This window comes from Dendrobium catenatum, unplaced genomic scaffold (assembly GCF_001605985.2).
Source record: "Dendrobium catenatum unplaced genomic scaffold, ASM160598v2 fragScaff_scaffold_793, whole genome shotgun sequence".
NCBI classification, from domain to species: Eukaryota; Viridiplantae; Streptophyta; class Magnoliopsida; order Asparagales; family Orchidaceae; genus Dendrobium; species Dendrobium catenatum.
The window spans coordinates 9,927-82,015 of NW_021319255.1; the positions used below are offsets into that span (position 1 = coordinate 9,927).

The 72,089-nt window shown below is 35.0% G+C and overlaps 1 protein-coding gene across 2 annotated transcripts; it reads right to left on the reverse strand.

The window, feature by feature from the left end:
• Positions 1-10,065: 10,065 nt before the first annotated feature.
• LOC110116652 (tubby-like F-box protein 8) lies at positions 10,066-39,297 on the reverse strand. 2 transcript variants are annotated; one of them, XM_020850318.2, is made up of 6 exons: positions 39,178-39,297; positions 29,179-29,255; positions 28,612-28,973; positions 28,352-28,439; positions 11,182-11,314; positions 10,066-11,078 (listed from the first exon to the last, which is right to left on the reverse strand). In XM_020850318.2, exons 3-6 carry the CDS (start codon positions 28,957-28,959, stop codon positions 10,352-10,354), a joined length of 1,296 nt encoding a protein of 431 aa, XP_020705977.1. In that variant the 5' UTR covers positions 28,960-28,973; positions 29,179-29,255; positions 39,178-39,297; the 3' UTR covers positions 10,066-10,351. The 2 variants fall into 2 exon arrangements, with proteins under 2 accessions (XP_020705977.1, XP_020705976.1); XM_020850317.1 differs by lacking the exon at positions 39,178-39,297 and adding an exon at positions 38,833-39,171.
• Between the last annotated feature and the right edge of the window lie 32,792 nt (positions 39,298-72,089).

Genomic DNA, 72,089 nt, shown 5'->3' on the forward strand with positions numbered 1-72,089 from the left:
CATGAAATCCTCTGCGAATACAGATATCAACAGTTACATCACTAACTGTTCTAGGTGCATTTAGACTTTTATGTATTTTAGAATATTGGTGACATCAAAACTTTCCTCTCTGATATTAAAGCTGGGCAACATGTTTCGCTATTGCTAATAAAAAAAGTTTCACCCACATTGAATGAATTCATCTGTTAATGTCTTCCGACACTTGAGATTAATCGATTATATTTATACATCCAACTTCATTTTGTGTATTCTAATATCCATAACCTATATTAAGAGAAAAATAAGAAGTAATGGAATTTTATATATATAGAATCTAAAAGATTATTTAATAGAAATTCATTATGACCAAACCATCTAAGGCCGACTTCTCTCTAACTTATCTTCCACGGAGCTACTCCAAAACCTTTCACGTACTCGTTTCGCATTTCGCATCCTATCTCTACAGCCGGTCAGCCACTCATCCACCTAGCATCCTCATCTCTGCCCACATTTAACTTAGATAATTATGCTTCTTTTTAGTGGCCAACATTCGGCTTCAACATCCCTTCCAACTTGAATTCTTTTGAAATATATCTCACATCCAATTTTCACCATTCAGCTCTGAAATAATAGATCCAATATATTTAAAACGTGGGTTACTCTTTTAATGACTTTAATCGCTTCAAAGTCACAATTCCCTCACTACGGTACTGATTACTACATCAAATTGCACTCATTAATCCATTTTAGTCATACTAACCGAAAAAAACTTTACCATCCTCTATTGTCTGATTTCTCCATAATCCAAGTTTTTTTTACCTTTCAACTCCCTCTCCTAGTTTTATCAACAAAGAAAGAATATCAATCAACAAAAAGCATGCAACCAAAGCGATACATTCTCTAGCAAATTTTCGCTACGTGAGAAAAGGGGAGGAAAACCCCCCCCAAAATTCCAACGCAGAGGAAATGGACTAAAGCCAAAAAAGACTATGGACTTAAGGCGGCAAAAATTTCTTCTTTCCTATATTTTTTTGGGTTTTTAAAATTTTCCCCAAAAAACCGAAATAGGAAAAAAAAAATGAAAACAAAATTACCTATCCGTCGGCGATAGAGCGACCCTCACGGCCGTGATCCTCGGCGTTGGCGCACGCGAGAGCAGAAAGAGGAGGAAACGATGTCTCGCGCGAAGTCTGGGAAGGTGACATGACGCACTCGGTGACAGTCGGCAGTGTCAATCCACAGCGAGCGACGGCGTGGCAGGCGAAACCGCGAGGTGACGTGAGAAACGGAAGGAAACGAATGAGCGGGCCAGAGGCGATCGGTTGTTCGAAAAAATTGGCGCTATTCACGGCGACATTTCGGTGGAGTAAACGTTGGAAAATAAATATCTTCGGAGACGTGCGAAGAAAATAAGCTCGTTGAGTGGTTTAAATAAGCCTGGTGCCCAAGATCCTGTCTGTACTTTGGCACCGATACTGTTTCCAACCGTAACGTCTGCGAACGGAACCGATTCAAGCCATAATTTACTTACCGACGCCTTTTTCCATCGGCGCATGGGACTCCGAAGGTTTACTGTCGACTATTATGCGCCGTTGCAACATGGCGTACGTAAGGTTTTCCGACCAATCAGCCTTCACAACAACGATCCGTTCGCGCAAATAGGAAAATTATTCTGCCGTTACCGCACCGTCATCGTACCGCGGCTCAAAAATTTCTATCCGAAAAATATGACGGTAATTCGCGTGTCCGTTCAGTTGAGAGAGGAGGCATTAGAGAGAGGGAGCAGAGAGAGGATGGAAATAGATAGTTTGAGAGAGAGAAGGAGAGAGAGAGGGAGAGAGAGAGAGAGAGAGAGAGGAAGCAAGAGGCGAGATAGGAGAAGGGAAGAGACGAGGGGGAGAGAGAGAAGAGAGAGAAAGGAGGGAGATGAGAGAGAGAGAGACGAGAGGGAGATTAGAGAAGGGGGAGAGAGAAAGAAGAAGAGCAAGAAGGAGAGAGAGCTTAGCAAGAGAGATAGAGAGAGCATAAAAGAGGAGAGAGACAGGAGATGAAGCGAAGAGGAGAGGATGACGAGGGAATATAGAAGCTAGAAAGAGAGAGAGGAGAGAGATGATTGGAGCGAGATGAGCAAGTGCAATAAAGAGAGTAGGAAGAGAGAGAGGATTAGTGATGGTGATGAGAGACACCTAGTGAGATGAGAAAGAGATAGATGTAGAGAGAGCTAGCAAGAGGGAGAGAGAGAGAGATGCTAGAAAAGGAGTAAGAGGAGAGCAGAGAGAGAGGGGAGTAAGAGACACATAGCAAGAGAGAGGGCGAGAGTGAGAGAGATGGAGGGAGAGGAGAGAGAAGGAGAGAGAGAGGGAGTAAGAGAGAGAGAGGCAAGCAGAGAGAGAGGGAAAAAGGGAGAGAGAGAGAGAGAGACGAGGGAAGGAGAGAGAGGTGGGGAGAGAGATAGAGAGAGAGCTTAATAAGTTTTTGAGAGCTGAATATAATATATATAATTATATATATTATATTATATATATATATATAATAGACAAATCACCAGACGACAAAAAAGAGAGAAGAGAGAAAGTGAGAGAGAGCTATGCAAGAGAGAGGAGAGAGAGAGAGCTAGCAAGAGATAGAGAGAGCTAGAAAGAGAGAGAGAGAGAGAGAGAGAGAGAGAGAGGAGAGAGTCAGAGAGAGAGCAAGAGCAATAAGAGTAGGTAGATGAGAGAGTGAGAAGAGAATAGTAAGAGAGAGGTGAGAGAGAGAGAGCTAGCCAAGAAGAGAGAGAGAGAGTAAGAGAAGAGAAAGCAGGGAGAGAGGAGAAGTAGAGAGAGAGAGAGAGAGGAGGATGAGATGGAGGAGAAAAGTAAGAGAAGGGAGAGAGAAAAGAGCAAAAAAGCGAGAGAGAGAGAGCGAGGAGAGAGACAGAGAACAACGGATAGCTGAAGAGAGAGAGAGAGAGAGGAGATGATAGAGAGATGAAGAGAGAGAGAGAGAGAGATAGAAGAGATAGAGAGAGAGATGGACTAGTGAGAGAGAGAGAGAGATAGTTAGCAGTAGAGAGAGAGAGAGAGAGAGAGAGAGAGATGGATAAAGAGAGAGAGAGAGAGAGAGAGAGATAGCAAGGGAGAGGAGAGGAGATAGAGAGAGAGATGGAGGGAAAGCAAGAGAGAGAGTGGGGGAGAGAGAGAGAGATAGCAAGAGAGAGAGAGCTAGCAAGAGAGAGAGAGAACAATAGAGAGGGGGAGCAAGAGAGAGAGAGAATGAAAGATAGCAAGAGAGAGATAGAGCTAGCAAGAGAGAGAGAAAGAGAGAGAGAGAGAGAGAGATAGAAGGAGAGAGAGAGAGAGAGAGAGAGAGAGAGAGAGAGCTAGAGAGAGAGAGGGAGAAAGAGAGAGTGAGAGCAAGTGAGAGATAGCAAAAGATAGGAGAGAGAGAGAGAGAGAGAGATGGAGGGAGAGCAAGAGAGAGGGATGGGGAGAGAGAGAGAGAGGAGAGAGAGAGAGAGAGAGAGAGAGATAGAGAGAGAGAGAGAGAGAGAGAGCTAGCAAGAGAGAGAGGGAGGGAGAAAGAGAGAGTGAGAGCAAGAGAGAGATAGCAAAAGAGAGGAGAGGAGAGAGAGAGGTAGAGAGAGAGAGATGGAGGGAGAGTAAGAGAAAGGGAGGGGAGAGAGAGAGAGGGAGAGAGAGAGAGAGCAAGAGAGAGAGAGAAAGAGAGAGTGAGAGCAAGAGATAGAGAGAGGAAGAGCAAGAGAGAGAGAGAGATAGCAAGAGAGAGAGGGAGAATGAGATAGATAGATAGAGAGAGATGGAGAGAGAGAGAGAGAGGGAGAGAGAGAGGGTGTGTGAGAGAGAGAGGGTGATAGAGAGAGGGTGAGAGAGAGCAAGAGAGAGAGAGATGGAGATTAAGATAGAGAGAGATAACAAGAGAGAGAGAGGTGGAGGGAGAGCAAGAGAGAGAGAAAGAGGAAGAGAGAGAGAGAGAGCGATAGAGTGAGAGAGAGAGAGAAAGGGAGAGAGCAAGAGAGAGAGAGAGATGAAGGGAGAGAAAGAGAGAGAGAGAGTAAGAGAGAGAGAGAGAGAGAAAGAGAGAGAGATAGAGAGAGAGATAGAGAAAGAGATAGAGAGAAGGAGGGAGAGAAGAAAGAAAGAGAGAGAGAAAGGGAGAACAAGAGAAAGAGAGAGAGAGAAATGGAGAGAGGGAGAGAGGGAAAGAGAGAGTGAGAGAGAGTAAGAGAGAGAGAGAGAGAGAGGAAGAGCGAGAGCAACAGAGAGAGAGAGAGAGAACATAAGAGAGAGATGAAAGTTGCATATTGCATTAATAAAGGTAAAGTAAACGAGCATACAAGGTATGGAAACTAAAAGCTATGTCTTCCCTGACAAAAAACAAAAGTGGGAAGAGCTGAAACACTAAAAACGACCATACAAGTATGAAACCCAAAAGGAAAGCAACAAAAAAGGAAAGGAAAAGCCCCTTTGATTCACAAGGAGGCTTACCCCAAAGGTATGCCAAAAGAGTTATATGAGTGCTCAAGGAACCACCTCAAAAGGGGGAGATACCTAATAAAGGGAGAACAGAAGAGAGAGAGAGAGAGAGAGAGAGAGAGAGAGAGAGAGAGAGAGAGAGAGAGAGGGTGAGAGAGAGAGCAAGAGAGAGAGAGATAGAGAGAGATGGAGATTAAGAGAGAGAGAGATGGAGGGAAAGCTAGAGAGAGGGATGGAGGGAGAGATTGAGATAGAGAGAGATAGAGAGAGATAGAAAGAGAGAAAGAGAGAGGGTGAGAGAGATAGCAAGAGAGAGAGATAGAGAGAGATAGGAGCAAGAGAGAGAGAGAGCGAAAGCAAGAGAGAGAGAAAGAGAGAGAGAGAATGAGAGACTGAGAGAGAGAGAGAGAATGAGAGACTGAGAGAGAGAGAGAGCAAGTGACAGGGAGGGAGGGAGAGAACAAGAGAGAGAGAGAGAGAGAGAGAGAGAGAAAGAGAGGGCTGGAGCAAGAGAAAGGGAGAGAGAGAGAGAGAGCAAGAGAGAGAGAGAGAGAGAGAGAGAGAGAGAGAGAGAGAGAGAGCAAGAGGGAGCAAGGGAGTGTGAATCCAAGTTGACCATGGATTCTCTCTAATATATTTTCTAATCAAGAGGTCTAAGTTTGAATCATTAAGCATATATGGTATAACGATGATCTAACAGAGAGAGAATCCAAGTTGACCATGGTGTGTGTATAATTATCAAGCTTGAGCATGATGAAAGTTAGGTCAACATACAAGTACTTATAAACCATTCAAAGTTTTTAGGAAAATTTGATCAATTATCTATCACCTTAATTTATTTATGTAGGTCTCCGAAAGGATACTACTAGCAATGGTCAGAATGTAAAGAGTATGATCGCACTATCCCGCACGGTAAAATGAACGTATGCCTTTATACTCTATGCAAGCAGGCCAATAGAAAAGTATATGGGATCATACATATGATTAATCATAAAGGATATTGGCTTTCACCTACACACCTCAATAGATAATAATACGTATGACCCTATAATCACGAGATTTCCCCCATCCGATACATCAGCTTGAATGAGATTTATTTGATATGGGTGTCAGTTTTCCACGAGCGTAAGCCCCCGTCTAGGTCTCAACCTAAAAAAACTCTCGATTAAGGACATTATATTATTCTCTTCTTAGTTTGATGCATAGAGGGGGTTCCTAGGCTCTATTCTGAAAATGATAAGAGAAGAGCTGAAGATCAAATATATAAAATGTTTTCAAATATATAAAAATGAGAGGGGGTTCCTAGGCTCTATTATCTTTAGTGAGAATTAGATTTTAACAAAAAATAAAAAAAATTGATTATTTTGAGTTTAAAAGATCAAATATTGAATTCGATATCTTAGAATGAACTATAGATCTAGAATTCATCTAGTAGCTTATGCTTGCCTAGAGTGAGTTGTCGGCTAATATCCTAAACATAATCAATCGTCTTATGTATGTAAGATGGGAGGACTTTATCCTATGGATTCAGGGAATTTAATTCAAAGATTTAAATAATGAATATTAAGATATTGCAAATAAATGTATCTAACTTCATGTATGCATGAAGTGAATGCATAAATAAAATATTTTATTCATTTACTTGGAAATAAATATAACCTAGGGTATGGAAGAAAGTAAGGTGGCTAGAGCTGGAATAATTCTATAAGAAAATACTTTTAAATCTTTGCAACTCCTTACTCCTTACATTTACATTTGAGTCTTTGTACATATATTTACACATAACTACATTTTACTTTGAGTCTTCTTTTACAAACATCCCAGGTATATTCTACATTGCTCTGCTTTTTGTGTTAAATGAAATAACATGAAAATACACATATAATGTATGTATGATGTGATATTCAGAGTGCATAAAATAAATAAATAAACATACTAAGAATACTTTCCAGGCAAATGTGCCCGCATCACACCAAAACACACTACAACCTAACCTAAAAATAGAGTTAGTGACCCTAGCAATCAAATTCTAATGCGTGAAAAATGTCATGCATTTTTTATATGTCCTAGGAGTTTTATTTAACTTATTCAAACTTGAAGTTATTTGTTGGTTGAAAGCCAAGTGAGGTGTTGATTTGAATTTAAATTTTGATAAATGAAAATGTTATTAATATCTTTAAAATTTATTAATAGTTTATTAAGTGTCTTAAGATACATACCTTATAAATCCAATAAATATATGCTCTCCAAAAGAAATTAAGCATAACATATGAAGGCTTTGAAGTGTTTTTTTATTAATTTGGATTAATAATTACTTAAATTGAATAGTAATTACCTTTATTAAATCAGAGTTATGAGGTTTATTTCACCCTCCTTAAAGCTAACTTAATAGCCTTATAAGTCCGAGTTATCTAGTAATTATCTTGGTTAATTATTTCGATTATTTATCAAATTTTAAATTTATTTAAATTCATTAAGAATTTTTTAAGGTTTTATGATCAAATGCAATTGTGCCTTCTAAAGTAGGTGAACACAATACATAAAAGCTTATAGTTTATTTAAATTTTATTAAAGACCCCTCAAATTTAATGCATATATATCTTTCAAATGGAGTTAAATATAATGTCTATTGTTATCTACAATTTATTTATTAAAGACCCATATATCCAATGCTAATATGCCCTCAAACGAGTCAAACATTAAACATGAAAGATCCTTTAGTTATTTGTTTAGTATTTAACTAATGAAATTTATTTAATTAAATCAAGATTAATTATAAATTATGAGATTTTATCTTATTTGAGATTTTTAAATTGATTAACATTTTAGTTAATGTTATTTAATCATTTAAATTTAATGGTTTAATTTTATTTTAGAATTTTATTAACCTTTATTTTGCCTATTTAATTTCATTTAGAGTGTATTGTTAATTTATTTGATTTAGATCCATTAATATTTTTTATTTATTAATGTGTGATAAATTGAGATCATTTATATTTAATTATATTTTTAATCTTTATTAATATATTTATTTTATTATACACATTATGATTCATAACAATCAAAGAGAAATTTTTAAATGTGAAAAAAATAAATTAATGCTATGCATTCCTAATTTTGTTACTACCGAATAAAATCCTACTCACTAGCGGGTTCAAAAAATTAAATCCACGTTCCTACAAGGGCCTAAGGTTTAGGAATCCTAATCACATATAAGGCTTAGAGGACCTAGGGGGCTCTAAGTTTTAGAATTTATCTCATTGGAGCTAGGGATGTTAGTATTTGATATGACTTGAAAACCAAACTCAAACCCGACCCGAAAATTTCAGGTTAAGGTCAACCCAGACCCAAAATTAGTCGGGTTCGGGTTCAACAATTCGACCCATTTCAAAAATTAAGTCGGGTTTGGGTTGACCCTTTGACCTGAATATGACCCATTTTTTATCCCAAAACCCATTTTTGACGCAGAAATCCAAAATTGAATCGTTTTTGCCTGAAAAGTGGATATTGACCCATTTATTGACCAGAAAACTAGCAATTTTTTACTGCCCTGAGTCATTTAGGTCGTGTTAGGTTGACCCAGACCCGGGGTATGGTTCGGGTAAAAAAAATAACCTATTTGCAAAATTGAGTCAAGTTCGGGTTGACACGAATAGTGTCAGGTCAGTTACAGGTTCAACCCAAACTCGAACCCGACCCTTAACCCAAAATTGATACCCCTAATCAGAGCTAATCGACAATGCAACTGTATGTAACACCTCCATTTGGAAGAAATGGATGTAACTTCTTTCTCCCTAATTTGATATACGAGTAACCCCAAATGAATCTTGTAAAGAAGATAAGTAAAAGAAAGTAATTTGGAGTAGGCACCATTCAGAAAAAAAAAATGTAACTAGACAAAGAATTAATCTAAAACAACTATGATCTACAACTTTAGATTTCATCTTGGATATATAGAAATAGCGCATGAAATGAAAGAACATGTATAAGCAAGAGACATAAATAAGCAAGTGCAAATAGCCATTAAATAAAAGACATACATGATGCAATTTTCAGTTGAGTATGAATTTAATGATCATATGCTTTTAAATTGAATTTATACATGCTTGTAATCAAAACATAAAACAATGAAATCATATAGCATGGTTAAAAATCTTTGCATTACTATAACATCAAATATGCGTATATATACATTATTGCAATATACTTAACTCATCCATAGACTATGTTCACAAGTTATTGCAACAATATAACGTATAAATTTCAGCATAATCATGACATTTGAACTAAGTATATTGGCGTAGCTAGAGTTTACATGTGAGTACATATCTAAAAAAATCATGCTGCTTATCAAGATTGAATTTACACATTATTTAAAGCATGAGTATGTGAATAGAATCTACACATTGAGATAAGGCAATAAATACATGAATCTTCTCTAAAACTATATATGAAAAAATGGTATTTAAACACATATTTATAGATCATCGATCGTATAAGAATATATCATGAATTAAGTGCTATGTCTGGGATGTCATCAACAATTCAATGATTTTTTTTTAGATTCTATGCATAAAGGTATGATCCTAAAACAATATATAGAGTTTTTGTTCATGTTTCGAAACGTTCTCTAATTTTGATTTTAAACAAGTTGTATGCATTTCATGCCCAAAAAATGATAGGAGAAGACTTCATTAAGTAACAAATGTGGCTAACAAAAATTCTTACAATTTCTAAAAGGAAACCCATCACAAGCGAAAACATATTCTTTTATTGATTCTATACATATTCATGATTTAAAGATAAAATAAACAAAATTGTCTATCATAGTTTATTCATGCAAATCCCCTCCTCTTCAAACTAAAAGATCTTGGATTCGAGTCTCTGTATATAAATTGTATGTGAATTTGCTTCCAAAAAAAAAAAAAAAACGAAAACTCATGCGTTTAAGTGTCTTATTCTATTTTATAAATATTTTTCAAAAATACAAAAGAATCAAAAGATTAAATTTATACATCAAAATATCCGGTTAGTTGAGTTCCACATAGAGTTGACCCAATTAATTGTATTTAAAAGCAGGTCGACAAATAAGTCATTCTAAGCATAACCAAGTCACATTAAATTTACTAGGCCTGGTAGCTAACTAGGCCCAATTGGCCAACGTTCAAACATTTTTAAAAGTTCATCTCTAACACTTTAAAAATCAAAGTCAGCATACAACTTCACTTAGGCTTCGTTTGGGACGACTTTTTTATTGCTTTCTAAAACGAAATTTTAGTACAAAACTTTTTAATTTTGTACTACAACTCCATTTTAAAAAGCAATAAAAAAGCCGTCCCAAACGAAGCCTTAATTAAACATAACTTCTTAATGCACGTTTTCTATGTAAATTTTCTTGTAACATTATACATTGCCTTTAACTTATAATTAAGGGGCATGAGCCAAACACATGAAAGCATTTTACTAAAATCTCACATCTTATGCCATCTCATGAAATCTTTAATTTCTTGTTCATGATTACCTCTGTATTATTTTACCATTCTTATTAATAAACTTATTATATTATATACAAATTTTAATTCAACAAATTAAATGCTATAGAAACTGCAAGTTAAAAGTCATAAAGAGCATTTCACGTGATGAGTTTGGCTCTATTACATATTTATTTTGAATGTCATTTCATCCCTTTGCTCCACCTCCTGGGTATAAAGAAAATAAGCTGCACAACAACAAAAAACAGCCAAGGAAAAAAAAGCTTCCATAGAGACAATAAAGGGGAAGAGACGAATGTCTAAATGCACAGTCTGTTTACAACTCACTAACATAAGCCAAGAATCAGGCACAAGCAGCAAAAAACAGAAAGAGCAAGTATCATTTCATATTGCGTATGCTGAGTGCTATTCACAAGCCAGCTTGGTATCAAAACTACTCAGGCAAATAGCAAAAGCCTGGAAGGCAGAAAGCGGATACCGATAGTCCATTGTGAACATATCCTTTGCAACCTTACCAAATTGCAAAATGATCTTGTCATGATCTGATTGAGTTGGTTGAGCTGGTGTTGGAGCTCCAGCAGCAGGCTGATTGGAAGCAATGAGCTGGAAGTTCTTCACCGAAGCAACAGTGACACGTCCTCGAAAGTTAAGGCACCAGCACTGCAATTGTTCATGCCATCTCGGTGCCTTGTTGCGCAGCACTAATGGAGGCTCCTTGATCTCTTCACTATTAGTATCAGCCTGGATTGCTCCGCTGATATCAGAGAAGCGAGAACTACTGAAGTCCATAGAACGATCCATGACGGAAGACTGTGAAAATGACATGCTCCGAAAAGAATCCCCGAGATAGCGAGGAATTATGTGTTCGGGTTGACCAGGAACAATACCACCAATATCAAGGGCAGAAGCAGGTATTGAGTGCAAGATGCAATGCATGCGGCGAGGGCCTCGAGTGCCAAGTACATTCAGTTCATATGAGACCTGGGCTATGTTGTAGCTGCCAGTTGGTACTTTAGGTGAGACTTTCTTGGAGTAAAATCTGCGGCTTGTTGTCCCAGGATGGCATAGAGAGGCAGCATTATAAGGTGGCTGTGTATCACATACTATAAACTTCGTACCCAGAAAGTTTGATCTATGAATATAGGGGAAAAATCATCAGATGAAATAAAGAAAAAAAATTTATGCTGTATGTGCAGCAGATAGCAAGACTAAAGCATTCAGGATCAATCAATTACCTCAGCTTGCCAATGTAGGTGTTGCTTGACCTTGAGATGTTTTCGGGGTCCATTGAAATTACATATTCAGTGTAGGTTGTGCGTCGACTTCTTTTTGCTGACAGGAGAAACTTCCCATTCTCAACAAGTACAGCTACAAAAGTTGTGAAGATCGAGTTATCTATCATTATAGAAAGTGACGTAATGAAACTTGGATGACAAGGAACTCCATCATTGCAGGATTCATACAGTAAACAGAAATGGAATAAAGCATATGATGCAAGTTGATATGGTCAATTGAATGGTAATCTTGCAACAACGATATCAGGAACATTGTCCTAAATTTAGTACCTGATTGATTATTCACGAGAAAAAGTTGGAAGTGAAAAGAAAAGAATAAGTGAACTGGTTTTATTTAATTACTTCTACATTTGAGTGCTGATGCACAAACACATGCACAAATGCAATATGAAGACCTTGAATGTGGGCAGGCTTTCACACCAAAGAGATTGTTAGCCCCATGAGCCTTGGAGTAGGCCTATTGGATTTTGATGATAACAAAACACATGTTTGATGTATCTAATTTCTTCATTTTCGTGTTTCATGTCTTCACAGGTGATTGAGCTAAATCACAAAAGAAGTTTCTCAAGATGGTTTGAAGATGGGATTTGGAGTATTAATATCCATGTAAATACTTACAATAACTTAATCATAATAAATGCGCTTACAAATAAAATGAATTCATGCGTAAGTCATTCACATTATCATGCATTAGCAACTTTATTTTTACCTTCATTTGAAACTATATATGCTCTCTTGCTCATTTTATGTTTTGTATTCTATTTATGGTATGCTTTATAATCGATGTGTAATTTTATTACACTCAAAGCCTTATACTCTAGCATGCTTTATGATGTATATTCAAAAATCATGCCTTGCAATATCTTAAAAGAGAAGGAAAACTTTCCAATGTATAAATCACTTTACATATATAACTCATTGGCTAATGTCATATTATACATTAATTAATTTTCTCCTTGCATAATTACCTAGCTAACCTCTCTTTTTCTCATGTTTTAGCCAAATTCTTCATGGTGCATGTAGATTAGGAAACTTCCAAATGCATGTGGCCGGCCCCCATATCTACTTTCTTATAAGTTCAAGTGCTTAATTTTTGGGGCACACTTGATTACCTAATTAATTCAAATTAAAATCTGAGTTAATTTGATTAAGTCAAAGCCATCAATTTGAATTATTTCCTAATTATTTTTCCCCGCAAATTCCCTTGAATGCATTAGATTAAAACAATTTCATTTTCAATTCAGCCCTATTCTTATATGGTGGCTGAATTTTTCATGCTCTCCTCTCCTCTAGGAAAATTGCCACCATCTCCTCTACATCTCTATGTATTCCCTTCCAGTAAAGCTCGGCAGCTAATCTCCTGTAGGTCTTCTGCACCCCTGAATGACACCCAATTGTGCTTCCATGAAATTCCTGAAGTTTGTAATGTGGATCAAAGTATGAGGCATCATAAATCTCACCTGATATAGCAATCTGTCTCCCTCCAATGTGTACCCTAGGTGGCTACCCTCTTCTTTTAGTAAATCCAACCCGATCCTTCCCAAATCTTCATCTCTAGCACTTTCTTTTTTGATGACCTCCCAGTCAAGCATCAAAGGAACGATAGTGCCACTGTCTGCAGCTCCACCATACATCTAGTCAAGGCATGTGCCGCCTTATTCTCCACCCCTAGTCTATACTGAATCTCAAAATCGTACCCCAGCAACTTGGACAGCTACCTTTGATGCCCCTTATCACCATCCGCTATTCCAGCAGGTATTTCAAGCTCTGCTGATCTATCCTGAAAATAAAATGCCTCCCAAGTAGGTAGGGTAGTCACTTATGGATGGCCAAAACAATGACCATTAATTATCTCTCAAAAACTGACTTCAGCTTGGCTCAAAGAGTCAATACCTGGCTGAAATAGACAATGGGCTTAAGACTCTACATAAGCACTACACCCAACCCGTACCCAGACGCATGTCTCCACAATGAAGGTCTAAATGAAATATGGTAAAGCTAGGACCGGCATCGTAGTCATCTCCTTCTTCAAGCTCTCAAATGTTGATGTGGCCGCCTACCCCATAGGAACCCGTCCTTCTTTAACTGCTCAGTGAGTGGTCATGCTATTCTACTGTACCCCTTTACAAACCTCTTGTAGTAAACTATCAGTCATAGAAATCCCTTTAACTCCTTCAAATTTTTCGGCATTGGTCACTTTAGCATTGCCTCAATTTTGGACTGATCTGCTGCCACCCCTTCTTTTGATACAGTATAGCCCAAATACTCTACACTGACTTGTGTGAAGTAGCAGTTCTTCAAGTTGGCCCTCAGCTGGTGCTCCTACAGTACCTTTAAAACCCTTTTCAAATGCTCTTAGTACTCCTCTGTCATGCTATAGACCAGGATGTCGTCAAAGAATACAATACAAATCGTCTGAGATAAGGTTTGAAAACCTTAATCATAAGGGCCTAAAAAGTGGCGGGAGCATTGGTGAGGCCAAAAGGCATCACCAGGAACTCATACTGTCCTTCATGAGTTCTAAAGGTTGTCTTAAGAACATCCTCCTTCATCCGGATCTAATGGTAATCTGAGTTCAAGTTTATCATGCTGAAGATCACTGATCCACTCAATTCATCTAACAGCTCGTTAATGACTGGTATAAGAAAGTAAGAAACTTGTCAAGCATAGTTTCCTTATTGAGTGCTCTGTAGTACACACAAAAACGCCAGCTGCCATCCTTCTTTTTGCACCAATAGAACTGGACTAGATAAGGGACTGATGCTGGGTCTCATGATTTATGCCTCCAGCATCTCTCTAATCAACTTTTCGATTTCATCCTTATAGAACTGAGGGTAGTGATAACGTCGTACACTGATGGGTGACACTCTCTCCCTCAACATGATAGCATGCTCCTGCTCCCTCTGAGGTGGCTGAAACACCTCTTGGAACTACTGAATCAATGGCTAAATGGAGAGGGATATGTCCCCTCCCTCCTCTAATCTCGCTCCCTCCAAACTGTGCAACTCCACCAAATACCCTCCACCAGCAAACTAAATATCCCTCACCATCGTTTTATGAGAAACCAGGGATTTGGAAAGCCCCGCATCTCCCTTAATCACCACCTTCCTTCAATCTACCATCAACTCCATCGTGAGTGCTCCCCAATTTACTTTGGTATCTCCCAAAGTTCAAAGACATTTCATCCCCAGGATCACATCTATACTCCCAAGTTCTAGTGGAAGAAAATCTTCCATCACCTGAATCTCCTGGATCGTCAGTCGCACTCCTTTGCAAATCCCCTGGCCTTTCTCCACCTTCCCCATACCCATCATCACCCCGTAATAGCCAGTATCCACCAATCTCACTCCTAGTTGGTCGACGACCTAGGTGGAAATAAAATTGTTAGTAACCCCATTATCAATCAGCACCACCACCTCCATGTCCACTATCTCCCCCTTCACCTTCATGGTATGATTCGTAGTGAATCCTACCACTGAGTTCAGAGAAACCTCAACCAGATCCAAATGTAGCTTCTCCTCCATCTCATCCTCTATCTCCTCCTCACCTCCCTCAGTTTCGTCGTCATCACAGAAGGTGAGAACCTGATAAGTTCGTCCTTGCACAGATGCCATGGCATGTACTTTTTATCGCACCGAAAACATAACCCCTTAGCCCTCTTCTCATGCATCTCTTTCTCTGTCAGCCGCTTGAAATTCCCCCATCTTCCTCCTCCTCTTGTCTTCTCCTTGGTTGCCTCTCGACTCCCCCCTGTTGCAGGACCTTTAGGTGCTAGATGGGTGGTCGTCATCCTGTAAGCCCCCCTGTGCTGCTACTCCTGGCTCCCCTCTCCAGATTCCCTAGATTTTCCATCAGTTGGGCCAACTTCATGGCCTCCCCCAATTCACGGGGCATCAGGACCTTCACTGCTGATTGGATCTCCGCCTTCAATCCTTTCACAAAATTTTCCTCCAATGCTGTATCTGAGAGTCGCTTGACCCTACTAGCTAGGTGCTCAAATCGCTCCCGGTAATCTGCTACTAATCCCTCCTGTGTCAGAGCAAATAACTACTCATAGAAATCTTCTTCCCAGTTGGTTTGAAAATATTCTATTATGCAATCCTTGAATTCCCTCCAGTTCCTGATAGGCCTCCTCTGGTTTCCCCACTGATACCACGACAGGGCTTTTCCTTCCAAGCACAAGCCCGTTGCTGTTAGCTTCTCCTCCTCCGTTAGCCCATTGACGACGAAGTATCGCTACACCTTATAAATCCACCCATAAGCATCTTCTCATTCAAATATGGGCATCTTCAACTTCCTCACTTTCTGGTTGCCACCATTCCCCCTTATTTCCATAGTTTCCCCTCTCCCAAGTGCTAAGCCCACCCCATGTTTCCCGGTCTTCCCTTGCCCTGCCATAGCCCAAACCCCCTTCGAAATCCCCCTTTCTTTCTTCAAAATCAACACCTCAGCGGCCATAGTATCCCTCCTGACATTTCCCATATCCACCTCCTCTTGCCTCCTTCTGGACAGGCTCCCTTCATCTTCCATGATCTCCACCTCATCTTCTTCCCTAAGAATCTAAGAATTCTTAATTTTTCCTTCCATCCCTTTTGCCACTGAAGCCGCCGTTTGATTTTGAATTTCCAATATTTTCTTCATCATATCTCGGAGATAAGCAACTTATCCCTCCATGGAAGAAATCCTTTCATCCACCGTTGTTTTGATTTGATTCATCTCCCCTTCAAGCCTTTCCTCCAAGGCATCCACTTTTTGGCCACCATCATAATCCGGCCAAAAAAGTTGTTGTTTTTTTACTCCAAAATCCTGAATTTGTCGAAAACAACCCTCTACCGGTCCCAAGACTTGCTCTGATACCAATTTTATAGGAAATATTTGAGTTCGCAAGTAACCCTAAAGGAAATATTTGAGTTCGCAAGTAACCCTAAAGGAAATACTTGAGTTCGCAAGCAAACCTATCACTAATTGAAAATTATTTGGAGAAAGACATTTGAAATTGTAATAGTCTACTTGATTCAAGATCTTTGGTATTCTTGCATAAACTTTACCTATCATTGGATCAACTCCTAAAAAATTTTATATTTTATATGAAGTTTATGCTATCTCTCATCTTATATATTTGTCTCATACAAAAAACAATTTCATTAAATTAAAATATATTTTGTATAATCACAAGTTGGGTTGTTAACTAGTTTTGATTTTTTAAGTGCTAGTTTTTGTAACTAGTTTTCATCACTTTGGTGCCTTCACTTCAAATATGTTTGTATGATTTTTTTGCTATAGCATTCTCATCATATTAATATTTTAAATTATATTTTTCAGATTTTATAAAAAAAATCAAAAAGATACTCTATTGGTAGTTGATTTGGTGAAAACTAAATTATCTAGTTTACAACCCCTATTTTTCACCTTGTTTTGATTTGTCTTGTGAAATTTTTGATATTTGAATTTGTGTAATTGAAAATAATATTTTCCTCATTTGATTTATTGTAACTATCATTCAACTTTGTTTTCATAAGTAACAAAAATAAAATATTTTCATTATAGACATATTTCCAACATAAACTTGTTTGTGACTCATCCTTAGGCATATTGGATTTGTTGTGAAACATTATCTATAAGTTTTGATTGGATCACCTTTGGACAAATTTGAATATTAGTATATCTGAAATTTGTAGTGATTATTATCATATTATTCCAGATTTTTAAAATTATAAAATAACTCACTTTGCATACAATTTTAAGTGAGACTAGTTGCCTTTGACATGTGTGTTTTTAACTAATCTTGTCATATCTTTCAAGTTAATTTGAGTGGAACTTTTTGAGAATATTGAAGTGATTAGTTTCTATCTTTATTACAATTTTATCATATTAAAATCCAGCAAAACATATTTTACAAAAGAGCACCTTTTCATAATTATTCATATCACATCTTTGCTTAATATAGCTAGTCTTTTGAAAATTGAATTGTAACTTGGTTGCTTGGGTTTTAACTTTGCAAAATCATATATAAATATTTGCATACCACATTTCACTCTTGCATACATAAAAATCAATGAGCAAGCACATTTGTTTACTGGTGATTAATCTTTATTGTGCAGGATTTGTGAGAGCTATATAATTTATTCTTTGTGAGAGCTACAAGTATCAAGCTATGACTTGACTAATTTTCTTTGTTTTTGTTTGTACAATCGTTGTGAGGTTCTCACCGTTGTGTGAGATAGTTTCTTCCTGGTGTTAAGAAGATACTGCTGTTGTAACCTTTTTGGTTGTTACTTGAATCCTAATCTAGGGTTGGAGTAGGCGTGGGCATAGGACAGTGGGGGGCCGAACCACGTAAAAATCTGTGTTCTTTTCTCCTTTTGCACTCTCTTGTGATTTATTATGTTGAATAACTGCCACATTCACATCACTAAATTTTCTACAAAATAAAATTAAATCATTTTTAAATTACCTCACTTTGATTTACAATCCAATTCACCCTCGCTCTTCCTCCTGGGTTACCATAGTGTTTCTCAAAGATAACTTCTGCGCTGCAAAGTGGACACTATTTGATTGGCAAGTGAAGTGGAAAGTTACTTCTTCCCTCAAAAGTGTCTAGTAAAACTCTTAGTTATTTGACTTCAAATTAATATGCCTCAAAGTCACACTTTAGGACAAATGTGATAGTCTAGCCTTAATAGAAAGGGGAGAATTTCAAAATCTTGGAAGCTGACATTCAATTCAACATCCAAAAAATGGGTAAAGTCGCTTCTCTCACTTGCAGTTAGCCAAACAGGTCCTTTCAGCAAGGAAATTTTCATAATGTAAATAGCTAGGGAACTAAATTGTGTTCATTCCATGAACTAATAATAAACAGATTAGAGAGATTAATGAAATCAAGGATCCTAGATTAAGCATCATAAATCGTGATTGGACAATGTTGGTAGTTTCTTCTTTGAGGTCAGCTTGACAATCCTTAAGATTACAAGCTAGCTGCCCAAGGTGGCAATCCGTGATACTTGGTCAGTAACCCCTATAAGAATTTGGGTCAGATAAATGCTGGCAAGATTTTGAGTATCTTATATTTTCATAGATGTAGAGATACAAACATGATCAAACATATTTTGTCGACTATTGCTAAGTAATCATGATATAATTACTAGCTTTCATGGTTAGAGTTAGCTAGCATAATCTAGAATTCTGCTAAATAAGTAGGAGCCGATGGTCTTTAATGAAATACACAAAATTCAAATAAATCATCCTCTCTTCACGGTAATAGAGCTCTAAAAAGAAAGGTTTATTATCTCCTACTATCAGAAATTGAAGCCTTTGCTTTCTTTCCAGCAGCCTCAAGGCAAATCATAGCTAGCTTCTGTTAATTGTCTTCACCGCAGGCATCACTCAGCAAGGCGATACATAATCTAAGCTGCTGACTCCACCACTTGACTCCACCACAGTTACCTTCCGCCTGTTGCATTATTGGCCCCATGCTAAACAAAGACGATCTCAATTTTGCCAGATAAGATGTGGAAGATTCCTTAATTATCACATGGCTATGAAATCAAGGATGTTTGAAGTTAGTGGAATCTCCATGTCCCTAATTACATTCGAAGATATATGGAGAAGAAAACATATTCCAAAGAGTACAATGCCACCATAGTCTGAATTTAAGACCAAAATTCACATCACTAAAAATAGCACTCTTTCAATTAACGAATATTATAGCATAATAAAAAATATGTAGGTCAAACTCGTCTAGTACGAATATATCAAAATAACATGCAACGATGATGTTGTAATGACAAAAAATTTTGTAAAAGAAAATTCAATAAATTCCCAGCTGGACTAAATGTTGAATATTACCAATTACACATCCACTAAAATGAAATAGTTTTAAAAACCTAATTGAAATTTTCTCCACTATTAGAAGTTAAGAAGGAAGATCGAATGCTATGTTAGAAACTCCACCTGCTAGCATAAGAAATATCGAGATATAAAAACTCATACCAGAGTCACTATGGTCCAATAATTGAGAATGTATATTTTGCCATTATTGTAAAAAGTCAAGGAATACAAAAAATATATGCTTAAAACTCCAAGGGAAACCTTAATACAAAAAAGTAAGTTTCCATACCAAAACAAGTCCAAACATCATCAAGCCAATCTTACTCCTATGGAAGAAAACATAGACAAAAATATGGAAGGACTATAGAAAAAAGGAAAAAAGAAACTCTGCACGTTATATCATTTGATAAATTAAAGGATATGTGCTTTGCGGCTCAATAGGATGAGCATTTGATTTTATACCTCTCATGTGCTTCTAAAAATAGTTCAGATGAAATTCCGATATTAAACTCAAGAACAACACGATTCTCTTCCAATATATCAACCCCATAAACCAAAAAAAAAACTTGATAGAGCCCCAGTCACTCTTATCAAGAAGGTATATAAAAAACTTATAACTTCACTTATTTTCATTTTTATTTCATGTACCTAAATTAACAATTAACCTATTATCTATTCAAAAATGAACATATGATCTAAATTGTACTGCAACATTTTTATCAAACCCATGCTAAACACATTTTTATCAAACTCATTAGGGTCAAAAAAACGATAGGGCATGCTAAAGAATGAGGACTATAATATATGGCATAAATAGTAATAAACACATGCTGCAACTTATATATATTTTTTAATTTAATTAATGACAGTGATATGTATCCAAATAAAATTTCCGTTCGGTTTTCCGATGTTGGCCATGCTGCAACTTATATTGTATTAAGGTTAGGTTCCATCATATTCATACAGGTCATCCATCTTTTAGCGTACAACAATCCATGTTTTCTATTTTATTGAATAAAATAAAACTTAAAGAGTTGCAATATGTAGTGTATCAAAATGCCAAACACAAACCGAGATGAATTTGGCAATCGGGAAAAAAGGTGACAAATGTTAGTTGTTGGTAAAGCACAAAGTGACAATTGATGAGGAACATCAAAAGTTGAGCAATAACGGGTAGTAGGCTTGGTCGTACTCTTTGATAGAGGGGAGCTAAGAAAAATTTGGTAGGCATTAAATGACAATCGACAGAGTAGGACGTGTTGGGCAATGAATGCCAGTGAAATTGGTCTTTCTAATGGTAGGAAGGGAGACCAAACCATCAGAAAAGATTTAGATAATGAATAGCAAGCATCAAATTTTATTCGTTAGTAGGCATTATGCAAGACTTAACATGGAACATCAAATTTTGGTCAACATCAATGCTCGCCATAAGCATAGTCTGGTATCAACCATCAACCAATGCTAAAACTCACAATTATTCATTCCACATCCAATTCAACACCATCTTAGTATGGTCTTACCATGATTCAATAATCCAATTAACATCAATATAACATTCAAGCATATAAGAAAAACTAGAATAGCAAGAGCAGAACTAGACGTCCCTTTAAGGTATCTAGAATTTCCAATAAAAGTTTGTCAATGATTTTGGCTAGGATTGTTGGTATACTTAAGCAACTTAATACAAAAGAAATGTCCAGTCAAACATGATTTGCTACCTTACCATCACTTTGAACAATTGATCCAAGATATCTAAAACGTGTACTCTTATTAATGACTTGATCGCCCAAAGTCACAATCCCTTCAGTAGGTCTATTACTACTAAAATTTTCATAGATAGTTATTTTAATTAGACATCCATCTTTTAGTGTAATACAATCCATATTTCCTATATTATTTCACTAAATAAAAATTAAAAAAGTTCAAGTGTGTTGTGTAGCAAAAGGTCAAAAACCCATATAATAATACCCTATCCCCCAAGTCACTCAAAAACATTAACGCCTCTTACCAAATCCACATTCATGTATAATATATCAATAATACTAATCAGGCCCTATGGTTTGTTACTTTTACAAACAATTGCTCATGCAAAACTTAGCTTTTACTAATGAAAAATAAATTTGATGTGAATACAATCATCACCATGTTCCATAAAATAATACCCAACTCGATAATAATAAGAAATGGATTAGATATGAAAATGGGACATAGTATTTCAATCAAACCACATCCCCGTATCATTAATGAAATAGGCATGAAAAAGGCCCAATCAATGAGTCCTCTTATGCTCATGCCCCATAACATAATAGGATCAAAAAAAAGAAAAAGTTCTCAACTCCTTGAGATCATTAAGTCCTTCATTTGAGAAGAAAATTCCAAAACTTTATTGAGTAGGAGCTACCTTTACAATCATATTCTAACTAAAAATCTTCTCAATTGAATTTTACCAAACAATACGATCATTAAAACCTAGGGGTATCAATAACTAGACCCCCGCCAACCCAACCAGCAAATTTGGGTTCATGTTGACCTATTTAATAAGCAGCTTGGGTTCGTGTCGTACATTCCGACCTATTTATTAAATGGATTTGGATCGGGCACTGGTTGACCCGCCAACCTAATTTTTACCCAAAATGATCCGTTTAATATTTCTTTCATTAAATTTTTTTTATTTGTGATATAATCTTCTTATTTTTAACCAATTCGTCTAAAATATATGGTTAGAAAGTTAATGAAATTCTTTTTAATTAAAATGGGTTATTGAGCAGGGTTTGGGTTGCAAGCTGGTCGGGTTAAGGTCCACCTCTTTTACATGTTTATTAAATAGGTTAGGTTTTGGTTGAATAAATTCATATCGGGTCAATTTCAGGTTGGACCCGAACCCGACTTGTTGACCCATTTTGACATCCCTATTGAAACCCTCAATGAATCTTTTTTCCCTGACAAAACACTCATTTCTTCTAATGAGAACCTTCTAGAGTGTTTCCTATAACTACCAAAACACTAAAATTGATCAAAAGCACAGAATTGCATCATCTTAGGATACTTCTCAACTTAAAAAGAATTTAAGTGGTATCATCTCAATACTAAAAGATTATATCTCACGTGATGTTACCTTTGCAAAAAATTAAAAATTTTACGACCAAAGGTTGCCTTCAAGGAAAGCCTTTGAATAAAGGCAACTTTGACTTTCTAAACATTGATTTCCCAACAAACCAATTGACCCACAATCTCAAGTAACCCAGAGACTTTCCTATAGATAAAAGTGTCGAACAACAATCCCAATAAAACCTATTTAATGAACCTAAACCATTACTACATGTAGAGTAAAAAAAAATGAGTTCAATATTAAACTACCATTTAAATATAAGCAACATCAATCACCATGCAATGAAGGTATAACCTATACCTTTGAAATTCAAAAACAACATGATATCAACCTTCCTATTGCTTTAAGAAAGGAAACACAAACATGCACCCAACATCTAATAGCCAATTTTAAACCTTTCTCATTGATATAAATGATATCAAAATTCCAAGAATTATACACAAAGAACTAAAAAAATTTATTAAAGAAATCAGAGCTCTAAAAGTAAAACCAAAGTTGGGAAATTGTAGAATTGACAAAAGAAAAGAAATTAATAGATGAAAGTGCATATAAACTATTAGACACAATGCAAATACGATGCTTGAGAAATAGTAAGTTTGGCTCAATGCAAAATGCTACACTGAGACCAATCCATTAATTATGGAGAAATTTGGAACCAATCACAAAGATAAAATTAGTCAGATACCTCTATCCCTATAATGCACCGACACTTCTCCTCAAAGAGGCGTGCAGTGTCCGACACCGTGTCCGACACGACAGTCCTCCGACACGTGTTGGACACGTCGAAAACGTGTCCGATTAAAAAAATATTAAAAACAAATTGGACACGCGTGTCCGACACACGTATCTTAAATATTTTTTAATTTTTTAAAAATATAGTTTCTTATATTTGGCGAGATTTAAACTATATTTCTTATTTCATATCCACAACACCAAATCAACGTCTGCATTTAATACTCATTCATCGAATATTCTCATTTTTATTTCTCTTTGGTAGTGAAGATATTTTCTTCTCCTCTCTTTTTGCACAATTACAAATCTTTCTCTTGTTGAACCAGAGTTGAAAGTAGTGATATTCAATGATGATGATATTGAAGGCCAAAAACAAACCTCTAAAGCTAATCCTAGTAGTTGAAGCTTAAATGCTTGATGTTGTAGTAAGTGATTATTTACTTATATTTTTGTGGTTGTACTAGATATTTTGTACTAAATATTTAATATTATAAGCTAGACAAGTTATCATGTCATTCATTTATTATTGTTTGATATTTTTAATATGATATTACATTAATATATATACACTATCTAAAAAAATGTATTGCCGTGTCCGCGACGTACCCGTGTCTTAAATTTTCAAAAAAAAGCTGTCCCGTGTCCGTGTCGTGTCGTGTCCGAGTCACCGTGTCTGTGCATCATAGCTCTATCCCCGGCAACTATACTCAATTGGTCCTAAAATTAATTAGATGTAGAAAATGCATTCCGACATGACAAACAAGAATACGTCTGTTTATAGGTCTTAATCAAGATTTTAATACTAAATATTTTTAAGGTTGAAAAAAATCTATATATTTGCAAAAACAAACCTAAAAGGAATGGTTAGAGATGTCAACAAAACTATGAAAGGAATGAACTTCAAGCTAATTCTCAAATATCACACTCTCTTCATAAGGAAATCTAACGAGGGCAAAATTGAGGGCAAAATTAATGTCATAGTGTATGTGGATAACATAATTATAACAAATGATAATCATGAAGAAATAGAGATGAGGAAAGTTTGACATAATTAAAATAAATGATAATCATTGAGAAATAAGGAAAATGCAAGTTTAACAATCCAAAAAAAATTAAAAAAAAAAAGATAAAGAAAGACTCAAAATGGTTACTTGGAATAAAGTGACTCACCTAAACGGTTGGATATTTATCTCCTAACAAAATATTTCCTAAATCTACTAAACAAAATAGATATGATGGGATGGATGTTCTAGCAAGTTCCAACTAATTACTACCACAAAATTAGAAAGGTAGGCGACAACATAGAAATTGAAAAAGGTAGATATTAAAGAATGATCAAGAATCTATATTTATATGGCCTAAACAAGACCAGACATTATATATGCCAAGGTTTTAAAAGGCGAAATCGGGAATCGAGGCGTTTTTTCTAAGCGAGGCGAGGCGTAAGCCTCGAGGCGGATCGAGGCGTAAGCCTCAAAACGATTAAAATAAATTAATTTAAAATTTTAAATAATGATAAACAATAACAATTATTTGGACTACCAATAATAAAATAACATGAATACAAAAATATACCAGTCTGCCAGGGGTCCAAGGGGGCGCTGCCCCCTGACGGGGAACAAAATTATATTATAAGAGTAATTTTGAAATTCTGCTTGTTGTATATGCTCAATATCGAGCATGTACCGCTCAGTACCGAGCATGTACCGCTCAGTACCGAGCATGTACAACTCAGTACCGAGCATACCGCATAATTTATATGTAATTTATATTAATTAGGCTAATTATATTAACTAAGTTAATCAATAATAACTTAGTTGTGTCTACGGTTTGCCTTTCATCTTCTCTTTTCGTCCTTGCTGTTCGGCTTCGTTGCTTCACAGGAAGTGTAGAGATTGCACGCGTCGCTTCTTTAGCTCCTTCGTGGCTGTTCGACTTTGCTCCTTCGACGACTTTCCCTTTCCTGCCGAATCGTAAGCTACAACATTTTGATCGGAAGAAACAACGGGAGCTCGCTGACTGTGAAGGTAACTTTCTCACTTTCGAGGCGCTGCCTCGATGCGACTCGACGCCTCACGCGGTGAGGCGTACGCCTCCGTGGAAAAAGGAGTAAGCCTCGCCCGAGCGTTCGAGGCTTAAGCCTCAGTTCGCCCGACCTCCGCCTCGATTCGAGGCGCGCCTCGAGGCGTCCGCCTCGAACGCCTTTTTAATCGATGATATATGCTATAAATATGTTAAGCAAATAATGCATAATCATAAAGAAGCGCAAACAAAATTGAAAAATAATACTCTTCAATACCTCCAGGGAAAACAAAACAAAGGAATCTTATATAAGAGAGAAATAAAAGACTCAATTTAGAAGAGCATGCAAAGATGTTCATTTATGAAGATCCCTCACATATAAATAATCTACTATTGATTTCTACAACATTCAATAGGAAATCTAATCATGAAGGAAAACAAGAAGAAATTACTGGTAATTAAACTGAGAGCTAAAGTTAGATTTCAAGCAATGGCCTGAGGAATCTTTTGAACTGTTCTAGATCAAAATTATTTTGAATGACTTGGGAATAAAATGGGAAGATACTATGATGTTATACGGTGAAAATAAATCAAACGTCAATACTACACAGCCGAATCCAACATAACCAAACTAAGCACATAAAAAAGTATCAACATTTCATCAAGGAAAAATTAAAGGTGATATATTTCATATATCCAAAAACAAATAGTTGGTTGACATCCTAACCGAAGGACTATCAAACTCTACGTTCCCAACATCACCTCTAAGTTAGGCATGAAAAATATATACTTCGTAATTTAAGGAAATTTGTTGGCAGTTTCTTCCTTCGAGGCTGCTTCACGATCCAAAAGGTTACAAGCTTGCGGTCCAATGTGACAATCCATAAGCTTGGACGGAAATCCCTCTCAAGATTTGGGTGAAGTAAATTCTTGCAAGATGTAAATGGCATAAAGTCTACATTTGGGGTGGAAATTCCTCTCAAGATCTTATATGAGTGTGATCAATTCAAATGGTATAAATAGTTTTCCTTTTTCTTTTAAGTATTGTGTAGTCAAACACCGCTTCTTCATTTGTCAGAGTCCAATCACTAGCCTTATTAATTTCACATATATTTCCACAACCTCCTATCTATAAGCACTCACCACCACCAAATAACAATAGAAAATTAAAGATGAAAATGGCTCAAATATTGTGTAGTCAAACACCGCTTCTTCTTTTTAGTCTTCCATCAACCCTTCCACTCCCCTCTTCACCTTCCCCCTCCACCTGTATTAGTTGTAAGATAGATATAGACATATAGATATATAGATGAATCGAGTAAGGGAAGCAGAGAGGAAAGTACATGGGTGGGTGTTTAGCTTGTACATGTTTGGAATCCCAACCCTCAGTCGACCATTTTCTACCCAATCATTCATATGTTATTTTCTTCTTCCTATCTACCAATACCAATGTTTAAAATTGTGTATTCGGGTATTGAGGCGTTTTTCATTCGTGAGGCGAGGCGTAAGCCTCAAGGCGTTTTGAGGCGTAAGCCTCAAAATGAAAAGATTGCGTAAACATAAAATGATAATTTTTTTATATACTAATGAGTGAATAATATAAAACATAAAAAAGCATAAGATATTATGTGAAATCAAAATATCCCAATAATAAGACAACCTGAAATATAGTTCAACTCAAAATTCTATCTTTCCCAAATCCCAGTAATCTTTTCATTAACATATAATTCAAATTTCCAAAAATAAATAGCAATGACATATCACATAAGAACTCATAAGTCATCAGCACTGTCATCACTAAGGGGTTCTTCATTTGAATCATCATTATGATGAACTGCTCTCTCCCCTTCCTCCTCTCCTATAGAATCCAATGTCGGACATTTACTTCAAGATTTATGTAAGTTTTAATATATATAGCGTGAGGCGTAAGCCTCATGCCAGTGAGGCGAGGCGGGCCTCAACCAAGTTGAGGTGCAAGCCTCATAAAAAAAAAAACTTGAGGCGTAAGCATCGAGGCGTTTTTTACTGGAATTGCGCAAAGGCGAGCCTCATATTTCGCAATTTTAAACCATGAACAATACCACAAGCAACATACACGTGCAAAAGCACGCCCATAAATGAGGGAGAAACGGAGAAACATAAAGGTGAAAGAGGTATGTTGAGGATGTAAAAAGTGCAGCAAAGGCTCTATGTGGAAGAGATGTAGGGCGAAGTAGGATCTAAAAACCCAAAAATTAATATGGGCATATGATTGACATGAAGACTAATAATGTAACCATCCAACTTTATACAAAGGGATACCAATTCAGCTTAAGAGGGCCAATTGATTCCAACAAAGTGTCCTAATTTATAGACCAATTTGATTTAACTCAAACAGTTTTTGGTTCCTTGAGAGAAGAATTTATTGAAAATATAAGATGGAAAAACAATTTATTTACTAATTTTCAATATGGGGCAAAATAGTTGGCAACTAGTCTTAACAATTTCCTCCTCATAGGACAACTCTTCATATTATACATCACTCTCAAACAAAAGCTTTCTCAATATCGCAAAGTGACATGCTACAAGAGCCCACACAACTACATGGAGTCTCCATGGAAGTATTCTCTTGAACCTTGATCGACCATGATAGAAACCCTTCACGGTCAATAATAGACACAAAGGACATGAAAAAACTTAATACCATTGAACCACTAGTTTCAAAGCAACTTGCTAAGCAATACCAGTTAAATCCAATATTCTAACATACCTTAACATCAACATATCGGTACCATCTCATATACCATTTTGATAACGTGGGACAAAACCACATACAGTTAACCTCAACATAACACAAGGGAGTAAACTCACTTTCTGTTTATGAATAATTAAGGTATAAAAAATCAAAAAGAAAAAAAGATTAAAAGACTATGTGAGGTTGAATCACTGCTTAACAAAAAATGACACTGCCAACAACCAAAATAAGCTAAATGGAAAAAGCAAATTTGACAGAAAAAATCCATTCTGTTAAAAACAGAATATTAAGAAGAAACAATGAACTCTACCAACAAGGATAGCAAAGAAAATAGATTGCTGACACTGCAGATTATAGTACAAGTACCAAATGATTCTCTTATTCAACATTAATATTCAAAGGATAGGAAACAATCAAATTATTCATTGCTTTATTACATCATTGAAGGGAAAAAAAAACATGGAGAGCTACTGTAGAACTGAGCTTGATAATATTTAATGACTTATTCAGTTAAGCTGTTTTGCCGTAGGTGGTAATTTACAAAAAACTGAAATACGAATAGATGGAATTCAAGTAAAGAATCCTATTATAAAACAATTTGATTTAAATAGAACTCCGGCACAGATTTCTTATAAATTTTGTATAAAAAGCAAAAGCTGCTTGAAACAGTTGAAAAGTGAGGTTACCAAGGCTAAGACAGAGGTAAAGACGATAGGTTGATTTTGACTTGTCCCTCTTAATGAAGCATTGGATCATTCCATCTCGAGAACCAGGCTGTAAAAGTCAGTAGAAAGAATATACAAGTTAAAAGGCCACATACCGTGAGATTATTCCATAAGAAGAAACTTAAAATGTTGTTACAATAGAGAACATGTGGGTGAGCCACAAGCATACGAAATTGGATTCACAAAAAGTTGAACATAGCACCATGAGTTTTCATAGCTACCTGCTTCAAGGAAACAGGGAAGGTGAGCTTCCCGGAGAGCTCTGGACTAATGACAATTTCTTTGCACAATTCCCTCCATGGTCTGCAAACAGCAGCACATGCAACAACATGTTTCCTTGAAGGCCATGTACTTTCACTTGCCTCCAGCCTTCTAATCACATCACAAAGAAGTTCAGGAGGAAGGTTGGCCCAGCGACTCTGCTGGATTCCTGCAGGTGGTTCATGCAGCTCATGGACAGAACTCTGAGATTTTCCCTTGTGATGACCTGTAAGTCGCACTTCAAAGCCACGTCTTGACAAACTCCCAAAACCATCTCTTACATCTCGAATGATGGAACGACACGACATCTAGGGGTTTGAGTCTACCCAAACAAGAATAGAATGTATCAACCACATAGCATGTAAATAACAAAAACTTGTGCAATTCTTCAAAATTAATAAATACACAATTCCCAGGACAAAGCAGATCAAACTACAATACACCCAACACAGTTGTTTTCAGAAGAACAATCAATTGCATCAACACAATATATGTTGAAAAAGGATTAATGAGAAAGGCATGTTCACCTGAACTCAATGCTCAAATAGTATTTCAAAACTTCATCTAAAGAGTACTTGAAATCAATATCATTGTTGTGGAATCCCTGCAGATCACAAATTATAACAATTGCAAGGTAAGATAAATGGAGTTTGATTAAGCTTATGAATGGAATTGAACATTCTGAAAGACAGCACATAATGAAAATATGAGGGCTTATAAAGAACAGAGACATGTGTAAGTCATATCATCATTAAATTAGCTATTCTAGCATTCAAAGAAAGAAAAATAGAAAATTAAAATTAAAAAAAGTTAAACGGTATACATGGTCAACAAAACAATTTACTTTTAATCTTATGCACCAAAGATGGTGAAACCAGAGGAAGTCAAACATACCCACTTACAGATTTAAGTTTCAAATGTTATCAACTCTGCCAAAGGCATGGATCTAAAATCATATAACAAAGGCTGAAACACACTTTCATTCAACAAAAACAATATCAAGCCTTTATCCCACAATGTGGGGCCGGTTACCTAAATCATTATTTCTGCATTGTATCATATTAAGAATCAAATTATAATTTAAATCTAATAAGGAAAGTGATAGGAAATACTCGTTTGCACAAGTAAACCTAACCCAAATCAAGTACCTAAGCAAAGAAACTGCTGTCCGCAGCAAGAACACAGCCCAAACAGTGGAAAACGGAGAGAAAACTCAATGGAAATTCATAGGAAAACAAAGCAAACACTTTTATTTCAATAGTAGATAAAAGCACTTGCAAGATACAATCTTCCTTCAATTCGAGAGGAAGGAAGCACTCTCCACGATCTCCGGCAAAGCGAAGAGCCCAAGAACAAACCTAGATCTCCCAAGAAATTCAAAATCAAGATAATCCCCCTTTTCCTCCTAACCTCCTAATTAATCATAAAGGAGTTTTACAAAATGTCTAAACAGCCCCTCGCATTCAAAATTTCCGTCCCAAAATTCTTCCCTGGCCCCCGTCGGCTTCGCTCCCTCCGCTCGGTTCCGCCTGCTTCGTTCGGTTCCGTCATGAGTAGACCCGGACCGGTCCAGCCGGCCCCTCCTGGGCCGGCGTAACATTACCGCCCTCCCAAAAAATTACCTTGTCCTCAAGGTGAAAATCAGGAAACTGCTTTTCGTCCTCTCATATGGTTCCCACGTGACCTCGTAGTCAGGAAGGTTCTTCCACTGGATCAATACTTCCTTAGTTTTATCTTCTTTCTGGCGCACCCCTTTTAGCTCCATAGGTTCTAAAATCACCTCTAAGTCCTCAGTCAGGGTTGCTGGTAGCTCAGAATTGGCGGTGTACTCCCCAATGGCCTTTCTCAATTGTGACACGTGAAAAACTGGATATATAGTTGCCGATGGAGGTAGTTTCAATCTGTATGCTACTGACCCAATCTTCTCCAGCACTTCATATGGCCCAAAGTACCTTGGAGCCAGCTTTTCATTCCTCTTGTTGGCAACTATCTTCTGTCTATATGGTCCGAGCTTCAGAAACACCCTCTCCCCTGCTGCAAACTGTATGTCCTTCCTATGCCCATCTGCTTGCTTCTTCATAATTTGTTGTGCTCTCAGTAGATGTCTCTTTAGCTCTTCAAGTAACTCGATCTCTCTCTCTAAGTACTCTTCTACTGACGACACAGGAGTGCTGTTACTCCCAAAATGCACAAGTGTGAGGATCCTTTCCCTACAGTACTTTGAAATGGCGTCATCTGTGAAGCTGAGGATGAAAAGAGGTGTTGTACAGTATTCTGCCCAGGTAGCCATTTGGCCAAAGCTTAGGGTCTCCGACACAAACATCTCAATAATGTTCCAGGATCCTGTTACACCTCCGTTTGGCCATCTGTCTGTAGGTGATAAGCGGTGCTCCTTTCAAAACTGTTCCTTGTAACCTGAACAAGCTCCTCCAAAAGTGACTGGGAACACCTTGTCCTCTATCGCGACCACTATTGCCTCTGGTACCCCATGCAACCTGACAACCTCTCTGATGAAAGCTGAAGCCCACTGTCTACTGCGGTGTAAGGATTCGGAGGGAATAAAATGAGCATACTTGCTCAGTCTATCCACCACCACCAGGATCACTGTGAACGCCTTCTAAACGGGAGCCCATCTATGAAGTCCATGGATATTTCTCCCACACTCGTCCTGATAACGCCAATGGCTGTAGTAGCCCCCTGTGACATAGCCATGTTTTGTTCCTCTGACAAATCTCACATCTGGCCACCATCTCCTCTACATCTCTATGCATTCCTTCCAATAAAGCTCAGCAGCAATCCTCCTATAGGTCTTCGCACCCAGAATGACCCCAACCGCGCTCCATGAAATTCTTGGAGTATGTTTGGGATGTGGATAGAAGTCCTGGGCATCACGAACCTCCCTTGATACAGCATCTGTCCCCTCTAATGAGTACCCTGCGGTGGCTATCACTTCCTAATAAATCAGCTGAATCTTTCCCAACCCTCATCTTTTCGAGCTCTCTACTTGATTCCGCGCCAATCTAACATCAAGGAACAGACACAACCACTGTCTGTAGTTCACACCAAACATCTGGACAAACATCAGCGGCTTTGTTTCCCCCGCCTGTTATACTGAATTTCAAAGTCATACCCAGCAATTTTGAAAGCCACCGCTGATGCTCTTCAGTCACCATCTTGCTCTAACAAGTACTTCAGGCTCCTCTGATCAGTCCTGACAATAAAGTGTCGTCCAATAGTAAGTCTCCACTTCTGGAAGGCAATACAATAGCTATCAGCTCTCTCTCGTAGATAGACTTTCACCTAGCCCGGGAACGACAGTACTTGACTGAAGAGCTATGGGTCTGTGGTTCTGCATCAAACACTGCCTCAATCCATAGCCTGAACCATCTGTCTCCACCACAAACACCTGGTTGAAGTCCGGCAGAGCAAGCACTGGCACTGTCGTCATGGCCTTCTTCAGCTTCTCAAAAGCCTCTGAAGCTGCTTCTCCCCATAAAAAGTTGTCCTTCTTCAACTGCTCTGTCAGTGGCCACGCTATGGTACTGTATCCCCTCCGACCTCTGTAGTAGTCCTGTCAATCCCAAGAATCCTCTGAGCCCTTCAAGGTCTTGGGTGAGGCCAATGCCAGCATTGCCTCTATCTTGGACTGATCTGCAGCAACTCCCTCCTGGGATATCACATGCCCCAGGTACTCCACCCGTGCTGAGCGAAGTCACACTTCTTGAAGGATGGCCTTCAGCTGTGCTCCCTTAGACAACCACCACCCATCCCTCAGGTGCTCTAGGTGTTCCTCCTCAGTCCTGCCTATAGATAGTATGTCATCAAAAATACCAACACAAACTGCGAGGTGTGGCTTGAAGATCCGGTTCATCAAGGCCTGGAATGTGGCAGAGTGCGTTGGTGAGGCAAAAGGCATCACCAGAAATTCGTAGTGGCCCTCATGAGTCCTAAAGGCCATCTTCTGCACATCTTCCTTCCTCGTCCGAATCTGGTGATAGCCTGACTTCAGATCACCTGGTGAACAAGGCTGCTCCATGTAGCTCATCCATCAACTCGTCAATCACAGGGATAGGAAACTTATCAGGCACAATCTCCTTGTTGAGAGCTCTATAGTCTACACAGAACCTCCAACTCCCATCCTTCTTTTTCACAAGCAGAACTGGACTAGAGAAAGGGCACACACTGGGCTGAATGATCCCTCCTAGCATTTCTCCCACCAGCTTCTCAATCTCATATTTCTGCACCTGAAGGTATCTGTAAGGCCTCACACTGATAGGAGAATACTCCCTCTTTAGGATAATTTGGTGCTCCTGCTCTCTGTCAGGTGGTAGTCCCACCGGAGGTTGGAAAACATCCTCAAATTCCTGCAGAATAGGCTGAACCAACGTGGGAATGAGCTTTCCTCCCCCTCCTCCTGCTCCTCTAGGCTCTGCAGCTCCACAAAGGATATCCTCCTCCATGGATGATTTTCGCCATTGATCTGAGTGACACTCCAGCTTCTGGACAATCCTAGTTCCCCTTTTAGCTTCACCCTCTTCCCCTCTACAATCAGCTCCATCACCATGGTCCCCCAGTTCACCTTGGTTTCACCCAAGGTCTGTAGCCACTTCATGCCCAGAATGACATCTGTGCTACCCAACTTCAGGGGTAGGAAGTCCTCTACCACCCTGATCTCCAGTAGCCTCATCTCCACCCCTTTGCAGATCCCGGTGCTGAACTCAATCTTTCATGTCCCCATCATCACCCCATAACTGCCTATCTCAGTAGGCTCCATCCTAACTTCTCAGCCACCTAGGTGGATATGAAATTGTGGGTTGCCCCACTATCAATCAGGGACCACTACCTCCCTCCCAAGGATCTTCCCTTCACCTTCATCGTATGGCTAGGAGTAAATCCCAACACAGAATTGAGGGAGACTTCGGCTACCTCCAACTGGGGATCAATCTGCTCCTCATCAGAATCATCACATTCTTCAGGCGCCTCGTCCATATAGACGGTGAGAGCTCGAAGGGCGCGATCCTTGCACCTGTGCCATGGAACAAACTTCTCTCACATCTGAAACAAAGGCCCTTGGCCCTCTTCTCCTGCATCTCTTCCTCAGTCAATTTCTTGAAGCTTCCAGCAGATCTGGTCACCCCGCTCTTCTCCTTTCCACTCTCCCTAGGGACGCTGGGGCTTGGCCCTTTTGGAGCCAAGTAAGTGGTAGTTGTCCTGGCGGGACCTCCTGAGTGGTTGTTTCTCCAATTTCGGGCGTTGGTCTTCTGATTCTCCATCAACTGAGCCAATTCCATCGCCTCCCTCAGGTTTCTTGATCTCATAACCTTCACAGCATCTCTAATTTCTGGTTTGAGGCCCTTCATAAAATTTCCCCCCAAAGTACTGTTTGAGAGGCCCTCCATGTCTCCCACTAAACTCTCAAATTTCTTCCTGTATTCCTCCACTGTTCCCTCTTGAGTGAGGGCGTAGAACTGTTCTGATATCTCCCATGGGCTGCTCCCCCTGAATCTCTCCCTGATAGCCTCCTTGAAGTCCCTCCAGGACCTCACCGGTTCCCACTTATCCATGTACTTGAACCAGGCAAATGTCGCTCCTTCCAAGCACATACTAATAGCCATCAATCTCTCCTCCTCCATCAGGCCGTTCACTGCAAAATACCTCTCCACCTTGTGGATCCACTCATCCACATTTTCCTCCTCGAATACTGACATTTTTAGCTTCTTGGCCCTCGTGTCCACCCCGTATGCCCTATTCCCCCATGGCCTCCTCTGTCCCAAGTTATGGGGTCTTCCCAAGTTCCTCTTTCTCCATATCGGGGCTCATCCTCCCTCCTTGGCCGCCGGTAGCCATCTTCCCCTCGTGCCCCGCCATGGTGGTTATAGATCCCCCACGGCCGGTCCAATGGGTCGGGCCTCGGACGTCGCCAATCATCTTCTCTTCCTTCCCGGAAGTCTCTCCTTCTGTCATGTTCTTCTCGCCTAATGGACTCCCGAGGTGGCATCCTCCCGTTGCTGTCAAGCAGTTCTACCTCCTATTCCTCTTCTGGATTCACCATCTCCTTACCCCTGCTCCCACTACCTTCTCCTCTTTCCTCCGCTGGCACCGCCCGTGCTTGTCTCTCCAACAACTTCTTCATCATCTCCTCCAAGGCCATGAATTTCCCTTCCACATTCTCGCTAAATGTGGCCATCTTCTCTTCCAGATCCGCCTTAAGTTGACCCATCTAGGTCTCCAAGACTTCTACCCGCTTAGATGCCATGGGAACCAACGAGATGCCTCCGGATCCGCAAAGAAAATCTTCCAGACAGCAATAATCTCCCTCCAAACAGTCAAAATCTGCTATTTTACTCAACTGCTGCTCTCAAAAACCCTAAAAACTGCTGTTTTCAGGGGAAAACAGCCTCCGACAACCCAAAATCTGCAGCGAAACAGTGGAAAAAACAACCCTCCACCGTCCGGATCTCGCTCTGATATCAATTTGATAGGAAATACTCGTTTGCACAAGTAAACCTAACCCAAATCAAGTACCTAAGCAAAGAAACTGCTGTCCGTAGCAAGAACACAGCCCAAACAGTGGAAAACGGAGAGAAAACTCAATGGAAATTCGTAGGAAAACAAAACAAACACTTTTATTTCAATAGTAGATAAAAGCACTTGCAAGATACAATCTTCCTTCAATTCGAGAGGAAGGAAGCGCTCTCCACGATCTCCGGCAAAGCCAAGAGCCCAAGAACAAACCTAGATCTCCCAAGAAATTCAAAATCAAGATAATCCCCCTTTTCCTCCTAACCTCCTAATTAACCATAAAGGAGTTTTACAAAATGTCTAAACAGCCCCTCGCATTCAAAATTTCCCTCCCAAAATTCTTCCCTGGCCCCCGTCGGCTTCGCTCCCTCCGCTCGGTTCCGCCTGCTTCGTTCGGTTCCGTCGCGAGTAGACCCGGACCGGTCCAGCCGGCCCCTCCTGGGCCGGCGTAACAGAAAGGTCGTTTCTAATACTTTCTAATCAAGGCTTTTTAGGTCTACCTCCACCTTTCTTAACATAGAACAAAACTTTCATTCAATAAAATAAAAAACAATGGGGATGAATTGAAAAAATTTTGGATTCCCTACAGAGAGAGTGCAGTAAACATGAATAATATCATACAAATCCAACCAAAAATCAAACTAGTTCAGACTAAGGAACTAACGGGATGAACCAACTGTTAGACCCCATTACCTCTCCCTCTCCTTTCTTGAGACTAATAAATATACATCTTACAAAGGCACAATAATGGAGAAATTTTCCTCCAAAAATTGAAGAGCAGAAATGCTCTATTTTGAAAATGGGAACTTCCCCAAAATTGACATTTTTTTATATTTTAAAGCGCCCAAAAGAGTAAAGTCACATTGATCCAATCAATTTAATATCTAAGCTAATTTATATATCATGTTGCATTCTAATCTTAATTAAAATAACTTATCTTTTCTAATTATGAAAATATTTTAATATATTCTACATTTAACTTTAAAAAAGAGACAATCAAAGAGAAAGCTTTACCCCTTTTAAAGCTTAACAAAAGTTGATAGCTCAATTTCAAAATGAGTTCGTTTCAAAATGTTGAATATATCCAATATAACTTATACAGGATGTTCAAATTTTATTCGTCTTTTCTTAGTTTATAAATAATCAATTAGAAAAAATATCTCCCAATTATTAAAAAGTTTATCTAATTATAAAGTGTTAAAACAATAATTAAAGATTTAAAAAACTATTATTTATAAATAATTTTATTTATTCAATTTACTAATTTGTCATTTTAAATTTTACTTAGCAAATTGAAGATTGCTCAAAAAATGGAATCACGCTAGCTTATAACAAGACTTTGCTCAATATGAGATCAAATCAAATAACTTTGACTTGATCTTAAATCAAGTTGATTCTGATTGAATTGTTAACAGCCTATAAGAAAGTATCTTAAAATAAATGAAAAACATAAATATTCTTTTTAAATAAATTTTCATACAATACATAATCTTTAATTAAAAACATATGATACCTAATACATCATAAGAGGTTTTTCAAAAAGGTTCCCTTTTGAGCAAACTTAAGGTAGAGTACACTATTTCCATTAGGAATTTCTGGCTTTTCATATAAGACACTTCCCAGTAGCGTGTAATTCTAGATAGAATATTGGATATATGAGAACTGCATTTGATTGCATACCAAAAATCTAGAACTGACAGCGTACATAAGGGAATGAAAATAAAACCAAAATATTAAGTTTACAAGCATAAAATTATGCCATTGTAGCATCATAATACTTTCTTTCCATGTACAAGTCTCCTCCTATCTACACAGCGAAAGGAACAAATGTTTTCTTTTCCATGCTTCTTAATGCTAAACAAATAATTGATATATCTTTTACAATTGTATAATTAAAACATAGGAATATACTCATTCGTCTATTTAAAAAATAATTCTGCAGCATTATCGTGAAGAGCACAGACTTAATCATGGTAATAGGTCTCAGCCAAGTGAAGGGCAATAATTCAAATGAATATATTAATTTCTTTATTCGAGGAAAAATTATATTCTTCAATATTGATCTCAGATTGGCCCCCTAGAAAAGAAAAACTTATTGTAAAGGAATCTTAGAAAACAAGACAAATTCACGTGATGAGGAACTTAGAAATTGAATTGCTTGTAAATGAAGACATAGAGTCAACAACCTAGATGCCATCCAGTAAATGCTGCTAAGAACATATCTTATATACAAATTTGATTGCAAATGACAAGAAAGAACAAGCTCCAAAATGCTAATTTTCGGTAATTCATGAACTTAATTCCGTGAATCAGTTTAATTTGCACCAAAATAGCTACGTTCATACTAATTAGACCAAAGATTGAACTATACATAGAAGGAACAAACGAAAGAATAGGTGATGAAATGAAATTTCACCTGCACTTGCCTTAAGGCCCTGTCTAAATAATCTACCATATGTATGAAGAATACATAATATATCAACTCCCACCTACACTGCATCACTTAACAAATTGAATACCTACTAAGTTGAATCTTAAGAGATTCCATGTTGCAAACACATGCATGAGCACCAGTTTAGATTAACTAAACTTGAGTTTGCTATTACAAAGGGGGCCATCTTTTTGCACTGTTTAGCTTTGACTTTCATCTTGCTTTTTGATAAATTACTTTTTAGTGAGAATCACAGAGAGCCAAAAGAAGCAATAGTAGATTAGTACTTTTGGAGGCCTTTAAAGGGCTAGGATTCAACTCTGACGATGTATCTATCAAAAAGTGTTAGGAGAGGCCTATCACTTTCTATGCTGAACCTGATGGCACAAATGCATAGACCATCTAATTGTTCAACCAACTTCTGCAGGTATATGCAGAAATTCTGGCAGCCATTCACCAAAGATAGTTCAACATAACCAAAACGCCCAATAATGATGCATGATACTGCAACGTTTGCAGCATGTTTGGCATAGATTGTTTATTGGATCAATAGTGGTCAAGTGTTAAGGCATTGGTAGGTATATTATGCTGATAACAACAACATTACATACTGATCAATGAAAAAAAAAACAGTTAATTAAAATACTGATAAAAAGACTGCTCTCGAAAAATCTTATTTCTCCTATTTTTCAACAATCTAAAATTTCCTACGATTGTAATAAACATGATCATACAAGATAATACTATACAGATTTAACTAAACAAAACTTCAATTAAGACAAAAAATTAGAAATAATACTGATTAAAACTAAAAAAGAAAAATAATATCAAACGATAGATATTCTTTCTTTTGCTGGCAGACAAAACAAATTAAATTTCTGATGGAGGTACAGATCTTCATAATCTGATATATAATCATCATCATTAGCATTATCGCAACGAGCTGGTGTTGGTCCCTGAATCATCTTTCATCGTCACGTTGACTTATCTGGTGTTACATGAGGGATCTATATACTTTTTGACTCACAAGACTCAATAATCCGACAGCTCAGTAATCGAGTAACCTTCTCAAACAATTTAGTAACTGATCTAAACGATATTGCCATAAAAGCACTTCAGAAGCAGGCAAGTTACCGAAAGCATGTATAATATATATAAACCAGATCCAGAAAATTTAAGAAAGATAACACCCATCACTTCAAAAATTAGGAAAGTTTCATAAAGTTACCAGATAAGAGCTCCATGCCTGCACAATCCAGGCGGCACGATACAGCAAAAGTGAGAGCTTTCCCCTGAAACCCAAGCTCGCACAAGGATTCCCTAAAACATAAGCTTACGCACCGAAGCAAATTGAAGATACCCACAAGACTCCCCCGACAGACTCATAGATCTCTATCAGAAACTCTTAAATGAGTAGTTCTAATCTCAAATCCTGAGCAGATAAATGCTAGCAAAATCCTAGTTCGAATGAGAAAGAAAACGAGAGAAACCAAAAGAACGGTGGTATATGAACTCAAATGCTGTAGGAAGGGTATACGACGTACGAGAAAGAAACAGATCGATGTAATCTTACCCTTTCTAAGCACAGATCAGATACTTTTTTACTAATCGCCGGCCGCTAATATTCGCTCTGGTGTCCGTGAGGCGGATCTCAAAGTTTCGTTAAATTCGGCTAAGAGTAAAAATGTAGAATAAACAAACAGTACGACAGCGTCGCAAAAGAAATTGCTCTATTTGAATAGTTGACTTTTCCGTTCCGTCACTTGACGGAGGTGAATGGTGTCCTTGTCAAGATTAGTCAAGCTTTTGCTGCCCTACTTAGAGGGAAATTATTGGGTCAGGTTATTGGACACAGCTTATATTTGGTATTTACAGTACTGAGCAGATTGAGCTCGGTACTCTGAAGTATAGAGTACCGAGCAGTACTGAGCTCGGTACTGATATTGCTTGGTACTGCTTAGTATCAAGTAAGAGGTGATTTGTCGCATTTTCATTGGGCTCTGAAAATGTCCGGTGATCTGACCCAATAATTTCCTCTACTTAGGACTACTCCCCCCAAGTGGCCAAAAAAATAAGGATATAATATATATTATTTAATATATAATAAAAATAAAAAGAGTTTAATATAGCAAGTTTGAAGAAATCGTTTATAATTTTTTCTTTTATTTATCTATATAAAAATTATTATGTACACAGAATATTTACTCAACTTTTGTAATTATTTATTTAAAACTATATGAGGTTAACTCCAAGAATTTTTTATACGCTGTTTCGTTTTTATAATGCATTCATTTTATTAAAAAAAAGATTGTAGTATAAAATTAATGCACTGTTAAAAAAATTAATGCACTATAAAAGAGAAGCAGTGAATAAAAAATATTTTTGTGTTGTTTGAATGAATGTAAAGTACTTTTTTTAGAAGATGATATTCAATAAAAGGTGAATGAATTATTTTGCTAAACCTTTTAATAAAGAATGTGAAAATACGATTAATTGTAGTAACCTTAACACCATAAATGAAAATAAAGATTTCTATTTTTATCGGCGTATTAGTAAAACCGAACTTAAAGAGGCTTGAAGGGTGGAAAAGATGTTGGACCTGATGATATTCCAATAGAAGTGTGGAAATGCTTAGGAGATGAAAAAATTTCTTGGCTTACTAAACTTTTGAATATTATTTTGAAGACTAAAAAGATATCAGATGAGTGGAGAATGAGTGTGTTAATTCCTATTTTTAAGATTAAAAATGATGCACAATATTGTATGAATTATAAAAGAATTAAGTTAATGTGTCATACTTTAAAACTATGGGAGTGAGTTATGGAGCATAAGTTGCGGTTTGATACTAATGTTTCTCAAAATCAAATTGGATTCATGCCGGGTAGGTCGACTATGGAAGTCATACATTTATTTAGAGGTTTGATGGTGAAATATAGAGAAAATGAGAATTTACATATGATATTTATTGATTTAGAAAAAACATATGATAAAGTTTCAAGGGAAGTGCTATGGAGAATTCTTGAAAAGAAAGGAGTTAATAACACTTATATTGAAATCATTAAAGATATATATGCAGGAGATATTACTTGTGTTCAAATACAAGGTGGTTTGACTAAGTATTTCCCTATTTCGGTTGAGTTACATCAAGGATCATCCTTAAGCCCATATATTTTTGCTTTAGTCTTGGATTTCTCACTAGACATTTGCAAGAGGATGTACCTTGGTGTATGCTTTTTGCCGATGATATTCTTCTTGTTGATAAGACTAGAGAGGGAGTTGAAGGTAAATTTGAATTATGGAGGTTCAAGTGCAGGAATGCATCAGACTTGTTGTGTGATAAAAAAAGTACCCCTCAAACTTAAGGGAAAAATCTATAGGATGGTGGTGAGGCCTGCAATACTTTATAGTGCCGAATGTTAGCCATTAAAAGAGAAGCATAATACTAAGTTAAGTGTAGCATAGATGAAGATGCTCAGGTGGATGAGTGGCTTTACCCTTAGAGATAGAAAACGAAATGATCATATACATGAAAAGGTTGGAGTAGCTCTAGTAGAAGATAAGTTTAGAGATAGTCCCCTTAAATGGTTTGGTCACATAAAACGACAGCCTTCCGATGACCCAATTATGAAAGTAGAGGTATTAGATTTGACTTATGTTAAGAAAGGTAGAGGAATACTTAAAAAGACTTGGTTAGAAAATATTAGAAATAATATTTCTTTATTAGATTTAAATGAGAATTTGACTTTCAATAGGACATAATGGAGAAAAAGGATTCGTGTAGCCGACCCCACGTAGTGGGATAAAGGCTTAATGTTGTTGTTGTTTGAATGAGTGTAAAATAAATGCATGTGAATATTTTTTTTATTTATTAGTTTGAAGTAAAATGAATGTAATGTGAATTCTAAAGATTATGGCAACGCACGATGACGATTATGGTGGAGATGGCCCTCAAGTGGTTGTAGCTAGCAACAAGTGGCAATGGTCGGCAATAGGTGGTAGTAACCGACAGTGATATGACATAGACTAGTGGTCGGTGGCATCAATGGTGGCCGACGGTGGCGGGTGATGGTGATCGATGAGTAGGAGGTAATTAGGCGCATTTTAATTGGGCTCTGAAAACGTCCAGTGACCTGACCCAATAATTTCTTCTTCTTAGGACTACTCCCCCCAAGTGGCCAAAAAAATAATGATATAATAGATATTATTTAATATATAATAAAAATAAAAAGAGTTTAATAGAGCTAGTTTTAAGAAATCATTTATATATTTTTCTTTTATTTCTCTATATAAAAATTATTATGTAGACGTAGAATATTTACTCAAATTTTGTAATTATTTATCTAAAACTATATGAGGTTAACTCCAAGAATATTTTTATACATTGTTTCTTTTTATAATGCATTCATTTTATTAAAAAAAAAGATTGTGGTATAAAATTAATGCACTGTAAAAAAAATTAATGCACTATAAAAGAGAAGCAGTGAATAAAAAATATTTTTGTGGTGTTTGAATGAGTGTAAAGTACTTTTTTTAGAAGATGATATTCAATAAAAGGTGAATGAGTTATTTTGCTAAACTTTTTAATGAAGAATGTGAAAATACGATTAATTGTAGTGACCTTAACACCATAAATGAAAATAAAGATTTCTATTTTTATCGGTGTATTAGTAAAACCGAACTTAGAGAGGCTTGAAGGGTGGAAAAGATGTTGGACCTGATGATATTCCAATAGAAGTGTGGAAATGCTTAGGAGATGAAGGAATTTCTTGGCTTACTAAACTTTTGAATATTATTTTGAAGATAAAAAAGATGTCAGATGAGTGGAGAATGAGTGTGTTAATTCCTATTTTTAAGACTAAAAATGATGTGCAAGATTGTACGAATTATAAAAAAATTAAGTTAATGTGTCATACTTTAAAACTATGGGAGTGAGTTATGGAGCATAGGTTGCGGTGTGATACTAATGTTTCTCAAAATCAAATTGGATTCATGCCGGGTAGGTCGACTATGGAAGCCATACATTTATTTAGAGGTTTGATGGTGAAATATAGAGAAAATGAAAATTTTCATATGATATTTATTGATTTAGAAAAAACATATGATAAAGTTCCAAGAGAAGTGCTATGGAGAGTTCTTGAAAAGAAAGGAGTTATTAACACTTATATTAAAATCATTAAAGATATATATGCAGGAGATATTACTTGTGTTCAAACACAAGATGGTTTGACTAAGTATTTCCCTATTTCGATTGGGCTACATTCAAGGATCATCCTTAAGCCCATATATTTTTGCTTTAGGCATGGATTTCTCACTAGACATTTGTAAGAGGATGTACCTTGGTGTATGCTTTTTGCCGATGATATTCTTGTTGATAAGATTAGAGAGGGAGTTGAAGGTAAATTTGAATTATGGAGGTCAGCCTTAGATTCTAAAGGTTCTCACTTGAGTAGATCTAAAATAGAATATATGGAGTGTAATTTTAGTAATAATAGACCTAGTGAGGGGTGTTGCGGATCTGTTTTCATGGTTTATGATTTTGATGATAGCAAACACTCTTATTTCTCTACGATGACCTTGTTTACTAACATTTCAGGTCCACACGATCAGACTGCAATTTGGAACCAGCTCAAGATTGGGTAGACTAGGTCTGAGTCAGTTTGTACACTTTTTCCTTTCTTGAGTCTATTGTGTTTGGTGTGGCTCTTGATATTTTGTAACTTGGAAGATTTTCTGTTGCTCCCTAAATATTTATATTTTTGGTAACATCATCCGGGATGATATTTATATCGTCCAAGATGATCTGTCCAAAAGCAGAAACCCTAATTAGGGCATCCTCATTAAAGCAGCTATGATTATGTAAAACACATCGTCCTGGATGATTTTGTATCGGCCATGACGATAGGCTCAATTCAGAAAGAATCTACCGCTAAATCTAATTAAAAATAACCTATTTTTGGATATCGTCCAGGTGGATCATCTAAGACTATAAAATATCATCGAGGATGATCCAGGTCAATTTTTCTAATTTTTCTCTATAATTTAAGGAAAGTAATTATGACTTGATTTCATGATCAAATCGCGATCGAGAAATCGTCCTAGCCGATGTGCTGGACGATTGGACACTGGATAACTGTTTTTCAGGGCGATGTTCAGGACGATATTCCACAATTTGTATTGATCGTCCAGGACGATATATTATCATCCTGGACGATATGAACAAACTTCTTCTGATCGTCTCAAATCATCCCAGCTGATTGGCTTAAATTGTACTGATCGTACAGGACGATATACCTTTCGTCCTGGACGATAATGTCGGTAACTTGTATTAATGAGCTTGTTTTGAGCACTTCTATTTAAGCTTGGTCAAGGCACTTGTTAAGTGTCTTTGGCAGCCATTATAGCTTCGTTCTTGTGGGGGAAACTTGAAGAGAGAGCTTGAAAGGGAGTGAGGAATGGGTGGAGTTTGAGAGAGGGAGAAGATCCTGTGAGAGAGGGGGGGGGCTCAAGGGAGTGTGGTGGGGGGTTCCAACACGGTTAGCCTCCAGCCACGCTCGCACCTGAATACGGTCGGATTCAAGGCTTGTCTCGGAGGGAAGTTCACCAAAGAAGAGATTCTTCTTGTGGTCAAAGGACCCGGCGACTCCGCTCACGGGGAAGTGGACAGTGATTTTGTTAAGGCTTCTCTCGCTAGCTGTGCGGCTAAGGAGAGACACATGTTTTAGGTGCAATACTTGGAGGGTGCCTCCAAGGAGTGGACGTAGGTCAAAGTTTGACGATACCACTATAAATCCGTGTGGTCTTTTCTTTATTACTTCCGCACTTTTAATTTCCGCAATCGTTGGTTTTTGATTTGTGGTGAATCTTGTTTTGGATTTTAAAGATTGTGTTTTGTTTTAATACTGATTCACCTCTCTATATCTTTATTAGCCTTGTTTGGCCAGTTTATAAGGGGTTAACACTCCTAACGAACTTTCAAGTGCCATCTGAGCACTTTCAAGTGGTATCAGAGCCGTTTAAAAAATTAGTTTTAAAAGCTTTTGAATATTGATCCATGACTAATTTTTCTAATCGTAATAGTTGCGGAAGATATTCAATCACCAGACCTCCCTTTATTTTGAAAATATGTCATTTTGATTTTTGAAAAACAGTGCATGTCTATTTTTTTCAATCGATTGATTTTCGCATGTGGCATATGATTTAACTGGTTATTCATCACCATCACGAATTTGTTAATGGAGTTAAAACTGATATTTCTTTTAATCAATGGAATAAGGAAAGAACAACTGAATGCTCAACTGAATGCAAAATCTTTAAATTGCTTTTTTATGTGCTTTAAATTCTAAAGATTTTATGTTAATATCCACGTGCACTACTGGTAAGAAGTTTGGAGATAAACTACAATCATAGTAGAGGCACTAGGTGAAATCAGCAATCCAAGTTTGAATATATTAATGCATGCCTTTGAACTGTTTTCCATGAAACCTTTTGAAACGATCTTTAGCAATGTATAACAGGTTCATTCAAATTTAACATCATTGCAAGTCTTAGGAAAAGAATTTTCAAGAATGTTTGAAAAAGTTAACAAATTCTTCGTTGTCTACTGGATAAGTTCAATGCAAAGTAGTTGCTATTTGTTAATCAAAAGATTTGAATGAATTATTTTATGATAATTGATTGGCTACTATTGCCTACGAGCAAGGTTTGGGTCAAAGACTTTTGGATGCAGGTGAAACGATTGATTCTAAAAGCTGAGATACATAAAAGATATCTTAGTTGTGACGAATGCAATGACTTGTTCAAGAAATCACAAAGCTCACCAAAGCATAAACAAAAGGTGGAAAAAGGTAAAAATGATAAGGATATTCATATTCCTTCTAACGTTATTTGCTTTCGATGCAGGAAGCTGACATATAAAAAATCAAGTACTCCTATTAAGAATTCTTCCTACGAAAGAAAAGGGTAAGGTGAAGCAAAATTTAAACTGGGGAAATAATGAAAGGCAAAAAAATCTCATGGGCAGATCTGGTTTCTGAAGCATCGGACCAGGAGAGAGATAATGGTTAAAAGCCTTTCGTGTTTTTGTGTTGTGTTTTTGTTTTTATATTTTTTTATTTTTATTTTGTGTTTTTGTTTTGTTTATTCTTTGAAATTTTTGTTTTTGTGAAAGTTTTTTTTTTCTGATCAACACATACATTCACTTTTCTAAAAATGAAAAATCTACTTCCTGTTTTTTTTTTTGAAATCTTTGGTAAGTTGTGTTTGACTTTTTTAAAACAGTCAAAGAAAGGAAACTCATGTTTTTGACTCTCAATCTCTATTTCCTAAAAAAGTTTATTCTACTTTTAATTTAAAATCTTTTTCATCTTTTAAATTGGTTTTTGAAACTAAATTTTTTTATCTCCTTATATTTTATTAATTGCATAGAAATCTTTTGCAAGTTGTTGAATCTAACTTATAATTTTCTTAATCAATAATTCACTTTATCAATAGGATGGGTTTACTTTTATTTTTAAGATTTCAGAAAGGTAGCATATTAAAAAAAAAATTGGCCAATGATGCCAAAAATAAAAGATGCGCAATGACGCCAAATTAAAAAATATACACAAAAGTGTATCAAAAATTAAAAGATGCGCAAAGAGTGCCATTCAAATTGACAAGAGGCATAAAATGAGCCCACAAAATTTAATGCTTATCATTCTTGTACTTCTTAAAAGCTTAAGAAAACTCTTGATACTTTCGATACTTGAGTTTGAAAATCTTGATTCCTGATTCAACAATTCATGCATTAATCTTCTATAAGATATATTTTATGAAAGGAGTTTTGAAAAATTTTTATTTCTTTCTCTAATTTGTCTTGTGATTTAGATATTGAATTAAAAAATTTTTGAGCCTTTTTAAAGAACTTGAGTTTGGATTATCAAATTCTGAATTTCTAATCTTTTCTAGGCTATGCGTTGTCAATCCAATTCTACTATATTTTAGATTTAAACAAAGAGGTAACTTTCTCATTTTAAGAATATTTATTTTTTTCACTAGATCCGGGAATGTTTTTGTCTTTTTTCGTTTTGTTTTTTTGTTTGTGCCTCATCTCTTTTTGATAATGTCAAAGGGGGAGAACGTACTGTTGAATTTGTATCTTTTTTTTCTTTTTAAAAATTTTAAAACAACAAAAATATTTTTATCTCTCCTTTTTTTTAAAGTGTTATTCTAGTGAGGGGGAGATTAGGAGAAAATGTTCCTTTTTACAAATTCAAATTGAATTATTTGCCATCTTCAAAAAGGGGTAGATTGTTGCGAATCTGTTTTCATGGTTTATGATTTTGATGATAGCAAACACTCTTATTTCTCTACGACGGCCTTATTTACTAACATTTCAGGTCCACACGATCAGACTGCAATTTGGAACCAGCTCAAGATTGGGTAGAGTAGGTCTGAGTCAATTTGTATACTTTTTTCTTTCTTGAGTCTATTGTATTTGGTGTGGCTCCTGATGTTTTGTAACTTGGAAAATTTTTTGTTGATTCCTAAAGATTTTTATTTTTGGTAACATCGTCCGGGATGATATTTATATCATCCGGGACGATCTGTCCAAAAGCAAAAACCCTAATTAGAGCATCCTCATTAAAGCAACCGTCATTATGCAAAACACATCGTCATGGACGATTTTGTATCGGCCAGGATGATAGGCTCAATTCAGAAAGAATATGCCGCTAAATCTAATTAGAAATAACATATTTTTGGATATCGTCCAGGTGGATCATTCAGGACTATAAAATATCATCCAGGAAGATCCAAGTCAATTTTTCCAATTTTCTCTGGAATTTAAGGAAAGCAATTATGACTTGATTTCACGATCAAATCGGCCTGGACGATCGAGAAATCGTCCTGGCCGATGTGCTGGACGATTGGACACTGGATAGCTGTTTTTCAGGGCGATATTCAGGATTATATTCCACAATTTGTACTGATCATCCAAGACGATATATTATCGTCCTGGACGATATGAATAAACTTCTTTTGATCGTCTCAAATCGTCCCGGCTGATTGGGCTTAAATTGTACTGATCGTAAGGATGATATGCCTATCGTCTACCTATCGTCCTGGACGATAATGTCGATAACTTGCATTAATGAGCTCGTTTTGAGTACTTCTATTTAAGCTTTGTCAAGGCACTTGTTAAGTGTCTTTGGCAGCCAATGTAACTTCGTTCTTGTGGGGGAAACATAAAGAGAGAGCTTGAAAGGGAGTGAGGAAAGGGTGGAGTTTGAGAGAGGGAGAAGATCCTGTGAAGGGGGACTCAAGGGAGTGTGGAGGGGGTTCCACACGGTTGCTCTGGCAAGCTCGCACCTGAATAACGTTAGATTCAAGACTTATCTCGAGGGAAGTTAACTAAAGAAGAAGATATCTTTGGTGTCAAAGGACCCGACGACTCCGCTGCACCGGGGAAGGTGGAAGTGATTTTATAAGGGCTTCTCCGCCTAGCTGTGGGTGCTAAAGGAGAGACACTTGTTTTAGTGCAATACTTGGAGGGTGCCTCCAAGGAGTGGACGTAGGTCAAGGTTTGACCGAACCACTATAAATCCGGTGTGTTCTTTCTTTATTACTTCCGCACTTTTAATTTCCGCATCGTTGGTTTTAATTGTGGTGAATCTTGTTTTTGGATTTAAGATTGTGTTTGTTTTAAATACTGATTCACCTCTCTATATCTTTATTAACCTTGGGCCAGTTCATAAGTGCTTAACATCCCTAACGAACTTTCAAGTGCCATCTGAGCACTTTCAAGATGATTTTAACTTTGGGCGATCAAGTCATTAATAAGAGTATACGTTTTAGATATCATGGATATATTATTCAAAGAGATGGTGAAATAGATGGGGATATTATCAGCAGAATTCAAGTTAGATGGTTCAAGTGGAGGAATGCATCAGACTTGTTGTGTAATAAAAAAAGTACCCCTCAAACTTATGGGAAAAATCTATAGGATGGTGGTGAGTCCTGCAATGCTTTATAATGCCGAATGTTGGCCATTAAAAGAGAAGCATAATACTAAGTTAAGTGTAGCAGATATGAAGATGCTCAGGTGGATGAGTGGCTTTACCCTTAGAGATAGAAAACGAAATGATCATATACGTGAAAAGGTTGGAGTAGCTCCAGTAGAAGATAAGTTTAGAGATAGTCCCCTGAAATGGTTTGGTCACATAAAACGACGGCCTTCCGATGACCCAGTTAGGAAAGTAGAGGTATTAGATTCTACTTATGTTAAGAAAGGTAGAGGAATACGTAAAAAGACTTGGTTAGAAAATATTAGAAATGATATTTCTTTATTAGATTTAAATGGGAACTTGACTTTCAATAGGAAATAATGGAGAAACAGGAGTCGTGTAGACGACCCCACGTAGTGGGATAAAGGCTTAATGTTGTTGTTGTTGTTGTTTAAATGAGTGTATAATAAATGCATGTGAATATTTTTTATTTATTAGTTTGAAGTAAAATGAATGTAATGTGAATTCTAAAGATTATGGCAATGCATGATGACGATTATGGTAGAGATGGCCCTCAAGTGGCTGTAGCTGGCAACGAGTGGCAATGGTCGACAATAGGTGGTAGTAACCGAAAATGATGGCATAGGATAGTGGTCGGTGGCATCAATGGTGGCGGGTGATGGTGATCGATGAGTGGCGGTAGGGATTGATGGCCGGTGGTGGGTTGTGGTAAGTAGCGGTAGCTATCGATAAATGACAGTGATCGATGGTGGTGGTGGTGAGTATGAAAGTTTGTGAGGGTTGTGAAACCCTAAAGAACTTGTCCGAGGCTAACCAAGAGGGGGGATGAATTTGATATTTTAAAAAATGTATTAGAGAAAAATGAAAAAAGTTTAGTATGATCCATGGGACGACCAATTTCATATATGGGTAATCATACAATACGAATAATATCATATAGTATGATCAATCACAATAATTATTTATGATTTGATTGCCTTATATCGGGAGATTAATTAAGATAGATTTTAACTATGATGTAGAGTACAAACCAAATTATATTGTAAGATTAGTATAAAATTAGTATCTTTCTTAACCTCTGGCAGCTAGGGTTTGACAGAGAATAACAAATCGTATAGTACAAATTAAAATCGTATAGTATAGAGTCAAAATCGTACAGCTCGAATTCCTTAAAAAGAAGACTCTCTCAAGAACATTTTTATATCTCCCCTGTGTGTGTGCAAGGATACTCAACAATGATATCCAACCAATTATATGATACGACTCAAGAAAGGAAAAAATACATATTAAAATAAAAACAAACTATAACCTTAGTCTACCTAGTCTTAAGTTGATCAGAATTGCAAGTGAATGGTGGTCTAATTTTTTGAAATGTTAGTACACACAAATATAAAATAAAATAATACATAAATAGGAGAAAGTAGTAATAGACACAATAAGTTTGTTATTATCCAAATCATAGTGTTTGAAACAGGTTTGCAATAATCTTCCCCTTTTTTATGATGATAAATATTGTTGTTTTTGGATTTTCAAAAAATTGCTTTCCTCGAAACTCTCCATTAGATGAAAAATAATTATAAGAAAAAGGTGTATAAAATTTTTTTCTCTTTTTTTATTTTAAATAATATGTAAACAACAACAACACACAACAAAATACTAACAACAACAACAAACAACAAAATACTACTCCACTTTTGACATAAAAAAGAGGGAAAATAATAGGATGAAAAAGTAGAAATAAAAAACATAAAATAAACATACTCAAAATGATTATCAACATAAGGTAAACAAAAAAAGAAATCACAAACATGAGAACTCTCGAGTGCATTTTCATAATATAATAAACTTACTCTTACAAAAAAAAAGAAAAAAAAAAAAAGACAAGTGTTAACTTTATTGCAACCAAAGAATTTGGATTCTAAAATTTGCATACCCAGCTTAACATCTTCATAGGCTAAAATCTTTTGTTTAAATAAAAATCTAATTCAAGAATTACAATTAAACAGGGAAACTTAAGCTTTTCAAACTGCTAGCATGAAATATATTGAATAGAATATTATTGTAAAAGTGAAGAATGAAGAACAAAGATTTTTCAAAATCATGTATAAAACATATTATGAAACACAAAAATTTTCTAAGATTTAAAGATTTAGTAGAAAGAGAAGCTAATTTAAGTTGGGCTCATTTGTACCTCTATTATCAACTTTTGGCATGCATTGCACATCTTTTATTTTTGATACACTTAGTGCATCTTTTATTTTTGGCATCTTTGTGCGTCTTTTGAATTTGGGCTCATTCTCTATCTTATTTAATTTTTTTACATATTACTTCTTTATTAATCATTAATAATCTCAGTTTAAAATATTATCTTCTAAATAAAAGAGAAGAATAACTCACTCACTTATATAAGAAGGAATAATCTACAAAGTAAACCCGGTATTTATAATAGCAAAAATAGTATGATTAATGAAAAATACTGAATCACTTATCAAATTGTATAATATATTCATTATATAGAAAATGCAATAGAATGAAAGAGTTTTTATTTCAACTTTCTCAACTCCAATTTGATTTAGATTTCAAGTTCACACAAGAAATTATCATGCAAAGGAAATAAGAAGAGATATAAAAATTCATAAGTTTGTTTATTCTTCAAGTTTTAATAATGCTAATAATTTATTATTAAACTTTTAAATCAGAATAGAAGTATGCTTTTTACAAATAATAAAGAGCATTGTAAAGAGTTCATTCGTATAATACGATTCAATTTGTATAGTACGAGTACAATCATACAATACGATTCACGTCATATAGTACTATCAACATAAACACATTTTTCTTTCACAACAGATTTCTCAAGTAAAAAACACATAAAAGAGATCTAAAAGCACAGAACCAGCTAAAAAGAAAATGAAATACCACATGGAAGTGAAAAAATAAACATAAAGTAATATATATATAAATTTAAAAGGATAACAATATAAGAAGTGTTAGAAAGAATAATGCAATATATACACAAAACAACAAAACACAAAAGAAAAACATTGACATAAAAAGAAAAGTAAAACATGAAAAAACTAGTACATAGGTCAATCCTGATTAGAAGATGGCCGTGGAGGTGGTCCGAAGAACTAACTAAAGCTATTATATTACTTCTGGATATTGGTGAACTATTGTTGGATATTTCCAAATTACTCCCTGAACCAATCCATATCATTATCATGTTATGTTTGCTATTGATCCAAGTGAGCCTCAAGTTTATCAAATTCTTGAATCAACTCCTTGTATGTGTCGTGGAGAGGAGGTGGAGCTGGTGCAAGATTAACTGCAGGGGCAGCTTCTCCATCTTCATCAAACAGCGGGTCTTCTGGCTCCTGATCCCTATTAAAGAGCTTTCAGAATGAGGCATCTAAAAAGATGATTGGAGTATGGATAGGAGGAGCAGGATATGTGATGTTATATATTTTTATTCAAGATATACCCAATCACATGTCCTAGAGTGGTGTTTTGCTTTCTCGTAGTAGTTGGGAGTCAAATGGAAATGAGACTTTGAATGTAAGCAATTAGCATTTGAGCTTCATCCATTTGTGTGTTTTGACATTACGAAGTAAATGACAATTGATATTAGGGGAGTAATGTTTATTCGGTCTCCAGCTTTAGGAATGATATATGTTCTCAGAACGTACTGGATAACCCTGGTATTTTGATTTAAAGTATATACCAAGAGTTGGTGGTAGTTTAAGGCAGCATTTTAAAGTAATAGATTCATATCACTCTAGTTAAAAGTTAGATCTTGAGGCCATGACAAGGGGTCTATTTCCTTGGGTGTTTAGCTGAAGATTGACTCTTATGTCTTCTTTGGTGATTTCCACATTATGACAACACACATAAGAAGTCATTATAGTAGCATATCCACTAATCCTAAGGTTTTTTAAAAAACTCGAAAATGATTTTAGAGTGGAAGGGATAGGCTAAAGTCAGAAGAAATTGAAGCGCAGTGGAATTAAAGAGATTTATTACCAGAAAGCTAAGGGCCTATTGATTAAGAAGCCTGAAAGGTGTGATCTTAGCTTCTTTATATTTTTGAAATGCAACTTCATAATAAGCTATCAGAAAGTGATCATCGGTAGGGCTACAAGAGGAGGAAGCACCCTGGGTTTGTCGATTGCGCTTTCTACAACCGGCCATTATAAAGGTTAATATTACAAGAAGAAAGGATTAGAAGGTTGTGTGAAAAAAAATTTAAAAAATTGGGCTATTTAAATATATCTTTAGTAAATCATACCCTATGATTGTGAGATCATTGGGACAATCGCATGCAATTATTTCGTTCAGACGATCAGTCAAAAAGATGTATTTGTTCTTATAGTACGATCAGACTTCATACGGGATTGTTAAAGACATGGAGCTCATCCCGAGGAGTCAAGTTATATGACTTTTGATAAAAATGTTTGTATAGTATGAATAGGTGTTCATACGGTACGATTAACAATAAATGTCATACTGATTAAAATGAATTCGTCCCAATCTGGATTGACACATGGATCGTCTGGTACGAAGAGGTGTTCGTACAGTACAATGGTCAATGATAGATACAATATGGATCGTTTAACAAGGCAAGGGTTGTGATCAAAGAAGTATTGTGCAAATCATACAATAAGAATGTGGTTAGTATATTATGATTGAGGATGAAAATTTGTTTTTTTTACAGTAAAGACTATGAGGTTAAATAAGGTGGTTTGTGTGATGATTATGACATAATCATAAAGAACGTTAACAACAAAACCAAAAGAATAAAAATATGAATAAAAATAAAATCATGAAAAGCACAAGACAAAAACACATACGTTGAAAAGCTCATGAATGGTTGATTTCAAGTGAGAGCTATTTAATTAAAAGATCATGGAAATACAGTTTTGGAAGCCCAAGTGAGTTTGGATCACATCTTGAATTTTGATAAATCATCAGAATATATGCCCTGATGTGTTTGATGCAACTTTGGTCTCTATACCAAGTGTGTTATATGGTGAATGGTGCAAGTTTGACTAATGTGTCCTAACATGCCACATGAGGGTTAACTTACCTATGATAGTTATGATTCATATTCCTAGGTTTATGAGATGCATGAAATGGTGAGTGCTTACAAACATGTTTATTTTGAGAAGCCTTTACTTTTTCTAACAACATTTCATTAACACTTTTAAGGGAAAATATTTTAATTTTTAAAGAGTGCTCACTAAAATCTAAAATGTTAACACTTGCTTCAAACTCTTTGAATATTTTTCTAAATCAAAATGGAATGCTTTCAAAGAATTATATATTTTAGATAAAGTAGAATATTTTTTATTCAATTCATCAAACATATCCAGTAAAGCCTATGATCCTTATCAACATCAGAACCATCTTTATATTTTTCTTGAGTTTGAGATAATGTGATTGTAATTGGATAACCGTTCACACACACACTGGGATAGTGAGTCAAAACTTATATTTTTAAAACTAATCATACTATATAATTATGGAATCATATTGGACGATTTGACTTGAGTATTCCTCCAGAAAGAAATTATTTGAATCATTCCTTGGAAATTTCTTTTGAATTGTGTGTATTGTACGATCATTAGTTAGTACAAATGACGTCTAGAGTATGAAACAAATATGTACTAGTTCATCCCAAACGAACTGAACATTTTATGAACTTATCGTACTATACAAAGTTAGTTTCATACAGATGATGTCCAGAGCAAAAAATGGGTACGTATCATTTTGTCCCATATGAATGGGTAAATTTTTTGAACTGTTAGTACTGTACAAAATTAGTTTCATATAAACAATATCCAGAGTATGAAATGGGCTCATCCATATTTGTACCATACGAAGCATGATTTTATTTAACAAGTTTGTGCTATTTGAAGTTGGGTTCATATAGATGACGACCATATTATGAAATGGGTTCATACGAAATAATACTAGACAAACCTGTTAAATTTTGAACTGTTCATATTATATGATGTCAGTTTGTACATACGATTGATAGAGTATGAAATTAGTTCATACAAGATTGTACAAGGATTTTTTGAACTGTTTGCATGTACGAAGTATGATTGTACGGTACGATCTAAGTACGTCAAACTTAAAATTTTTTATTTTCTAGATAGTTTTTATTATCCTTTCTTTAAAAGGGTCCTAAAAACTGACTACCATAGATACTTCTACAAATTTTCTCTTGAGAGTGAGAGTGAGAGTGTTTTGGGAAAGTGTTTGGGAGTGAGAATTAAAAGTTCTTATTAGTGGAATTTGTGAAGGGTTCATAAGGTTGCCCAAAGGTGAGGATCTCTTTATAAGTTCTTCAATTATCTGCCTTACTTCTTTGAAGACTCTTGAGAGAAGATCTTTGGAGAAGATCCGGTACTTTGCCATCACCAAGATGGTGAGAAAGGATGCGATACTCTACCATCACCAGGAGGGTGAAAAAGGATGTCGGTACTCTACCTTCACTAAGAGGGTGAAAAAGGACACTGATACTCTATCATAATCAGGAGGGCGAGAAAGAATGTTGATACTCTGCCATCACCAAGAAGGTAAGAAATGATATCAGTACTCTATCATCACTAGAAGGATGAGAAAGGATGTTGGTACTTTGCCATCACAAGAAGGGTAAGAAAGGATGACGGTACTCTATCATCACTAGGAGGTGAAAAAGGATGCCAATACTCTGCCGTTACTAGGAGGGTGAGAAAGGACATCAGTACTCTATCATCACCACGAGGGTGCGAAAGGATGTCAGTACTTTGCCATCACCATGAGGGTGAGAAAGGACGTTGGTACTCTACCATCACTAGGAGGGTAAGAAAGGATGCATGTACTTTTCCATCACCAGAAGGGTGAGAAAGGGCATTGGTATTCTGCCATCACTAGAATGGTGAGAAAGGATGATGGTACTCTGCCGCATTAGGGTTAGTGGAAGCGAGGTTATTATAAGGACTTCTCCATGTTATTGTGGGAGCAAAAGGAGAGTCACTTTGGTGTTGTGTAATATCTACAGAGAGAGCCTTCATGGAGTGGACATATGTTTAGTTGAACCGAACCAATATAAACTTATATATTCTTGTCTTTATCTTTTATTATTTTTTTATTTTTTTGCATGTTTAAATCTTAGTGGTTGAAAAAATATTTTGAGAAAATTAATTCTTGTGCAAAATATCTAAATCAGTTTTCTAAATTACCAAGAGTTTTTTTTAAATTACCAATTCACCCCCCCTCTTAGTTAGCCTTGAGACAATTATATTAGGTCTAATAACATATTCAAACTTTCAAGTGGTATCAGAGCCTATATTAAAAAATTAAGGTTTAAATAACTTTTTTAAAATAACCATGACTACTTTTAGAATCCGTAACACTCTTGAAGGATATTCGATCACTAGACCACTACTATTTTTTAACATCCCTTTTGACTTTTGGAAAACCTGTATGTCTACTTTTCTTCAATCACTTGATTATCACATGTGAATTTATGTACGATCAATTTAAGTATTTATATAGATTATCCAGTATGATTATGAGATCATGTGGGATAATTAGTTTAACTAAAATGTAGTTCATCCAAGAAGAAACATGGGATGACCAAAATCATACACAAGTAGTCATACAGTACAAAGGGAATTGTATAGTACAATCAGAATATCAAAACTAAGCATATTCGATTGACTAATTATAGGATCAATTTTGAATGTTTTTAAAAGATCATTTAATGCGATGTAGAACTTTCTAGATGATTAGAACAAAAAATGAAATTCATAATCTTTCATAAATTATGATTTAGAGCTATTTTTCATGATCATAATTGATCATCTTGGATGATCTAAGTTGTCCAGTATGATTAGTAAGATGAGTTGATTGTATAACATGATATAAATCATACAGTATAATTATTTCAAAATTAAACATCTAGTTTTGACTCAAACTCACTCCCCCTGAGTGCATGTTTACATGGTCACAAAGCTAGTATATATCCTTACAGAACTTGACGTAAGAAATTACAAAATACATCAATTAATATTATAACCATCTTTACAGCATAACTTATTATATGCAATCTTAAGCCTTGAATCTTTGTTGGATGGTGCATGGTGCTCCTAATATGCTAGTACATACAAAAATAAATATATATTACAACTACAAGTAGATATACATATGTGAGCCACAATGTTTGTTATTATAAAAAAGATAAACTAGTGAGCTCGAGTTGCAACAAATTCCATTTACAAATCTAAAGGGAGCAAAATGTATTTCCTGAACTGACATCTAAATGTAATAATCAACTAATTGTAAGAAAGTGGACATGCAAATTTTCTAAAAATCAAAATATATATTATCAAATAGATGTGGTCGTTTCATTGAATATCCGTCTACAATATTACGATTTCCAAAGTTAGCCATTAATCAATTTTTAAAAATTTTCTAAAACTTTATTTTTGAATCTCACTCTAATACTTCTTGAAAATTCATTAGGGTTTTGAAACCCTAAAGAACTAGCCCGAGGCTAACTAAGAGGGAGAGTGAATTAGATATTTTAAAAAATTCTTTAGAGAAGAAGAAATTATTTAAAAAGTTTTCAAATCCACACACAAAAATTGTTATAGCGGATACAAAAAAATAAATTTTATAACAACAAAATAAATCAGAGTTATTAACCACACAAATAATCATAGAAAATAAAGTGTGGAAATTAAAAAGTACATAAAATATAAAAGTAATAAACACACCTAGAATTTGTAGTGATTTAGTCAACATGACTACATCCACTCCTTGGATACTCCCTCTACAAGTATTGCTCTAAACATTAGTGACTCTTTTTTTGCTCCCATAGCAAGATAGAGAAGCCTATACAGACGTTATTTCACCTCCATGGTGTGGCAGAGAACTCTTTTACAAGCAGAGAACTTCAACTCTACTTTCACCCTCCTAATGATGGTTAGAGAACCATATCTCTTTTTTCACCCTTTAAGTGATGGTCAGAGAATCATGACTATTTTCACCCTCATGGTGATGGTCAGAGAACCATAATCTATGCTGAAGAACTTCTTCTTTGGAGCCATAAATAATTCTAGCTAACACTTGTAGATACTAGGCAAGATTCTTGCCTAGAGAAACCTTGCAAACCTCCTCACAACTCCTCCCTCACAAATCTCCTTCTCTTCTCCTACCAGGCTCTCATTATTTTCTCCCTCAAAGCTCTCTTTCCTAAAATCTCAACAACTAAAGATTTTTTAATAGGAGTATTAGAAAACATTAAGTAATGGGCTTCAAGAAACCCTAAATTTCAAGACATCTGTCTTTTATTCATATAGTATGATACACCTATCGTACGATATAATCAGTTTAATTTTGAATTGTCCAACAAGATTTTTCAAATGAACTATTCCACTTTTATAACATTTTATACAACACAAAATGTAAAAATTCCTTCTGTTTGTTTGGGATGATCCTTGGGACGACCAACTTCGTACACGGGTGATCTTCTAGTACTATAGATATCATACGGTATGATTAGTACCAAAATAATAAATTTCATTTAGTATTATCCTTGGGATGACCAATTTTGTACATGGGGATTTTGGGACATTAAGTGCTACGGTGCCAGAAGGAACACTACTGTTATGTTATATTCAATATCGTTGATGTAATACCTACCCGTATGATAACGCTGTCAAATAAATTATTTTTTTGGGAGTAAATATAAGTCTAAATTACAAATTTTTTTTTTTCCATAGCATAGATATTATAATATTTTAATTACATATTATTTTTCATAATTTTTTTGACACTAGTTAAAATCCTTAAGAAATTGACACCAATTAGTACAAATGGGGATTTTGGGACCGTTTTTAAAGATTTATATTTTTGGTATTTTTTAATCAAAATTATATTTTTGTATCTAAAAAATGATAATAATTTTGTTTTGATAAAACTTTCATTACATAACTTTTATATATTATGGAGATTGAGATTATGAATGTTTTGAATATTTATTTTAGATTTTTTGCCTAGTGATTTTAAAATACAACACTTTTTGCCTACTAAAAAAATTATTTTGACATCTTGAAAAAGTGATTTAATTCAATTAAAGTTTTAAGATATTATTTTATATAATACTTAGTATATTAGTTAAATTAAAAAAACATAAAATTTTGCTTAGTATTATTTTTATTATATACAATTAGGACATTTTGGTAGTTTCTGAATTAAGCTCAATTTTGCTTTATTTACTACAATGCATTTTAAAAATGAATGTGATTATGTGAATGAGTAATAGCTGATCCCTATTATAATTATAGTACTATGATAATAATATGAGTGTGGAAAAAAGTAAAGACTGGTAAACCCATTCATTGGAGACTGATTAACCTGTACAAGATAGTGGGTAGGTGAGCTTTTTTTAAATACATACACTGATTGAGATTTATAAGTAGATGATTAATATGCCAATTAGCAAAAAGTGATGACTTTGTTTATTGAGCCAATAATTTACTAGCACTAATATGATACCGAAAAACACCGTATAGTTAAAATTTCTACTTATTTAGCGTGACTACTGAAATAAATGTTATGGAGGCATTATTCATATTACTATATGAATTTATTATTAACATTATTACTAATTTATTGATTCAAAAAGCAAGATACCTTCATTAAATAAGTGATATGCAAGATATATTATGCATGTGATTAAGATATTGATTTAATATTGATAAAAAAAATGGATATCATGTGTTCATTCATATATAATTTTATTATATTGATTTAAATTTCAATAGTCTTTGCTGATATTTTGATTCGATGCTTTATCCGATTTCTATACTTATTGGTATTACAAATATGATGATTAATTTATAAATTTAATACTTATAGTAGTTTACTACTTATTGGCTTTCGTACCAAAGTAGTTTACTATTTATAGATTTTACTACTACTGCATGTGAATTTTAATATTTCTATGCTGATTTAATAATCATATTAATGTAATTACTAAGATTTGACTATTGACATACATATTGCTCATTCGTCGTGCTTTGAATTTAGTTGTAAGTTTTGGTGACCTATTGGAATTTTTACCTCATTATATGTGAATAAATGATTTCAAGTCAGGGTAGAGGATCAAGAGTGCGAGGCTAATCAGAATTTTTTAAGTTTTATTTTATTTTATTTTAGTTTTTCTTTTATACTCAGGACATAGTAGCTATGACATGATTTTGTAGTTCCTAAGTAGTGTATATAATTTTTGAGAATTACATACATATGTATTTATTTATGTTTTGATTGATAGTTTTATTTATGGTGCTTTTAATATTCATAAAAGAAATTGGGTATATCAATTTATTAATTTAAAAAATAAAAATAGTTTTTCCAAATTAGATTATAGGGCATCACAATCAAGATATCACTTTTAGACATTACAACACTATGCTCTCTATTTGCAAGCATTGTAGTAGTAAAACATCCACCACAGCAGTGTTTGAAGCACCATTGTGTTAGAAAGCTAGCATGGCAACTCTAGGTTATCAGGATATTGAATGCTATGATGTTAGACATTTCAGCATCTCGGTGCCATTTCACCCACTTGGGAATAATAGTGCTCGAATTTCAACAGCATCATTTCTTAATAACTGTAACTTCTAAGGGCCATGTTGTTTCAGTGAAAGGTTGTTACTATTCATTAAATAACTGTTCTATGTCATCAAGCACCATGGAGGAGTAAATACTTTAGCTCTGAGGATTTATTTCACTTTCAGGCACAACAATGCCACACTCTCAAGTGCTAGATGCCCTTTTTATATATTTTTACAAATAGATATTCTTTTCTGTTTGTAAAAGAGTTCAATTACTTATATAACTTTTAGTATTTTTTAATATGCTCCTCTAATTCCCTCTTAAAGTAAAATATAAGGGAGACTAAGGACGTACACGATAGAACTAGTCTATATTTTGTTGAAGCAAATATGCAGTTGAAGGAAGGAGTGTATATGAGAAAATTTGATCCTACTTGGTGTAAATATTCCACTATTTCATTTGTAGTTATTTTCTTCTATGAATAAAATGAAAATGAGTTTGCTTATCATTTATTCTATATCTAGCTAAATATCTTTTATTGGATTGATGATGTTAAGAGAAGAAGTACTAATAAAAACTCCAATTGTTTAAAGATTTAATGATATTTTTTATTATATCTCGTTTTTCATTTAATACATATAGTGGCCATATGTGTAGTTATAAACTAGTATGATATATAGCTTCGATGTAAGAATGAAAGACCAATCAGGAATACTAAGATAGAATGTTGACATATCTAGATGTATGATATTTGAATATTTTATATTCTTAAGGAGAAATTATAATTGCAGGAGGTCAACATATATTCCTTTCACGCTTACTAGCTCAATAGAGATCTAAGGATACACTTGCTCTGGATCATATCTTTAATTAAGAGTCATATTAGGAAAAAGATGATATTTGAATTCATCAATAACAAATATTATTAAAAACATTATATCAACCATTTATTATTTTTATCAAAAGATATAAACTTCAAAATCTTTATTTTAATTTTAGTATGATAAATTATGCATTGATAATAACAAATAATAATTTTATTATATGTATAATACTTTCTCATGGGTTTGACACTCTACTTAATCATTTTGTTACTTAATTTGTTATGTATACTTGTGTAAATTTAAGTGAGATTTCATTATTAACATATCAAGGAAAGCCTAAGCTTCACTCAACATTAACAAGAATAAGCATTCATTACACAGTGTAACAAGCCTTTCTTGGCTACACACACTAGTTCACACATATCCCCCATCAAGGTTATAGCACCGTTGTCAAGAAGTAATATGCTTTTTGTAATTTTTATTATATTATTAAAATAAATGCATATTTAGACCTACTTATATCTTATTTTATTTGTTGATTATATATTCATTATTGCATGATTTGTATATCTAGAATTGAACTTTTATTATTTGATTCTGAGATAGAAATGACCCACTCAAAATTTTAAAAAGCAAATTTTTTTATAAAAAAATGTTTAAACCAGTACAAGATTAAGATCATTTTAGACAACTAAGTGATTATGCTAATCCTATAGTAGACAAAATTAATCAAAGTATTAATGAACCTACTATCCATTCTAATAATTTTAAATTAAAATCTACCAAAATTCAGATGGTTAAAAACTTTCAGTTTGGGGAAATTTCTTTTAACTATCCCAATTTATACTTAGCAAGTTTTTTAAGAAATATGAAAAAAAATTAGGTATAATAGTGTCATTGATGATGCTATTAGACTTTAATTATTTTCATTTTCTCTAAGAGATAAGGCTAAAATGTGGTTAAATTCTTTCCCACCAAGCTCTATTACCACTTGGAATGAGTTGGCTCACATATTTCTTGTTAAATATTTTAAATTTTTAAAGACTACCAAACTTAGAAATGATATCACATCTTTTGCATAGTTTGAAGGAGAAGCAATTTATGAAAGTTATGAGAGAAGGAAATACCTAGGAAATGTCCTTATCATGCCTTACATGATAGGTTGATTATTCAGATCTTATATAATGGATTAGTAGGATATCTTAGAACGATCATAGATATAACAGCTTGAGAATCTTTAATATCCAAGCTATTTGAGAAAGCATATGAATTAATAGAGAAAATGTCTACTAATATTTTCTAATGGCAAGCTAATAGCTAGAATTAATGAATTGGATGCTTTGCCAATTTTGACTGCACAAATTGTAGTAATTTTAAAAAATTGAACCTAATAGGGATCAGTTCAAGATCAATATTTGAATCATCTATACAATTGAAAGATCAAGATTTAAATTATATTAGAGATAGTGGTGTGAAAGGGATTGAAAGTGTGAATTTAATTGAAAGATAAAATAATACCTACTCTAATACATATAATTTAGGTTGGACAAACCATCCAAATTTTGATTGGTTAAATAGTATTAGTTGTAATAATAGATGAAATTTAGGCAAAATAATTAAGGAGGAATTTGGAACAATCCTTACTAGCCTATTGTTAATCCTAGTCCTTATCCTTCAAGATTAAATCAAAATTATCCATTTGGAAATAAAAAGTCACCTTTAGAAGACATAATGATGTGGTTAGGAACTCAATTGCAAAGTCAATCTACTTTTATTAAAAAATTTAAAAATCAATTAGTTCAGCTTACAATTTTAGTTAATAGTAAGCCTCTTGGATTGTTGCCTAGCAATACTGAAGCTTATCCAAAGGAGAAATGAAAATATCCTAGTGGAAATAACTTTAGGAGTGGTAGTTATGAACCTCAACCAAATTATTAAATCAAGGCAAGTCTGGCTAAGGATTATAAACTTAACACTATTTTGGAGGCAACCCATCTTTATGTTTGTTATGGCCATAAGAGCCATTGCATTATTATGTTAGAGTGATGCCTTAAGTACTAGTTATCTAGTATAAGTTGTTTAGTTTTGTATATATCACATGTTTTAGTCTTTTTTTATCATTCATATGAATAGTACGTGTTATTGACTTTATTTAAATTTTATTTGTATTACGTTTGATTTATATCACCATAAGCTTACACTATTATATTGCATTCCATTAACATATACCCTTTTTTATTGTTTATTTAACCAGAATAAAAAAATAATTAAAAATTTTATAAAATTATAATAATAATAAAACCATGGATTATAATTTAGATGATTACTATATTAAAATTAATAGATTGAAAAATTAATAATTAACCAACTTAAATCATTCAAATTATTGGCTTAACTACTCTACATTCAAATTTCTTATTTGCTTGAGGACAAACAAGAGTTTAGTTTGGTAGAATTTGATAATTATAAATTATATAATATTTATTATGTTTGAAATTATAAAAAAATTGTTTTTTTAGTTATTTTTATATAAGAAAAACTCATAAATAGTGAAAAATCCAAAGGAACATTTAGCACCATGATGCTAGAGGAAAGACTGCTACTACTCTACATTTAACACTACTTGAAAATTTATTTGGCTCACTCATAGCCTATGAACAAAGTGTGACCAAATATTGCTTGATACAAGTAACAGAAGAATTCTATTGTAACTAGTCAAATATTGCTTGACTTAAGGATTTTAATGTGTATTCTATTGATAACTTACTTGGCTCACTCAAACTAATAATCAACCAACTTAAATCATTCAAATTATTGGCTTAACTTAAATTTATATGTTATAAATTTATACATTAACCTTTTAATTAAAAAAAATGAATAATTAAGTTTAAAGAATAAATAGAAGTAACTTAAAATTGGAAATCATATTAACTTGAAATTAGAACAAGTGATGTTATTAAATAATTTCATTAAAATCATTAAGATTGTAAGAGATTATAAGCAAAACTAATATCCAAAAATATTAATTATGTATTCTATGTGAATGAATAAAAAAGAATTATGATAAGAATTCTAAAAATATATAAAACGACGAAAAAGAAGAGTACATTAAAATTGTTACCAGTTAAAGCATAAAGTTAAAATGCAATTTTATACTATAATACACAAACAATAAGATAAAAAAAGCTAGTACAGATGATTGATGAACTAATGAATTTCAATTCTTAACTATAAACACACCTAATCTTTAAAAGCTTCATTATTTAATTCAAAATTTAATAGTCAATTGATTATATTAATAATATAGTTAGTTCAAAATAAGTAATTATAAGGTTGATAGGTCAGTGAATAATTATAGAATTTTTTTAAACAGAATATAATATTATTCATTTCAATTATGTCTTCACCATGATGTTTTATCCTATATTTAGTAATTTTAAATATAAATTTTTAGTTTGGTTATTAAATTAATTTAAAGTGCAAATTTCTTATGCTTGAGGACAAATAAGAGTTTAGTTTGGGAGAATTTATAATTATAAATTATATAATATTTATTATGTTTAAATTTAGCAAAATTTGTTTTTTAGTTATTTTATAAAAAGAAAAACTCAAAAATAGTGAAAAATCCAAAGGAAACATCTAGCACCAAATGAATGCTAGAGAAAGATCGACTCTACAAGATAGAAGGTACCCTATCCTCATGAAACTAGTGTTCCTCCTCTACATGCTCTTAGCCCTCATTGTTTTTTTTTTTTTTTGAGAAAATGCAAATAGTAAAGTTTTATTACCATTACTTACAAGAATTCTTCCTTCAACAAATCTAAAATGAAGGAGGAACTTTATCCTAAATAATCATCACCAAAAGAAGGATGAAAAATGGGCATAGTTAGTACAAAAATGAGCTACTTAATACAATTTCTGTTAGCAAAAGAAAAAATAAAAATGCTTAAAATTAAGAAGAAGAAAATCTAAATCTTAGGAATTTAGGAATTCTCATCAACACATTGATTTTTAAAGGCATTTTGAAATATCTTGATGACATTAGAATTATCACCTTCAATCCAATACCTTTAACTTCAAGCATCCATATTGTATGGTAATCTCTAAAAGAAAGCTTGACTAATAGTCCATTGAGCAAATCCCAATGAAGACATTGAATACCAAAAGCAGCAATACCACGGCCTTGCAGTCCGTAAAATACCTCCAATGCCAGTGCTATTATTATGAAAAAGACTGAAGCATCAAATATTTACTTGACCAACCCGGAGGAGGAGGATGCCAAGAAGATTGAGATAGCTTAAAAAGCTGAATCAGCATCCCAGTTTTCACTGATTAAACCAGAATCAAAATGATGATCAGTCTGGATAACAGATCTTGAAGCAATGGCAGAACAGCTATCGTCAACTCCTCCATGAACTAGCTTTTTCTACTATTCCAAGATATAAATCACAGAGCAAAGCATATTTCCCAGAAAAGGATTCGAAGAAGACAATTTAAATAATAACTGATAAACATTCAGTAAATGAATCAAACTCTGGAATGTTAACATGCCACTCACCTAACCTTTTTAATACCTTTTGATCAAAAAGCATGCTGGATGTTATATGTTCTGAGTCTTCCCAACTCTAAGCACCCTCTCGGACAACCTCCCTGTTCAGCAAGCCTTTTATAATGACAAAAGCAAATGTTGGAATGCTATTCTGCTTAATCTCCACCAAAACTACAATCTTTCGATTTTAACTTCAGTTTCTTTCTCCATTTTTAATATATCAATCGCTGAAATCTTCATAAATTTTCTCATAAGCAGTAGCTGCTATTGATTTTCCGGTTGTTAACGTATTTAATGCATTCCAGCTTATCTTCACCATGATCCGAATGAATGAATGGAGATGATCAGTTGAATAAGAGTACTCCAAACAGATTTTTCAATTTGTTAGAGATCCCAATTTCCTCGTGTTATAGAAATCTGATACTTAACTGAAATCTGGACCAATAATAGTTACAAAAAGGCCCTACTATCTTAACATTTTATCCAAAATCCACATGTCTTTGAAAGTGTCTACATATTCACCATTTGAAATGGACCATCTCATAACAGGAATAAGAATTCAACACCATTTTGTATAATTTTCCAGTGTAAGAGTTGCCACTTGTATTAGCACCGTCCCATAAAAACATTCCCAAATTTCCCTAATAACTTTATTGAGAAGAATATTGGGTTTTGTTATAAATTTCAGAGCATGTTAGATCTAAGGACCCAATCTCTCAACTAAAGATTGTAAACCATATCCTCCTTTATTTTGGCTTACACAAAGAGCTCCAAGAGACATAATGCATTCCATAGCTTCCATCTCTTTTATTCCATAGGAAATCTCAACACATTCTCTCTACTTCATATAATATCCCCAAAGGTATCAAAGTATGACTAGATAAAAAGGTTGGTAAAGAAAGAACTGAAGCATTGATCAAAGAAACTTTGCCTGCAAGAGAAATGAATTTTGTGCCCCATATGTTCATCTTAGCCGCTGTTTTAACAATGATTTTACTGAAATCTGATTTGACTAATCTTCTAAGGGCAATCTATACCCCCAAATATTCCATTTCTTTCACCATCTTCATGTTGATAACTTTGAGAAGTGAATTGCACTCTCTTTTTTCATAGTTTTACTAAATAAAACCACAGATTTAAGCAAGTTAACTTTTTGTCCTGTCCAGCTACTATAATTCTTTAAGATATTATCCACCTCCTTCATACAATTCTTATTTTCTCTAGAGAAAATCATGATATCATCAGCATACATCAAGTGAGAAATAATTGGGCCATTAGGATTGACTTTAATACCAATTCTTTCTCCAAAACTATCAAATTGTTCCGTCAACAATTGTGAACACATAATAAAAAGGTATGGAGGCAAAGAACATCCTTGTCTAAATCCACATTCAGCCTCAATCCATTTTGAACTTTCACCATTTATCAAAATAGAAAATTTTGGACTAACAACACATTCCAAAATTAATTTAGAAAATGGCTTTGGAAAACCAAACCATTCCATCACTTTTTCCAAAGTAGCCCAACACATACTGTCATAGGCTTGTTCCATATCTACTTTGATAGCAACCAAACCTTTCTTAGCTTTAGAATGTCTAAATTTATTAAACAATTCTTGAGCTAAAAGAATTTGGTCAGAAATAGAACTTCCCTTGATAAAGGCATTTTGTTCCATGGAAGTGATTTTCGGAAATATGAAACTCATCCTATTTAAGATCATTTTGGCCACTAATTTATAAATGGAATTACACAAGCTAATTGGTCGAAAGTTAGTAGGAAGCATAGGAGAATCAACCTTTGGAATTAATACCACATTGGTTTCCTTCCATTTAGGACAAAGAGAACCCGAATTAAAGAATTCATTAATGGAAGCCCAAACATCTTGTTTAATGATAGACCAATAGGATTTTAAAAAAAAGAATATGTAATGCCATCATTACCTGGTGAAATATTGGAACCATATTTTGAAATGATGTCCTCCAACTCTTTCAATTTAAATTCTTTGCAAAGAATTTCACAATCTTCTCCATCCAGTTTTTTTGTAGGTAACGACCATCCATTCATACAACAGTTTCTAGCCCTCCATTTGCAGCTGAAGAAATTTATAAAAGCCTCTTCAATGCTATGTTTGTCTTCACAAATGAATCCTTCCTCATTTTTCACACAATTTATTCTGTTAACATTTCTTCTTGCTGATGCATATGCTTGAAAGAATTTGGAATTAATGTCTCCATCTTTTAACCATTGTACTTTGGCTCTTTGCTTCCACCATATACTTAACCTTCCCAAAGTGTTGTTAAATTCTGCAACTTTTGCCTTTAAAATACAAAGTTTCAGCTCTGTTAAACCACCCATATTGATTTCTTCCTATTGTAACTCTAGGATTTCTTTTTTCAGCTTTTCTTTGGTTTCTAACAGATTTTATGCTTTTCTCTACTCCAAAAGAATAAGGATCTCAAAGTCCTTTTAAATTTAGTATTTAAAACATATGTAGCCGAACCTTTTGTATGTTTATTCCATGAAGCTTTAACCACTGAATGAGAAGCTTTATAAGTTAACCAAGTGTCTTCAAACATAATACTTATTCTATTTATTACCTTGTTAGCCTAGATTTTGATGGAGATAGGACAATGGTCTAATGCTATCCTTGCTAGATGTTTAACCACAGCCGTTTGGATAAGATTTAGAGCAACATAGTTAAGAAGACAACGGTCAAGCCTTTCCAAAATCCTTCCTCCTCCAATTTTGTTATTGCACCAAGTGTATTTAGGACCCACGTGTCCAACTTCATGAAGATCCTCTCTATTCATGAAAGAAATCATATCTAGTGAACCTTGAGAGTGTATAAACTTCCTACCTCCTCTTTTATCACTTTGAGAAGTTATGCAATTAAAATCTTCCTTTATGATCCATGGAATTTTTCCATCATGATGACTTTCTAGATTACTCCATAACATTTTCCTTTTACTATTTTCCCTGCTACCATAAACTATGCCAACCATCCAAGTTTGATGGTTTTTAATTTTTATCCTTCCCATCACTACTTGTTCATTAGCTTCAATAACTTCAAATGTTGCCAAGTCATGCCTCCAACAAATTAGAAAACCACCTGAAAGTTCCATTGCCGGATATAAAAAAGAATCCCACTTATCACCAACAAATTTTTTAACTTCCAAAGGATCCATGGAACTGACTTTGGTTTCCATAAGACCCAAAAATAGAGCATCATTATCCTTAACAATATCTTTCAAATACCTAGAGGCCGTCATCTTTCTAGCCCCCCTACAATTCTAAAATATAAGGGAAGTCATTTCTTCTTTGAAGTGGGATTAGACCCACTACAAATACTTTTGGCATCACCTTTTCTAGTTTTAGACTTAAAAGAATTATTTCTGAGAGCTTTTAATTCTTTTTGCAGTTTGAATTTAACTTCTCCATTAGCTGGCTTCTCCACCAATTCCTTTCGATCAGAAATCCCAACAAATTCTATTTCTTTTTCCTCATTTACAACCAGGGCCTTATCCTTCAAAGGATCCATCTTTTCTTCATTATTTACAATATGAAGAATAGAAAACTTATTATTTCTTTTGAGTTCAGCATCAAATGTACCTACATCCATATTTCCTGTTAAAAAAACAGGGGACGAAAATTTCTTCTGCACAGAATTTTCTTCAGCTGTTATACTGACTACAAACGGTTTATGACAACCCATCTGTGTATTACTTGGTTCCTGAATTTTTCCTTATGAATCCTGATAGGGATTACTTGAGTTCGCAGATAATCCCATAGGATATACCTGAGTTCGCAAGCATCCCTTCCCCTTTTTGTTGAAGTCTTGTGATAAATCTGGAATTTCCCCTTCTTCAAGTTGATGATCAGAGAACCACACCTTGTTTGGTACAACCTGAATTTCTTCACCATTATCAGCTTCTAATCCATAATGATTTTTAATAGCAGCATCCACTTTAACAACAGATTTTTTAACCAATCTGGAATAATTTGGATTGAACCACTTATTGTTCTTAATAGGAATCCTCTTCTTTTTATTGTTGTTAACCAAAATCCAAGGCCCATAAGCTATTTCTTTACGGCTTAATTGATCTCCTCTTAAATCTTCATCTTTAGCAGCTTCAACAGTAATCTCCACCTCTTTATGGATCTGTTTCATAGGTATACATTCTTTCTCCACATGTCCTATCTTTCCACAATTAAAGCAAAAGTTTGATATCTTCTCATACTCCACTTGTTGATAGAATCTTCCACCCATGCTATCAACCCAAACACCTAGAGGAAGAGCTTGATCAAGTTGTATTCTCACACATACTCTAGCAAATTCTCTTCTTCCCCAATGAAACATATTTCCATCTAGCATGATTGGAGTTCCAATTCTTGAAGCAATAAGAGCTATGTTCTTCTCATCCCAACATTGTAAAGGAAGGTGTGGCATTCTAATCCATATTAGAGAAGAAAGTCTATCTGTTGAAGAAGAACTAAATTTGGGACACCACCTTTCCATTCCTACTATGTGTTCGTTTACAAACCACGGTCCTCTAGAGTGAACTTCTTCCACTATTTCCTCTGAAGAGAATGAGCAAAGAAACCATCCTCTTCCTTATGTAGTAAGATGAAATTGGCCAAATTACTTCCACTGTTTTCTTATCTCCCATGCTACCATATGGCCTGTTAGATCCTTCCCAAAAACTTTGATAACCAGTGATTTAGATAATTTTTTTGAATTCAACTCCTCCAAATCCACATTGAGCTTCACATCTTTTCCGTCCTCCGATAATAACACATCATTTTCATTGAAATCCAGTTTAATATATGGCTTTTTACTCCACGGATTCTTAGAAACATAATCAATCAAGTTGGGCAATTCTTCAGTCATCTTAACTCCATCTGATGGGTTTGCTTTTTTAAAAACGGAATGAACATTGTTATTAACCAAAATTCGTGAATCTTCATTTATCGCGCTGCGATAGAGTCTAGGGATTGCATTAAAATTCACAAATTGATTAACAAAAATATTCGTTCCAGATGTCGACGCAACATTATCAGATGGAATTAAAGGCTGTTTCATACTTCTAGGAGTAACCATGTCCACTGATTTAACTACAGACTTACCTTTTCCTTCCACATACTTAGCTTCTTTGGCCAATGTTTCAGAATTTTCTCTGATCACCAATGCACTTTGACGTTTCATCAAAGGCAGATTACCTACAAGAATAGAATTTAAGAACTCCATTCCATTTCTATCTTCGATGATCAATTGAGATTTTGACAACCGAGAATGCTGTAAAATCTCTACTTCAGCTTTCTGATCTTGCCGGAGGTTGATCGAAACCTTCGACGACACCTTATCCTTCGATGAAGCTCCTCAATCTTCCTTCGGATAATCACCGGTGATGTGCCGACAATCGTCCTCCACCATCAGTTATTTGACCGTTCCTGCAAAATGAAATTTTGAAATTCCATTTCTCTCTCTAAAAACCTGGAAGTTCTCTCTCTAAAATTCTTGCCCTCATTGTTGATGAAAGAGAATGTGGAAGGAATTGTCTATACATAAAAAATAGGAAAGATGTCCGTCGAGCCAGGATACAGTAGTTGGTATTTGGTGCTTAGTGTTGCAATCCAAGATCTAGAGCTTGTGATTTTGATGTTAACAAATAAGAAAATAAGATTTATACTACCAATTATAAATTAGGAAATATTTTAAAATAAAAATTTTGAATTAATCATATTATATGTTCCAAATTGTACTCTACACTCATATTAAATTTTTAAAAAACCAATTCACTCCCCCCCCCTCTTCGTGTTTGTGGGGAAAGTTCAACGAGGATTAAAAACCTCTATTGAACTTTCAATTAGTATCATAGAGGGTCCAAAAATTATGATTTAAAAATCCATAAGAAAAGATCAAATGGAATATTTTGGAAATTGGAATTTGTAGAGGGTTGTTCTATATATAACTCATTCGCCTTTGTATGACAATATACCATTTGATTTTTAATAATTTGCATGTCTAGTTTCTTGCACTCTATTGATTTTTGCATATTATTTTTGGTACAATAAGGTTATTCTGTACCCTTTCATTTTATTAATGGCATCAAAACTAAAGTACCATTTAATAAATGGAGCAACGAGGATGGAGATTTAGCTCAACTAAATGCTAAATGTTTAAACTATTTTTTCTGAATTAAAATCTGAAGACTATATAAGATTCTCTATATGTACTACTAGGAAGGAAATTTTGGATACATTATGTATTTCCTATAAAAGTATTAGTGAAGTAAAATAATTTAGGTTGAATATTCCATTATACGACTAAGAACTCTTTCATATGAAACCAAATGAATCTATCTCAAACATGTTCTCTAGATTTACCAATATAATGATATCCCTGTATGCTATAGGTAGAGAACTTTCAAACTCTGAGAAAGTTAAGAAAATTATGTTTTGCCTACATAGTAACTATGATGCTAAAGTAACTACTATCAAT

What these genes read in the sequence shown, in the direction of transcription:
- LOC110116652 (XM_020850318.2), bottom strand. Translation starts at nt 28,959, where the DNA reads ATGTCGTGTCGTTCCATCATTCGAGATGTAAGAGATGGTTTTGGGAGT. An exon ending in TCCCTGTTTCCTTGAAGCAG is followed by an intron (nt 28,440 to 28,611) that starts GTAGCTATGAAA and finishes TGACTTTTACAG; the next exon opens with CCTGGTTCTCGAGATGGAAT. An exon ending in TTACCTCTGTCTTAGCCTTG is followed by an intron (nt 11,315 to 28,351) that starts GTAACCTCACTT and finishes CAACTTTTGTAG; the next exon opens with CTGTACTTGTTGAGAATGGG.